General features: G+C 43.3%; 2 protein-coding genes across 2 annotated transcripts; both read right to left on the bottom strand.

Moving 5' to 3' along the window:
- Nucleotides 1–23,284: 23,284 nt before the first annotated feature.
- LOC115083366 (histamine H3 receptor-like) lies at nt 23,285–30,056 on the bottom strand. Its single transcript, XM_029587165.1, has 3 exons — nt 29,843–30,056; nt 27,325–27,491; nt 23,285–24,134 (listed from the first exon to the last, which is right to left on the bottom strand). Exons 1-3 carry the CDS (start codon nt 30,054–30,056, stop codon nt 23,331–23,333), a joined length of 1,185 nt encoding a protein of 394 aa, XP_029443025.1. The 3' UTR covers nt 23,285–23,330.
- An 8,038-nt stretch (nt 30,057–38,094) lies between these two features.
- On the bottom strand, nt 38,095–61,730 carry LOC115083365 (histamine H3 receptor-like). Its single transcript, XM_029587164.1, has 4 exons — nt 61,517–61,730; nt 59,856–60,022; nt 54,568–54,957; nt 38,095–38,316 (listed from the first exon to the last, which is right to left on the bottom strand). Exons 1-4 carry the CDS (start codon nt 61,728–61,730, stop codon nt 38,095–38,097), a joined length of 993 nt encoding a protein of 330 aa, XP_029443024.1.
- Nucleotides 61,731–72,089: the final 10,359 nt, after the last annotated feature.

Raw genomic sequence — 72,089 nt, 5'->3', positions numbered from 1 at the left:
TGCTTGCCTCTGCTAATATCCCTGGCACAGTAATTACACCGAGCATAACGCGGGTCTTCTGTCACTTTAAAATGTGCCCAGATCGCAGATTTCTTTTGTGATCCTCCTCTCTTTCCCGCCCTGGGGGTGGATGGTGGCACTGGAGTTGAGGTACTACTGGGTGTGGGTGGTGCACCCACTGCACCCGGCGAAGCAATGCCAGCAGGGGCAACAGTCACCCTCTGTCTCCCTTCTGACAGCTCTTCCTCCTCCTCGATATCAGTGGAATGTCTCCCCTGCCGCAGATTTCTGGAGGTGGAGGCTAAAACAGGACTAACTGACAATTCTACCGAAGATTGCTCAGGTATAACATCTTCCGTTTCTGATGAGAATCCCATCCAAGAAGATTCTTCTTCTGAATCAGAAGCTAACAGTGCCAGCGCTACCTTGTCACCGCAAAGTTTTGCAGGACACTTCTGTCCCCTGGCTGCTCTTGGGTGTGTAACTTTTGTCTGGCTAGACTCTGCCTCCTCTTCACTCTCCTCCAAAACTACAGTGCCAGAAACAGGTGCTGGCGATTGCAAAGTTTCATGGTCTGATTTCTTTTTTTTTGCCATGGAACTGCCATCCCCTACAAAGACGTTTGATTGCGACAGTTGCCTTTTTACCTGTACTGGTGGTGTTGCGCTGGTGTCTTTTGCGGTGCCTCCGCTGCCATTCCCACTAAGTCGCTTGCATCTCCCTTTCCCTGACATTATGGATTTAATGTCAATGAGTACTAGTGGTAACACTGCCCACTGTCCCACAATAATAATGTTCGGTCAGTTTAAATAACTAAATTAACAGACCCACTCAAGAAGAATGCTCAGTCTGTTAAAATAACAAAATGAACGGACCAAGTCAAGGACAATGCGGTTAAGTCTGTTTAAAAATAGCAGATTGAACAGACTCGCTGAAGGCCAATCTTCACTCTGTTTATGCCCACTGCCTGCCTGGCAATGCACGGAATGTGTCTGTCTGTGTGTGTGCAGTGAGTGCACAGAGAACAAGCTTCCTTTTCAGTAGATATGAGGCAGGGTACTCCCAGCCCTGGAACTGCTGCCCACCCAGCACTGAACTACTCAAGGACAATGCGGTTAAGTCTGTTTAAAAATAGCAAATGTAACAGACTCGCTGAAGGGCAATGTTCACTCTGTTTACAATGCCCACTGCCTCACTGCCTGCCTGGCAATGCACGGAATGTGTCTGTCTGTGTGCACTGCAGTGCACATAGAACTAAAGTAGATATGAGGCAGGGTACTCCCAGCACTGGAACTGCTGCCCACCCAGCACTGAACCACTGAAGGAGAATGTGTTCACTCTGTTTACAATGCCCACTGCCTCACTGCCTGCCTGGCAATGCACGGAATGTGTCTGTGTGTGTGCAGTGAGTGCACAGAGAACAAGCTTCCTTTTCAGTAGATATGAGGCAGGGTACTCCCAGCCCTGGAACTGCTGCCCACCCAGCACTGAACCACTCAAGGACAATGCGGTTAAGTCTGTTTAAAAATAGCAAATGTAACAGACTCGCTGAAGGGCAATGTTCACTCTGTTTACAATGCCCACTGCCTCACTGTCTGCCTGGCAATGCACGGAATGTGTCTGTCTGTGTGCACTGCAGTGCACATAGAACTAAAGTATATATGAGGCAGGGTATTCCCAGCCCTGGAACTGCTGCCCAGTGCCCACCCAGCACTGAACCACTCAAGGAGAATGCTTTTAAGTCTGTTTAAAAATAGCAAATGTAACAGACTCGCTGAAGGGCAATGTTCACTCTGTTTACAATGCCCACTGCCTCACTGTCTGCCTGGCAATGCACGGAATGTGTCTGTCTGTGTGCACTGCAGTGCACATAGAACTAAAGTATATATGAGGCAGGGTATTCCCAGCCCTGGAACTGCTGCCCAGTGCCCACCCAGCACTGAACCACTCAAGGAGAATGCTTTTAAGTCTGTTTAAAAATAGCAAATGTAACAGACTCGCTGAAGGGCAATGTTCACTCTGTTTACAATGCCCACTGCCTCACTGTCTGCCTGGCAATGCACGGAATGTGTCTGTCTGTGTGCACTGCAGTGCACATAGAACTAAAGTATATATGAGGCAGGGTATTCCCAGCCCTGGAACTGCTGCCCAGTGCCCACCCAGCACTGAACCACTCAAGGAGAATGCTTTTAAGTCTGTTTAAAAATAGCAAATGTAACAGACTCGCTGAAGGGCAATGTTCACTCTGTTTACAATGCCCACTGCCTCACTGTCTGCCTGGCAATGCACGGAATGTGTCTGTCTGTGTGCACTGCAGTGCACATAGAACTAACGTATATATGACGCAGGGTATTCCCAGCCCTGGAACTGCTGCCCAGTGCCCACCCAGCACTGAACCACTCAAGGAGAATGCTTTTAAGTCTGTTTAAAAATAGCAAATGTAACAGACTCGCTGAAGGGCAATGTTCACTCTGTTTACAATGCCCACTGCCTCACTGTCTGCCTGGCAATGCACGGAATGTGTCTGTCTGTGTGCACTGCAGTGCACATAGAACTAAAGTATATATGAGGCAGGGTATTCCCAGCCCTGGAACTGCTGCCCAGTGCCCACCCAGCACTGAACCACTCAAGGAGAATGCTTTTAAGTCTGTTTAAAAATAGCAAATGTAACAGACTCGCTGAAGGGCAATGTTCACTCTGTTTACAATGCCCACTGCCTCACTGTCTGCCTGGCAATGCACGGAATGTGTCTGTCTGTGTGCACTGCAGTGCACATAGAACTAAAGTATATATGAGGCAGGGTATTCCCAGCCCTGGAACTGCTGCCCAGTGCCCACCCAGCACTGAACCACTCAAGGAGAATGCTTTTAAGTCTGTTTAAAAATAGCAAATGTAACAGACTCGCTGAAGGGCAATGTTCACTCTGTTTACAATGCCCACTGCCTCACTGTCTGCCTGGCAATGCACGGAATGTGTCTGTCTGTGTGCACTGCAGTGCACATAGAACTAAAGTATATATGAGGCAGGGTATTCCCAGCCTTGGAACTGCTGCCCAGTGCCCACCCAGCACTGAACCACTCAAGGAGAATGCTTTTAAGTCTGTTTAAAAATAGCAAATGTAACAGACTCGCTGAAGGGCAATGTTCACTCTGTTTACAATGCCCACTGCCTCACTGTCTGCCTGGCAATGCACGGAATGTGTCTGTCTGTGTGCACTGCAGTGCACATAGAACTAAAGTAGATATGAGGCAGGGTACTCCCAGCCCTGGAACTGCTGCCCAGTGCCCACCCAGCACTGAACCACTCAAGGAGAATGCTTTTAAGTCTGTTTAAAATAGCAAATGTAACAGACTCGCTGAAGGGCAATGTTCACTCTGTTTACAATGCCCACTGCCTCACTGCCTGCCTGGCAATGCACGGAATGTGTCTGTCTGTGTGCACTGCAGTGCACATAGAACTAAAGTATATATGAGGCAGGGTATTCCCAGCCCTGGAACTGCTGCCCAGTGCCCACCCAGCACTGAACCACTCAAGGAGAATGCTTTTAAGTCTGTTTAAAAATAGCAAATGTAACAGACTCGCTGAAGGGCAATGTTCACTCTGTTTACAATGCCCACTGCCTCACTGCCTGCCTGGCAATGCACGGAATGTGTCTGTCTGTGTGTGTGCAGTGAGTGCACAGAGAACAAGCTTCCTTTTCAGTAGATATGAGGCAGAGAACTGCCAGTGCCAGCCCTGGCACTGCCCACCCAGCACTGAACCACTCAAGGAGAATGCTTTTAAGTCTGTTTAAAAATAGCAAATGTAACAGACTTGCTGAAGGGCAATGTTCACTCTGTTTACAATGCCCACTGCCTCACTGTCTGCCTGGCAATGCACGGAATGTGTCTGTCTGTGTGCACTGCAGTGCACATAGAACTAAAGTAGATATGAGGCAGAGTACTCCCAGCCCTGGAACTGCTGCCCAGCCAGCACTGAACCACTCAAGGAGAATGCTTTTAAGTCTGTTTAAAAATAGCAAATATGAGGCAGAGTACTGCCAGCCCTGCCTGGCACTGCCCAGGATAAAATGTACAGACTCACTCAATAAGAATGTTCTTTTTTTTTTTTCCCTAACAAAGAATCTGTTCTGTGTTGTCTATCAAATCTGGTTCTGTTCTGTGTTGTCTATCAAATCGGGTTCTGCTATCTTCTCTGCCTCAGCCTGCCTAAGCCCACCCAGCACGATCCCGATCCCACCTCCCCACTGAATCGCTGAAAATGTCCGTCAGTCCTCGTGCTGCTGCTGCTTTTATAGTGCTGCTGGCTCGTCAGGAAATCCTCAGAGAAGCACGGAATGACAGCGCGATTCGCTGCATTCAGTGCTTCTCTGAAAAGGTGAACGCAGATTCGCTGCGTTCCGGTATCCATGCCGACCTGTCCCACCCTTTCCTGTGAGTCACTGAGACTCACAGGACAGGGTCAGACAGGTTGGCATGGTTACCGCAGGGGCGCCGCCATTTTCAGGTAATCCGGGGCTCCGAGCTCGAGTCGCAGGTAATGGCGGCGAGAAAGCGCGCGCATGGCGATTCGCCGTATCCGACATATCTATGTTCATTTATGTCGGAAATCTGCTCGTATACGCCCCATCTTTTTTTTAAGTAAAAAAAAAAATTTGAGTTGCGTTTTCCATATGCGGTCAATCCGAATGCACATCCCTACTAATCACTGGAGGGAGGATATTAAGTAAAACTACCGCAATAGCATATCCCTTTAAAAAGGGAAACTATGATAGAATGAGGAAATTAGTTTAAAAAATCTAAATGGAGCAGCTGTAAGACGGGGCTGAGTCGCAGCATGCGGGGAGGGCCCCCCCCTTAACATGGTGCTTGCTGAGGGGAGGGGCCCCCCCTTTCGGGCTTACTTACCCCCCAGGTCGGTGAGCGGTGCGGCGGCGAGGAGGGCTGCCCGGGCTCAGGGGAGGGGCGAGATGACGCGCGCGGCACGGCGAGGCCACCGCGTCATCACGCGATGACGTCAGCCTCGCAAATATCGCGAGGCTGGGGTCCTTAAAACGGCAGCGAGCGCTGGGTCCGGCCTTTTACCCGGCCAGTGCTCGCACACTTGGGCCTGGTTCCGAGGGGTGTCAGCCTGAAATGGATGGGAAGGTCAGGAATGAAGTGGGGACAACTGTTGGCAGATCTGCGGCACAAATTGACCATGTTGCGACAACCAAACGCGATAGTTATTCACCTAGGGGGCAACGATCTGGGGGCGCATACAGCCAAACAGCTGATTGCAATGATAAAGAGGGATTTAGCGGCAATTAAGGAGATCACACCGGGAACTACCCTCATTTGGTCTGACATCATACCAAGGATAAAATGGCAGGGCAACAAATTATGGGGCAGGGGCAGGAAGAAAATTAATAGGCAGGTCGGGTTATGGGCTCAGCAAAACGGCATTCATCAAATTAGGCACAAATGGGCAGACGAGCCGTGCGCAGGATTATATAGGGCAGATCGGATACACCTATCCGACATAGGCTATGACCTTTTTAATAACTCCATGCAGGAAGTGTTAGAACGGGTTTTTGTGTGAGGTTGTGGGCCGCAGCAATAAGGGGGGGGGCCTGGGACAAGTGGGGGCACTGTCCCAGGCTGGTGGCGGGGGTACCCGAGCCGGGAGGGGGATGGGGACTTCGAGGACAAGGTCGGGACGGACCGGAAGTCCTCGGGAAATGAAAAGTGCGTATAGTTGGGCATGGGCAGCCCGGAGGAATGGCCCCGTGGCTATGGCACGGCGGGGGGCCAAAAGATGGTGGCGGACTGGCTTAACACGGCGGACGCCTGTTTGGACGCCCGGAGTACAGGTTGGGTGAACGCACCGACGGCTCGGGTGCCGTAAATATAAATATGTTAATTATGTTAATAAGGTTAATAAATGCTGCGGCCTTGTTTTCACCAAAAACGGCGTCTGTGTAATTTGTTGAATGTGTCATCGAGAGAAAGGGAAGGGGAAGGGGAACCAACACGGAAGTGCAAGCTGCCAATGTTAAGGTTAATAGTTTGTATGAGGTGTATATATTGTTTTAAAATATCCTCTTGGAAGCCCAGATAAAATGCATGCCAACCATTAAAAAAGGTTGAAGACACGTCAAACAATTGCTAGCATTGTTTAATGGTAAGGTAAAAAAAAAGTAGTAAGAGCCTTGTCCAAAAATCTTATCCATATCAATAGCTATTGAGATATCAGATAAAATCAATCACATAAACACTGTAATTGTTTTAAAATAAGCATCTGAAACTCCTAAAAGACAGCAAAAACACAATGTTTTTTTATGATACCCACAATCTTGCCAGAAGACAGGGCATAAGGTAAAACACACATCACTTGATCCAATGCACGTGACCTATTATTTTAAGACGTGTTAAATTGTTTGTTTATTTTTATATGAGAATATTGAGGAAATCACTGTACCTATGATTATATTGATTGTGATTGTGCATTGTTAGCCATTTGTTTTCTCTGCCTTTAATTTAAATTAATTTTTATGTATAATAGAATATTTTACTTCTTTATTTTTGTATTTGTTTATGTTGTTCTGTGATTAAAATTTAATGTTCAATTTATTCTCTGCTTAGGGTTTCTTATGTAAGCAGGATATAAATAAATAAATGACATGTTATTATGTAAATAAATGGAGAATCATCATAAAAATGTCTCTGTATCAATGTATTCCTAAAAAAGACAGCATCATTGTGGCCTTGATATTGTATCTTTTCCATTTTTCCTTCTCTTTTTTTGTCTTGTCTCCTCCCCATTCTCCTCTTCTAGATCTCTTGTTGTTTACCTTCACCCTTAGGGGGAGGCAAGCCATGGGGTTTTGTCAGTGTTCAACCATCCCTTCCCGACGGCTGCACTCCTACCTCTCTCCTGTTGCTCCTCCTCTTGCTGCTAATGGACGTCTGGCTGCCACGGTGTCTGTCTGCCGTCCTCTCCAGCGTCCCCGGACCGGCTTGGGCGCTGCCCTCCGCCATACTTCATCTGTACCTTAGGGCGTGCACGCTGCGTGGCCTTCACTCTTAATTCCTACTCGGTGTAAACCTCAGGGGCATCCCCCTGTGATGATGTCACGCTGCCCGGATATTTAAAGCCTACACTGTTTGCTAGCCTTTGAGTTAGCAAGGGGGAATCTAAGGATGGGATTCACTCTCCTTACCCAGCTACTCTGCCTCCAATCTTCATTGGATTCTTAATGCTAACGGGGTACCCACTCCTCGGGGGCCTCACTTGCTTTTCAGGTCGCTGTCAGGAAACCGGTACTCGCTCCTCGAGGGCCATGTTCCCTGACTCGCTGCCTATTCCTACCTTCTCTTCTGCCTGGAAGAATCCGCTATCTTCAACACCAGTGAGTACTACCATCTCCACCTCAGAGCTTTCCCTGGAACCAGGTACTCGTTCCTCGAGGGCCTGCCTCCTTCCCAGCCCTGGTGCCATCTCCTACATGGAACCACTGTGTGAGTACTAGGGATGTGAATCGTTTTAGGACGATTAAAATTATCGTCCGATAATTTTAATATCGTCTTAAACCGTTATGGAACACAATACAATAGAGATTCTAACGATTTATCGTTATAAATCGTTAGAATCGTGAGCCGGCACACTAAAACCCCCTAAAACCCACCCCCGACCCTTTAAATTAAATCCCCCACCCTCCCGAACCCCCCCCAAATGAGTTAAATAACCTGCGGGTCCAGCGGCGGTCCGGAACGGCAGCGGTCCGGAACGGGCTCCTGCTCCTGAATCTTGTTGTCTTCAGCCGGCGCCATTTTCCAAAATGGCGCCGAAAAATGGCGGCGGCCATAGACGAACACGATTGGACGGCAGGAGGTCCTTCCGGACCCCCGCTGGACTTTTGGCAAGTCTCGTGGGGGTCAGGAGGCCCCCCACAAGCTGGCCAAAAGTTCCTGGAGGTCCAGCGGGGGTCAGGGAGCGATTTCCCGCCGCGAATCGTTTTCGTACGGAAAATGGCGCCGGCAGGAGATCGACTGCAGGAGGTCGTTCAGCGCTGAACGACCTCCTGCAGTCGATCTCCTGCCGGCGCCATTTTCCGTACGAAAACGATTCGCGGCGGGAAATCGCTCCCTGACCCCCGCTGGACCTCCAGGAACTTTTGGCCAGCTTGTGGGGGGCCTCCTGACCCCCACGAGACTTGCCAAAAGTCCAGCGGGGGTCCGGAAGGACCTCCTGCCGTCCAATCGTGTTCGTCTATGGCCGCCGCCATTTTTCGGCGCCATTTTGGAAAATGGCGCCGGCTGAAGACAACAAGATTCAGGAGCAGGAGCCCGTTCCGGACCGCTGCCGTTCCGGACCGCCGCTGGACCCGCAGGTTATTTAACTCATTTGGGGGGGGTTCGGGAGGGTGGGGGATTTAATTTAAAGGGTCGGGGGTGGGTTTTAGGGGGTTTTAATGTGCCGGTTTTGCGATTTTTAGATTTTTAGATTTTTCACGATTTTTCACGATATTTTACCCCCCCAAACGGCAACAATACGATTCCCTCCCCCTCCCAGCCGAAATCGATCGTTAAGACGATCGAGGACACGATTCACATCCCTAGTGAGTACATCTCCTACAAGCCTCTTAGCTCTCAGGGATCAGGTACTCGCTTCTCGAGGGCCTGCTCTTTCTATCCTGGGGTTCTCTATACTGAGGCTTGTTCGTATTCAACACCAGTGAGTACTACCATCTCTACCTCAGAGCTTTCCCTGGAACCGGTGTTGCGTCCATCGCTGCTTGATGCCCTCACTCCGCCCTCTCTACCTCTGTGGTGACTCCCTCTGGGTCTGATGGATGGCTGCAGCCACGGCGTCTCCATGCCAGCTCCCTCCGGCGTCCCCGGACCAGCTCGATGCTGCGGATCCGCCATATTGCCTGGTGATGTAGGGCGCACGCGTGCGCTCCGACTAATGTACCAGCAAGGTCGCGAACCTCAGGGGCGTCCCCCTGAGCTGATGTCATCCGCTTCTAATATAAAAGGTCTCAGTATTCGCTAACTAATCGAGTTAGCAAGGGATTCGTTCCAAGCTACTCTGCCTCCTCAGACTTAATAGGGGTACCCGCTCCTCGGGGGCCTCACTCTCTTTTCTTTATTTCAGATTACAGATAGGAACCGGTACTCGCTCCTCGAGGGCCCATGTTCCTGAATACTCTGAAGATTCTCTACTGCCTGGAAGCTATCGCAGATACAGACATTTCTGAGTTACCATCACTCTCTCAGAGCTTTCCCTGGAACCAGGTACTCGCTCCTTGAGGGCCTAACCCTTTCCAGCTACTGAGCCTCTTTAAGACCTTATGTGAGATTGGTTATCTAGTTCTGGATATGAACACAGCATACCCTGTCTACTCACTATCTATAGTCTCTCTACAGCTCAGTTACCCTGGGATCGCTGTTCCAGTACCTGAGGGACTTCAGCCCTGCCAGGCATATCAGCTCACTACTGCCACCTCTGGTGGTTCTACTAACCTGTCTAATAAAAGAACTATCTGTGTCTATCTCCATAACCCAGCCTAGCCGGTGGAACCTCTCAGGATATCTTCCTGGGGGCGCTGTCATCTGCCATCAGCCCAAGGATTCACCTATCTACCTTCCTCTACAGTTGAGTGCCCTCTCCAAGCACTCCGCTGGTACAGATTGCTACTCCTTCCATCAGGGGTCTTCAGCAACAGTTCATAACAGATTGTTATCTACTCCCTTTACAGGAACTGAGCATATCAGATTGCTAACTCCTCCTTTCACAGGAGTAGATTCACATCAAGATTGTTATCTCCGCAGTCTATACCTAACAAGATTGCTAACTCCACCCTCTCATGGAGAAGAGCATTACAGATTGCTAACTCCTCCCACCAAGGGAGCTGATTCATTACAGATTGGTAACTCCTCCCTCTCCTGGAGGAGATTCCTATCAGATTCCTAACAGATTCATAACAGATTGCTAATTCCAGTGGTTCTGGCTTTAATTTGGAGAAAGCAGTACTCCTGGGAATCCAGCTCAAGGTTTGGGATATCAGTAACCCATGGACCCGGCACACCTCTCCGCTTTTCAGGCTATACCGCGCCGGGCTCAACACATCTCAGAACAGCAAGAAACCTTGGAGAAACTCACTGCGGCATTCCACTAGCTTCATACACAGAAGATACAAGGCACAGCTTCTACACAAGAAGGTCAGTTACAGGAGGTAACTTTAAAGTCTGCTGTTCCACTGGCTGCTCCTATTCATTTCTCTGGAGAACTCCAGAAGATGCTGGGCTTTCTGAACCAGTGCAGCTTGCATTTCACCTTACAACCTTCATTGTTTCCCACAGGTCTCTCTAAGACCACCTACATCCTGTTGTATTTGGATGGGAGAGCCTTGTCGTGGGCATCTACCTTGTGGGAATGCAAGGACCCTATCTTACAGGACATTTATGGACTTGTTTAAAACCATTTTTGATGACCCTGCTCGTAATACTGTTGCCGGATTTGCTTTAGTGGACTTGAAGCAAGGCAACAGATCATTGGCTGAATTTGCCATAGAATTCAAGACTCTTGCAGCGGAACTTTGCTGGGACCCCAGATGTCTCAAGACTCTCTTTTGCAGAGGCCTGGATACCCGCTTGAAAGACGAGTTGGTCGCTCACCAGACACCTGACTCGCTGGAAGAATTGATAGCCTTAGCTACTTGGAATGATTGTCGGCTCGAGACAAGGTGAAGGAACTCCGGCCCAAGGTGCTAACTGGGTTGAAACAGGCCAGTACCCCTGCACCTTGGATGGGTTCAGCAATACCTGCTCTTGTTAAAGAGGAACCGATGCAAATTGGTCGTGGTCACTTGACCTCAAAAGAGAGAAGATTCCGGAAGAAACGCAGCCTGTGCATGTACTGTGGTCAGCCCGGCCATGATGTCTCTACATGCTCCATACATCCGCGAAACGAACGGGCCTAAGTCCTGCGGGAGGACGTTTCTTGGGCCATACGGCGTTATCTCCTCTGCTCTCTCGTTCAGTCTCTGTGACCTCTGAACCAGCTACGGTTCAGACCCCTGCCCTGTTGGACTCAGGAGCAGGAGGCAACTTTATTCTCAGATGTCTTGTGGAAGACCTGAGGAGTCCCTTCATCAAATTAGAGGGTCCATTATTGTATCACAACTTGAAGTGGGCTTTGGACGTTCCTTTACATCGCCACTTCTCTTGAGGATCTTAATGACGTCCACAGCCATTCTACTCTTGGCTACTGATGTACATAGCGGTTGCTAGGTTTGCCATGGCTAGATGGCGCTCTACATCTTTACCATCTTCACAAACTGATATTCATATCGGTTGCTATGTTCGCCATGGCTAGATGGCACTCTACATCTTTACTGTCTTCACGGACTATAACTTTGAATTATCTGCTACGCTTAATTCACTCAGAAGTCGTGCCTGAAGGACTACAGCACTGTTGGTTCTGAGGAAGATATCTCTAGCTACCAGCCTGTTTGATTGCTGGTGCTGCCACCATCTCTCTTCCAGCAATTCTACGGAAGAGTTATCCAGAAGTGGGTTTTGGACGCACCCCAACCTTGCCACTTCTGTGAAGTTTCATTGACGTCTAAAGCAGCTAAGCCATTGCTGCTGAATTCAACACCTCATCCAGTTTCAGTACTGAAGAAGTTACCCTTTGAAATGGGGTTGGATGTACCCCAACATTGCCACTTCCATTGAAGGTTCTGTTACATCATAGCAGCTAAGCCATTGCTGCTGAATTCATCATCTCATCCAGTGACTTACTGAAGAAGTTACCCTTAGAAGTGGGATTGGATGCACCCCAACCTTGCCACTTCTGTTGAAGCTCAGTGGCATTATAGCAGCTGAGTTATTGCTGCTGAATTCAACACTTTATCCAGTTGGTAGTGGGGTTGGACGTTCACCAACATTGCCACTTTCACTGAAGGTTCACTGACGTCATAGCAGCTGAGCTATTGCTGCTAAATTCTATACCTCATTCCGTTACTCACTGAAGAGTTACCTTTAGAGGTGGGGTTGGATGTATCCTAACATCTCCACTTCCGTTGAAGTCTCAGTGGCGTTCTGAAGAGTTACCTTTAGATGTGGGGTTGGACGTACCCTAACATCGCCACTTCCGTTGAAGTCTCAGTGGCGTCTATAGCAGTTAGCTATTGCTGCTAATTACTACCATCTCTCATCCAGCATCTTCTACTGAAGAGTCATCTTTAGAAGTGGATTTTGGACATTCTTCAACATCACCACTTCCACTGAATTCCAAAGTGATGTCCACAGCAGCTCCACCCATTGCTGCTGATATCATCAATAACACTCTGAAAGATTCTTCCAAATTTCAAGAACCATCTGTCACCATTGCAGAAGATGATATAGAAATCAAGATCAAAGAGATTCTGGATATTCGTAACAGAGGCAAGAATTTTGAATACCTTCTGATTTGGGAAGGCTTCAGCCCCGATTTGATCACTTGGGAGCCTCAGACCAATATCTTGGATAAAGAGATGCTTCATCAGTTTCACCTTGCACATCCTCTGAAACCTAAGCCTGGTAACCGAAGAGATCGCCCTTTGAAGGGAGGTACTGTTGTGTCCGTCGCTGCTCGACGCCCTCACTCTGCCATCTCTACCTCTGTGGCTACTCCCTCCGGGTATGATGGATGGCTGCAGCCGCAGCGTCTCCATGCTGTCTCCCTCCGGTGTCCCAGGACCAGCTCAACGCTGCGGATCTGCCATATTGCCTGATGACGTAGGGCGCGCACGCGCTCCGACTAATATACCAGCAAGAGCTTGAACCTCAGGGGCATACCCCTGAGCTGACATCATCCGCTTCCAATATAAAAGGTCTCAGTATCCGCTAACTAATCGAGTTAGCAAGGGATTCAGTCCAAGCTACTCTGCCTCCTCGGACTTATTAGGGGTACCCGCTCCTCCGGGGCCTTGCTCTCTTTTCTTTATTTCAGATTGCAGATAGGAACCCTTACTCGCTCCTCGAGGGCCCATGTTCCTGAATACTCTGAAGATTCTCTACTGCCTGGATGCTATCACAGATACAGACATTTGTGAGTTACCCTCGCTCTCTCAGAGCTTTCCCTGGAACCAGGTACTCACTCCTCGAGGGCCTAACCCTTTCCAGCTACTGAGCCTCTTTAAGATCTTATGTGAGATTGGTTATCTAGTTCTGGATATGAACACAGCATACCCTGTCTACTCACTATCTATAGTCTCTCTACAGCTCAGCCACCCTGGGATCACTGTTCCAGTACCTGAGGGACTTCAGCGCTGCCGGGCATATCAGCTCACTACTGCCACCTCTGGTGGTTCTACTAACCTAATAAAAGAACTATCTGTGTCTGTCTCCATAACCTAGCCTAGCCGGTGGTCCCTCTCAGGATATCCTCCTATGGGCGCTGTCATCTGCCATCGGCCCAAGGATTCACCTATCTACCTTCCTCTACAGCTGAGTACATAAGAACATAAGAAATTGCCATGCTGGGTCAGACCAAGGGTCCATCAAGCCCACATCCTGTTTCCAACAGAGGCCAAAAACCAGGCCACAAGAACCTGGCAATTACCCAAACACTAAGAAGAACCCATGCTACTGATGCAATTAATAGCAGTGGCTATTCCCTATAATTGATTAATAGCCATTAATGGACTTTTTCTCCAAGAACTTATCCAAACCTTTTTTGAACCCAGCTACACTAACTGCACTAACTACCTTCTCTGGCAACAAATTCCAGAGCTTTATTGTGCGTTGAGTGAAAAATAATTTCTTGCTAACTTCATGGAATGCCCCCTAGTCCTTCTAGTGCCTTCTCCAAGCACTCCGCTGGTACAGATTGCTTCTCCTTCCATCAGGGGTCTTCAGCAACAGTTCATAACAGATTGTTATCTACTCCGTTTACAGGAACTGAGCATATCAGATTGCTAACTCCTCCTTCCACAGGAGTAGATTCACATCAAGATTGTTATCTCCGCAGTCTATACCCTAACAAGATTGCTAACCTCCCTCTCATGGAGAAGAGCATTACAGATTGCTAACTCCTCCCATCAAGGGAGCTGAATCATTACAGATTGGTAACTCCTCCCTCTCCTGGAGGAGATTCCTATCAGATTCATAAAAGATTCATAACAACCAGGTACTCGCTCCTCGAGGGCCTGCCTCCGTTCCAGCCCTGGTGCCATCTCCTATGTGGAACCGCTGTGTGAGTACAAGCCTCTCAGCTCTCAGGGATCAGGTACATGCTTCTCGAGGGCCTGCTCTTCCTATCTTGGGGTTCTCCATACTGGGGCTTGTTCATATTCCACTGTACTCATTATTCTCATTTCTTTCCACTACAGCACTGCTACCAGAGGAGTCGCTGTTCCAGCGCCTGAGGGATACTAGCCCAGCCGGGCTACTTCAACTACTCATCACTGCCACCTCTGGTGGCTACACAACATTGTCTAAATAAAGATCAATTTCTCTGTGTTTGTGTGTCCTCAGCTGAGCCTGACCTGTGGCCCCTCACAGGACTGCCCCCATGGGCGTGGTCAGCTGCCACAGTGTCCAAGGGTCCACCCAAACCTCACTAATTATAACAGTCAGGTTATGTAGCATGCAGAAGACTAGAAACATTGTTATGAGACCTTTGGCATTGCAGATCACCTGCATGTTGAGGGAGGGGATCCCCTTGCAGTTGTGGAAACTGGCCTCACTACCAACAGGTGGCCTGATTGCTATATGTGTGCAATCTTTTGCCCCCAAAATGGATGGAAAGCTAGCATGTCACAGAATTCAGATATAATGTGCTGTTGTTGCTGTCTATATTCAGGAAAAGATATATGTTGCTGAGTTCTCCTGAGAAAAGTTGCCAAACACTGCTCAAAACAGAGTGAGGTGGCTATCTTATCCCAGTTATGATATAAGAGGGGTCTGAAAGGTGCTGTGGTGAAGAAGACTAAGGCTGTAATGACTTTGAGGTAGACGGGCAAAGCATGGTCTTTCTGTATGGAAGGGCACAGGTCCTCTTTTAACTGCTGACTGAGGTATAGTATGAACCTGAATCTTGCTCCTCAGAAAGATCCAAAAACTGTGTTTGGAACCTATATTTCCTCTCTACAGGGTATATCCTCCTTCTCCTCCTCCTCTTCCTCCTCCTCTGTTGTCTCTTCCTACCTATATGCTGCTCTCACAGGATCCACACATTTATAGTACTTGTTGTTCTTCCAACCATCACCACTTATACCAAACCACCCACCCCATCACTTGCACCACATCTTCCACGCTACATATACCACACCCAGTACCACCACCGCCACCACCACCACTACCACCATCCTCAATATCAGATCCATCTCCAATCACACCAGACACACAGTCACACCAGAGTGACACATATTGAAAGCCACCCAAAGACAAGAAAACTACAGAGACATACAGAGAGAGAAAAACTGACAAAACAAACACAGAGGAAAGAAGGACACTTCAAAGAAATAGCAGAAAAATATCCAAAAATTACCACACAAGCACTGCACACACACACACTCCAAGAACTGCCATCAATTCGCAATCTGCCAGCTCTACCAGTAGCCATCACACCAAGCATCGGGTCCCAAAAGATAAGTGAGGTTTTAATTTGGCAAATGAAATTGCTTTTGTAAAAGCATCCAAGCCTGTATGATGACATACATGCATACTTTGTTTAATGTTTATAAAATCTGGAAGTGGACATCTTCTTGCAAGCCATGCCCCAATATGCTCTAAATACATCCATTTAGTACGTGCTTACTATTATGTGCTAACTTGTAAGTACACACATAACTTGTATGGGCTATAAAATAGCATATATGAGTGTACATACTATTTACACATGTATATGCCAATTTTACATATGCAACCAACATGTACTGCTATTAAAATTACTTCCTTTTTGTTTTAGTTGATATGGTTTTTAAGATTTTTGAATTGAATAGTTTAAGACTAATTATGTTTTTTTTAATATTTTGGTACTTGGAAGGTAATTTATTGGGTCACTATCATTTGTATTATATTTTATAGATTAATTTGATATGGCCTGATTATATTTTTATTGAATCAATTGTATTTATATTGTTTTTATTATACACAATTTGATGCTTTGATGAACCATGGTATTTTAAGAAATAAACTAAAGTAAACTAAACTTACCACCACCTCGATGACTCTGACCTAAGTAGGGTTTTATAAGAGTCATTTTCACTTTCCATTTTCTATACTTCTCAACTAATCTAGAAACATAGAAACATAGAAACATAGAAATGACGGCAGAAGAAGACCGAATGGCCCATCCAGTCTGCCCAGCAAGCCTCACACATTTTTTCTCTCATTCTTATCTGTTTCTCTTAGCTCCTTGTTCTATTCCCCTTCCACCCCCACCATTAATGTAGAGAGCAGTGATGGAGCTGCATCCAAGTGAAATATCTAGCTTGATTAGTTAGGGGTAGTAGGGGCAGTAACTGCTGCGATAAGCAAGCTACACCCATGCTTATTTGTTTTACCTAGACTATGTTGTACAGCCCTTGTTGGGGTTTTTTTCTTCTCCCCTGCCGTTGAAGCAGAGAGCCATGCTGGATATGCATTGAAAGTGAAGTATCAGGCACATTTGGTTTGGGGTAGTAACCGCCGTAACAAGCCAGCTACTCCTCGCTTTGTGATTGTGAATCCTTTTTTTCTTCACCCCTGTCGTTGAAGCTATGCAGGATATGCGTGAAGCATCAGTTTTTTGTTTTTGGGTTGTTTTTTTTTCCCCTGCCATTGAAGCAGAGAGCTATGCTGGAAATGCGTGATGTATCAGTCTTTCTCTCATGCCGATGAAGCAGAGAACCATGCTGGATATGCATGGAAAGTGAAGTATCAGGCACATTTGGTTTGGGGTAGTAACCGCCGTAACAAGCCAGGTACTCCCCGCTTTTTGAGTGCGAACCCTTTTTCTTCTCCCTTGCCGTTGTAGCAGAGAGCTCTGCTGGATGTGTGAAGTATCAGTTATTCTTCTCCCCTGTCAGTTATTCTTCTCCCCTGTCATTGAAGCAGAGAGCTATGCTGTATATGCATTGAAAGTGAAGTATCAGGCATATTTGGTTTGGGGTAGTAACCGCCGTAACAAGCCAGCTACTCCCCTCTTTGTGAGTGCAAATCCTTTTTTCCATTACCTCTTGTTGTTGAAGCTTAGAGCGATGTAGGAGTCACAGTAAGCATGTGTATGTTTATTTAATAAGGGTATTGTGTCAATAGCCATCATTCTGGCGAGTCACCCACTCTTCATTGGCGGCCTCTGGGGAATTTTAAAATCCCTACGTGCACCAAAGCCAGGAGATATGCACGAGCCTCAAGCCTTTCATAAGTTAGAGTTTTCTTACTCTCCTTTTCCCTCAGTGAAGGTTTTTCTACCAAATGTGAACCATTGTGATATTTAAAATCACTTGTAGATTGTTCACCCTTTTTTTATTTAAAGAAGCAGGTTTGTCTATGTTCCCAAATTTTAATGATCAATCCTGCTTTAGGTTTTCAGAGGCTTACTTAATGTAACCCCAATATCTTACACTGCTTTGTTTTTATGCAACAACTTGATTTTATCTGGGACTTTAAAATAAATGAGGATTATATCCCAGAATGATCTTTCCTTAAGGAAAGTTTCAAAAACCTCTAGTATCAAGGAATGTTTAAAGATTAGGGTATCACAGCAGCTTATAGCATTGAAAAGAATTCTTTACTCCAAAGTGATATTTTTCACTCTTTCAAACTCTTTATCTGCTCTTGTTCTACTCTTACCTGTATAAACTTTTCTCATACTTTCCTGAAACCACCGAAACTCACATACACATACTTTTCACTCAATCTCAGTGTGCCTACACCTTCCTCATTCATTATGACAGATTAACAGCTTCTGTGTGAGAGAATAGGTGTGCTGAGCTCTCTCGCTCTCTCGCTCTCTCTCACCTCTGCCAACTGTCTGTCTTCCAGAATTCTCAACTGCCACACACCAGAGAATCCTTACGCTGGCCTGATGTAAGCACAATTAGTCCCTGGGGATTCTTTGTGGAGAGTTTTATCCTATTTTCAACACTTCAATGCCCCCCTTCTTTATATGATGTGGTGGAAAATGGTTTTTAGGAATTTTTGAGCCTTTTTATAACTTCATACAAGGTTCAGATTCCTTGACTAGCTGAAAACAGCTAAGGGATCAATTCAGGAGGCTCTCCTGACCTGCTCACCACCATTATTTTTCCAGATTCCCAAGTTTTAAAGGAGTTTTTGCCACTTTTTAGGGTCGGGTCAGGTGGCTTACACCCAGAGCACCCAAACTCATGTGGGAGCTAAGGCAGGATCCCCCGTCCCAGAATCGCTATTTTTCATTTAATTTTGCTGCTTATCTTTATTTTTATTGGCTTTTGAAAATGTCCCCATTCCAGCCCCGAACTGGAAGTGCCCTCCTGGTTCGCGACCCAGCTGTTTTCGGCACCAGGGACTTTCTCAAGGGTCCTTGACACTAAAGTACTGCTCCCTCCAGCATTAGTAGTTCCCCAAGGCTGCCTTTGCCACACTGATTGCACTGGGACAGTTTCTCCTCACCTGTAACCATCGCAGGTGATAGCTGTGCCTCCCCTGGCACTCACACTACGGTCTGGGACAAAACAATGCTGCTGGCTCCTTCATCCAGCTGCGAGAGAGTTGCAAAACCCCCCCAGGTGTGCTCCTAGGTCCTTCCCAAGAATCTCAAGAGCTCCTGAACACCTCGGGGGTCAGTTACACTTTGCAGCCCAGGCTCAGGCACGATCCATCCCAGGACTTTTCATCATGGGCAATAACAAACCCACACCCATCAGCTTTCAGCAGCACTCCTCTCTAGCAGCCCAGGTCAGTTTTAATTTTTAAATAAAGAAAGAAATACAAATGTATTAACTCCCCCCCCCCCACCAGCTAATTTTTATCCCCAGGGGTTACACTAGCAAACATGGGTGTAGGGAGAAGCATTCTGAGATAGTTCCAATCCTTTCTCATTGAGAATCGCCAGATAGTAAATTGGGGCGCAACATCTTCTAAACTCTGATCTCCGCTCTGGAGGTGCCTCAAGGCTCCCCACTCTTCCCCATCCCCTTCAATATTTACCTCCAGTCCTCAGCTGCCATCATCAGAAACCACAGACTCAAAGTACATATTTACGTTATTCAGATACTGCCCCTACAACTGGATTCAAGGGATAACGTGACAGTTTTCGGTGGTTCCTCAATGCTGCCTGCCTGGAACTAATGCCTCTGTCTCTGCTGTGATGTCATCCCCTCCTGACCTAAGACCTGGACTGCTGCCAGGGGTGGGTCACTCCCTTTAGGGGGCTATGTACTCAATAAGTAGGACAATTGGGTCTGCTGGGACCATGGGGTATGACTAAACTTCTGTTAAATTTGGAGATCTTTTTTGTAATAGGATTGAAGTTGAGCTTAGTGAATGGACCAGTGGCTTATTCCTTCCTATTGAAAGTAGGTGGTCTAGGGTTTGGTTCGAAATTGTTGTATGTGAATTTTGCTTACTGATGTATTTATATGATAGAAATATTTTAGATTTTGTTATGGTTACATTTTACTGCTGTATTGTATTAGGAGGTTAAAAGTCAGCCTATGCCTCCTTGCACGGAGCCCACCACATAATTGGGCACCGCCCATGACATCCTGGCTGCGTCCCTCGGTGGGGACTCCGGCAGTTGGATTAGCTGCCGTGTGGCTTCCCTTTCCCCCCTCTCACGCCAGCCCGACGCACGTGATGGTGGCGTGGCCAGGCGGGGCGAGAACGATCACAGGGCAATGACGTCGCACACAGTTTAAAGTGCTGTGACTGAGCCGCATCCGGTCTCTTCCTGCATGGCCGGTATTTCATTGTGGTAGGCGCGTCGGACGGGGAGGGCAAGGGAGTGCATAGCCCGCTCTCTTCTGGATGGCCACAAGCGGATCTGCTTTGCAGGGTGACTGGGATGGAGGGGCTGGCCATGCTCAGAGGGTGTGCAGAATGGGCTGATGCAATACAGTGCACTCAGCCGAGCGCACTGTTTAACCCGCTGTCAGACACGGGTTAAATAGGTGCTAATCCACCCCCTAATGTAATAGGGGGATTAGCGTCTATTTAACGCACGTCCAACGCGGAGTGAATGAGTTAGCACTCATCACATGTAAATGCATGTGAATGAGGCTATTACTCATTCACTCCAAATGCAAAAAAATAAATGTACGTCTCAGACGCACATTTATCGCTCAGGTATTAACGCCTGCCTGGAGCAGGCGTTAATAGCTGAGCGCACTGAAAAAAATACAGAAAAGCAGAAAAAACTGCTTTTCTGTACTTTTTTTAAAGTTAAAAAAAAAGAAAAAAAAAACTCTGCCGGCCACTTTGAAGACCGATGCCGATATGCTAGGCATCGGTTTTCATAACCAGTTGGCTGCAGTAACGAAAACCGACACCAAGTTTATCGGCATCGGTGTTCATAACCGGCAGACCGCCAGTAACCGCAGGGTCACGTTAGCAAGGAGGCGCTAAGGTCACGCTAGCAACCCTAGCGCCTCCTTGCTAACTCAACCCCCTTATTTGTTTATTGCATGGCGCCCCACCTTGTGGGCGCCATGCGTGCGCTAAGAAAGTGGGTGCTGAAAAGTCAGCGCCCGCTTTCCGCAAATTTTATTGCATCGGCCCAGGGAGCTGGCGGGACTGGTTGTGGTCCCCGAGCACAGGAGTTCTGTGTTGACACAGTGCCGAGGTTCGGACATTTGTGTGTTCTGATTGCTTTTTTTATTATAGTTTCCGCCGAGGGGTTCTCCCTTCTTCGTCTGCGTTCTTCATGCGGAGAGGTGGAGCAGCAGCATTGTGCTCTGCAGTCACTGGCGGGTGTGCTGGTTCCAGGAGGGGACATCGGACTGCGTGGATACTTGGCAGCTCATCAGTGAAACTTTGTTCTGCTGATTGGAGTTTTTGTAGACTGTTTCTTCTGCTGGTGGACCGAGGAGAGCGAGACAAATTTTTAAAAAATTGTATTCATTACTTATAAAAGCGGGCTTTATAACCCGGTCATTACTTTAATGAGATTCTGATAATACAATTAATTCCTTAATACACGGCATGAAAGTGTTTCTTCTGAATGCTAGGCTGATTCTGCTGGGTTTCTTTTTACAAATTTCAAATTTTTTTTTTTCTCTGTTGTTAAATACCAGCTCTTGCTCATTTTCACCCTGGTTCTAAGAATGTGTCCTGAAAGGCTCTGTCATTAGCTGCTTATCAAAAATTCTGAATAAGTCCAAATAATATTGATAATAATAATTATAATAATAAACAGCTGCTTTGAACAAACTGAAATCATTAAATAGCTCACATAGAGTTCTATGTAAAATTACAGGCACAGCAGGGTAAACTTTCAAAGGCTTAAGCTCCTGCCTTTCTTGCAGGTAAACGTAGGGATAACAAATATAAAGCCACCAGACAGCAATAGGCTAATTTCGAAATGAACACACGTGCGCCCATACCCGCACGTATTGGCATGCGAGCAAAGATAACGCTGGAATCGTAAATTGTGCATTCACTTGCATGCATCCATTTTAAAATGTTCCATCCTTCCGTAAGAATGTTCCTAGTTTTAAGAGGTTATTCGCGCACAGCTAGCGTGCATCTTCCACAGGACTTTGTTGGCTTTTACGTACATATGTAGGCGGATTTTAAAACATGCTCGCGCGAGGGTCCACAGTCAGCCACGAGGTTTTGTCCCTACCGCATGGGTCAGTCAGGCCAGCATGGGCTGCAGGCAGGTAGGTTCAGCGTGTGCCCCCACCAGACTAGGGCCCCCAGTTGCAGGGCAGGGAGATGAACATGGAGGTAATAGCAAGCTTCAGGCTCATTTCCCTGGCTATCCCCCCATATTGCCTTCATGGCGGGGGTTAGTACCCTCTCAGTACTGGGACTGCAGCTTAGACCTTGGCACTTGTTGTGGGGAACTGCCAGACCCAGAGGCTTTAAGCGAGTCGTCCCGGGGATGGGTTGGTCGGCAACTCTGGGAGAAGCCACAGTCAGCAGGAGATGCCTGTTCACAGCCAGCCTGCCCTGCAGGGAACATCTGCTCACAGCAAATCTGCCCGACAGGTGGCACTTCATCTCAGCCAGTCCACCCAGAAGAGGGCGCCTACCCTCTTTTTAAGGAAAAATGGAAATGTATTTTATTTGTAAAGAAAAATGTTTGTATATTATATAATGTGTGCTTCATGCAACTGTCTGCACATCCATTACAGAACTTTAAAAACTGTGCCACAGAATATACCTCTGAGCTGCCACAGGAAACCAGGGGACTTGATCAAACAGAATTTGTGATTATATGAGTCCATGGCTGTGGACATATCCATCTTGTTGTAGACCCGTGTTATCTATCTAGAAATTGCTGTGGAGGCAATTAAGACTTAGAATTGTTTGGAAGCGCTCATAAAGCAAATTTGTATAAAAGCAGATCAGAGGAAAAGGACTGAGAGAATCAGGCACTGACCCTCTTTCCTATTTATTTATTTTATTTTTAAAAATGTCCAATCAATATTTTTGCTAATTAAAAAGTAAGCTCAATGTAGAATGAGAAATTAACTATGGAAATATTAAGTACTGATTTGAATCAATACATAATATTTAATAAAAAGATTTAACTACTCGCAATGTTCAATTCTTAGGTGAAGATCAAAGGTCATTATTTAGGAATAAATTTAATAAATATCAATAAATAAGTATGTAGTTACTTATCTGATGGGAACTGGATTGATGAGATCACGCAATCATTTCACATAGGTCACAGAATAGCTTTCACATGTTAATGCAGAGCTGCCCCTTCTCCCACGTCATTCCGAACAGACTTATCCAATCCTAGTATTGATCCACTGTAGTCAATACTTTTTAGTGGCAAATCAGAGCTACAACTCTATTCATGCAGATGGGGCAAAATCGGGAAGGGATCGGCATGTTTCAGTTGGCAAGTGATAAGGTGGCAACCCTATGCTAATGACTTGCTTCCACCATTAACCCGAGCCAGATCTGAACTAAAAATAAGGTGTCCATTTTCTATGCCAGTACTTGTACTGAACTATATAGCCATGTAATGTATTCTATACTGATTGCACTATAATTTCCTGAATCTGTTCTAACACAATTTGAACTCATCTGCTGAATAAACATAACAGTCATATACGATGAGAATGAGGATGATTCAGTTATATTCATTTATTATACAGTATCTCAGTATTTGCTAATGCTAAAACCTTTACAATTATTAATTGGAGCAATAATTTAATTGTAACACAGAAAGACCTTAAATGCCTTTTTAAAGGCTGGATGACAAAGAGGGTAGAGAAATGGATTAATTGATGAATTGAGCAAAAGGAAGCAATTTGTAATTTCATACCAAACTGGTTGGATGCACATTAGATTACAGAATTCACGGGTGATCATAAGTAATGAAAGTGGGGACCAACAAATGCAAAAAACAGTTATTATAAGTAAAAGGGATTTTGCTACTTTCTTATCTCTTGAGAGTTTAGAAGTGCATGATGTATTTTCGTTTGTAATTGTATTCTTTGCTCCAGATGTCATGGGGAAATCTTTGTCTCCTCTATGCTTTGCAGAAAAAAGTTGGCATTTCTTCTCCATGGTATTAGAATTCAAACACAAAATGGAATTTGACCTCTTCTGTTGTGCTCCTACATCAAGATGTGGTGACATGTAGACTTCTGCGCCATCAGTCGTTACATAGAAAATGTCTTCTGTTGAGTCTTCACCACTGGTCTTCATTTTATTTTTGTCTGTTTTACTTTTCTTACTTTTTTCATGCTTATTAATGGTCAAATATATATTTAAATTAAAATAAATGATGACAGAGAAAGGCAGAAAGAAATCTACACTGCAAGCAAAGAAACGGAAATATCTGTTGTGGGAGAACTCGGGAGTACATTCCCCATCTGGAATAACACTGAAGCCCACTATAATATCCCAGCACGATATTGCTGGTGTATATATAAGGAAAGATAAGATCCATGCTATAAACATTTTTACAAATGCACGACTTGTGATTCCTTGCTGGGCTCTATAAGCAATCTACAAGTAAAAAAAAACAAAAAACAAAAGGCAAAATGTTTAATGGTTATTAAAATCCAGAATAAATTATATAAATAATATAACTGATGAACTTTGACGTACTAGCTCTGCAGATATTTCTTCATAACAAAGAGGGTTATTTTCTAAACGTTTATTGCATGCATTAGGATGTTAATTAGCTGGAGGGGAGGAGTCGGGGCAGGGAGGGGAGGAGTCGGGGTGGGGAGGGGGAGGAGTCGGCCGCAACACCACTGCCTGCGATAATATGAGGGACATTATCACCGGCAGAAGCATGGCGAATAGCATCACCTTTTACGGTGGCGCTATTTGTATGAAATGATGAATGATGAATCCAGCCCAAAGTTTGATAACTCCTTTGTCATTTTCATGAATGTTGGTTTGTTTTTTACCAGGTGACGTACTTTTGCCATTGGGAATCCTCATTATATTACAGTACTTGCAGTCTGTTTTTTTCTGCTCACTGTTACAGTTTCCCTCTCTATTCAAAGCACACTTGTCATTCAACATCATTTTTAGATTACAATTTCCAGTTAAGATTCATGAATGGCTTTGGCTTGTCAAAACCCATTCAGATGCCTAACACACATTTCCTTTCCTTCCATACATGTGTTTATATTTTACCTCATTTCTAATCTTTTTTCCATTCTCATATTTATATACTGTTCTCCTTCTGAACTGATGATCTTTGGAACCAACATTCTCTTTTCATTCACTGCATTCATTACCATATATTCTATCGTTTACCTGTGTGAATTTTAATAACCTTTCCTTTCTCTTCCTTCTCAGCCAAGTTCTTATCACCCTGTTATATGTAACTGCCTTTTCAACACCATTGTTATAGTTATGTTTACTATGCACCCCTGTTTTATGTGAACCAGCACGATGTGACTGCTGTCTCGAATGCCGGTATATAAAAATCTGAAATAAATAAATAAATAAATAAATATTAAGAAGTTCCTTTCTTCACTACCGTCATTTTTCTATCTTTTTCAGGCCCTTGTATGATTTCCCATATTTAGATAGTTAAATACACAACAAAATTAAGCAAATAAAAATGTAAAAAAATCTATCATCCCAAGCATATTACCAACATACTTAAGAAATGAGACCCAACATTGTAGTCTCTTCTTAGCCTATAGCAGTGGTCCCCAAACCTGTCCTGGAGGGCCACCAGCCAGTCGGGTTTTTGGGATATCCTCAATGAATATGCATGAGAGAAAATTTGCATGCACTGCCTCCATAACATGCAAATTTTCTCTCATGCATATTCATTGTGGATATCCCAAAAACCCGACTGGCTGGTGGCCCTCCAGGACAGGTCTGGGGACCACTGGCCTATAAGATAATGAAGTTTTTGAAGCAAAGTCTCAGGCATAGAGCACCCTAATAAAGAATTGTAGATAAGTGCATTATTGGACTAATAAAGAATTTTAGATGAGTGCATTGAGGAAAACTTTTTTCAGATATAAAACATTGACTTTTCTTTATCCCCGATTCTTTTTTTATTTTTGAGTTCAGGTCCGCTATTCTTAGCATTACCTTCAAACTATTGGCAAACCCCTCCCAGAAATTGTTGACCATTAGGGGTAAAAGCTGTGGGATGTATAAGATGGGTGCTCGAGGTTTGTTAAGCTATATGAGAATGGTTAGGGATCAGGGAGCTAGGTTGGGAAAGATTGTGTTTGGAATGACTTTGGTTGTAATTGCGTACCTCTAGGGTGATTGGTAGTTAAAGAAAGAATAACTTAAACCAGAATTATGTTTTTAGATGTAGATGCTAAGGAATTTTTCTATTGTTTAATTTGATTTGTAAAGTTTGGTGTAGGTTATATCTTTATGTAATATTATTATGTTGTTTATTGTATTGTAATTTATCTAGAATACTAAGGGGTATATTTTAAAAGCCCTGAGCACGTAAATCATGCCGGATTTACGCGCGCAGGGCACTCGCGCGCTGGCGCGCCTATTTTGCATAGGCCGCTGGTGCGTGCAAAGCACCGGGATGCGCGTAAGTCCCGGAGCTTCGTAAAAAGGGCGGGAGGGGGCATGTCCGGGGACGTGTCGGCAGGCAGGGGGTGTGTCTGGGGGCGTGCCTGGGGTCAGGGGGTGGTCCGGGGCGGGTCCGGGGGTGTGGCGACGGTTTGGGGGCAGGCTGGGAGGGCAGTCCCGAGTCCTCCGGCACTGCGGCCTGTGCCGGGGGATGGCGAGGTGGCTCGCGCAAGTTACATCTGCCTCAAGCAGGCGTAACTTGCACAACAAAGGTAGGTGGGGATTTAGGTAGGGCTGGGGGGTGGGTTAGATAGGGGAAGGGAGGAAAAGGTGGGGGACGCGGAAGGAAAGTTTCCTCCAAGGCCGCTCCAATTTTGGAGCGGCCTCGGAGGGAACGGAGGCAGGCTGCGTGGCTCGGCGCGCGCAGGCTGCCGATTTTGCGCAGCCTTGCATGCGCCAACCCAGGATTTTATAAGATATGCGCGGCTACGCGCGTATCTTATAAAATCGGCGTACTTTTGTTTGCACTGGTTGCGCGAAGAAAAGCACGCGCGCGCGTACTTTTTTAAGATCTACTTCTATGGATATAAGGCAAGAAATACATTTGAAGAATAAGTAAATAGATAATACTTTTCACCTGTGGTCTTTGCACCAGTTTTCAAGGTAAACTATGCGCACACTTTCATTTTGAAAACTACCCAAAAAAAGTACCCACAGAAAAGTGCTCCTCCTATTTCTGCAGCTACATTTTCCGACCAAAATGACATAGTTTTGAAAATCAAAAGCTATGCATGTTATTTTCTCCCCTAACATAATCCCACCGCAGAAACATCTGCAGAAATATGCGGATAAAAGTATATACATTGAGGAATAACACTCATTAATGTATTAGTGTAGCTGGGTTTTTTAAAGGTTTGGACAAATTCCTGGAGAAGTCCATAAACTGTTATTTATCAAGTTGACTTAGGGAATGACTACTACACTTATTACTGGCATTAGTAGCATGGGATCTATTTAATGTTTTGGTACTTGCCAGGTACTTGTAACCTGGATTTGCCACTGTTGGAAACAGGATGCTGGGCTTGATGGACCCTTGGTCTGACCAAGTATGGCAACTTCTTATGTTCTTATTTATATTTTTAACCACACAGGGGTAGGCAATTTTCAAATTTTTACTTACAGCATTTGTGACAGACAGAAAACGATCATGGCTGATAAGCACAATACTAAATACCGAAGTCAAACAGGTAGAATAATTTATAGCTAGCCAAAGTTTACAGACTCGTCTTCCAAGTATCCATTTTCCATTTAGCACATAAGTTATATATATGGGTAAAATGAAAGATCCTAGAAAAAGACATTAGTGAAAAGCAACATATTTTAATCTTTATGTGCACTTCTCCCCTTCCTTTCAGAAGATTCTAATTCAAAAGTGATTGAATTAAAAGCAGAATTGTTCACACAATAATTATGGTATCATATGTGAGATTTAGGTACCTAATTTGGCCAATACCCTCTTCCACCCAAGAAATCAGTACATAGCCTTGGGATTGAACTTGATCAAAATCTCATGATGGAATCCCTCATCTCAAAGGTAGTAAGAGCCTTCTTTATACACTTATGCCAGATCCATCAATTATGCAACTACCTTGACCAACACAACCTAGCTACTGTAATTCTTGCACTAATCACCAGCTGTATTGACTATTATAACACATTTTTCAGTACATATTAAATGCCTCCAAGTCTTGCAAAATAGTGCAGCAAGAATCCTGGGAAGGGGCCAAAGCAATAGAAGATATAAAGCCCATTCTATTCAAACTGCACTGGCTCCCAACAGAATTCAGAATATACATTCAAAACCCTCTGCTTTATCTTTAAATCTGTGAATAAACAGGCTGTAGAGTATATGTTCTTTCTTCTTGACACCTACACCCCTCACAAGAGAACTCCAATCCTCTGCAAAATTGAACTGCATGAGACTGAATGCTTTCAGCAACTGCACACTGAAAATCTGGAAGAAGGTACCACTACCCCTTTGTCATGAACCGTCCTACCTAACTTTCCAGATAAAATCAAAGGCATGACTATTCAACCAGGCCTTCCCCCAGCTATTCATGACTAAAGAACTATGGGGTTCATTTACCAGATGGATCGCACGCGATAAGGGACGTTTCGCACGTGAAAAGTCCCTTATCGCATGCAATACCAAGATGGGGGCAGAGTCGGCCCCGGAAGAGGAGGAGTCGGGGCGTCACCGGGCCGACTCCGTGAAGACGCCGTGGACGATGAAAAGGTAAGGGCCTTTTCGCATCCTATTTCGCGCCCAATAGCTACACCTTCTATGGTGGTGCTACTGGGTGCGAAACCGGCAGCGATTGCACCACGGCAGTGCGATCGCTGCCAGCTGGCGCAGGACCGCCCCCCCCCCCCGTTTCGGCCCCCCACTCCTCATTACCTAAAGTATCGCAGGCCTGAGATACTTTAGAAAATGAGGCCCTATGTCTGGACATTGAATCAATGATGATTACATATGACCATACAACTAATGTTATTGTTAATATACCTGTTAGTCTACTTTAATTCAATTATCAGCTGCCTTGAGTCCATTCTTGATGAAAGCCAGAATATCAGATGTTTGTAAATGAATAATTAAATAAATAACTTGGGTACCTAATTATAGGCAAATGAATTGCAGCCCTAAATTTAACCCTCCTAAATTTTAGGATTTCTAAATGTAGGGAAATTTTCAGCTGAAAACGTAAATGCCAAAGATCTGCTGAAAATTCCCTAAATTTAAGTTTCTAAAATTTAAATGAAGGGCTAAACATTTTTCTAAAAATGAAGCCACAATATAAAAGAATAAATAATGAGCAATAGCATATTTGGTGAACTGGGAGTGGTAAAAAAATATTCAAAATTATACAGATAAATAAATCCCATTGTATCTTATGTAGGTGCAATCAGGCTCCATTAACAATGTTAATTAAGTTATTCTTAATCTTTAGCTTATAATTATTGCATTCCTGAAAGGTATTGTAATCTACTATAAATTACCTTTGAAATAATAATAAACAGTTGAAATTAAAGTTGAAATATTTTTCTCACAATATACTTCTGTATAATTAACAGTATGCTACTGATGAGCAGCAGAGGAACTGAAAAAATCAAACAGATCAAACTAAGAACAAGCAATTCTTCTGGAACATTTTCAGAAAAATGTGTCCTCTGAAGAAAATGCAATTACTAATACTTCTAGTCTTCTGATAGATAACTGATTATGCAACTAGAACAGTGTACTGCAGCTATAAAATATACATAGAAGCAGTCAACTATGGGCAAAGGCAAGCTATAGAAGCAATAACACAAACTGATACTATGCACATGCATTTCCCTTTAGGTAATGTACAGGGTGGCAAAATGGACTTTTGGCTAATCTACTGTGCAATAAAGTAACCTAAATGAACTGAATGCTAAATATTTAAAATATTCCTGCAAATAGAGTCAACTAAACTATATACTGCAAATAAAAATTAAAGTATAAATCTGGGAATATTAAATTTATAATAAAAGATCATAAAATGTATTGTGTGAGCTGTATAGAAGAGAAAGCATTGTTCTTCATTAATGTTTTTTATACATATACATTTTAGAATAAAGTAAAAACAAACATTTAGTTTCATGGTATTGGAACTTACCCACTAGAAAGTCACAAATTGCAAGATTAAGAAGTAAAAAGTTGCTTTGGCTTTTAAGTTTCCTGTCTATTACAAAAACAACAATGACCAAGCTGTTTCCCAGTACAGCAACTCCAACAGCCAGTGACAGGAACACGGAGACAATCAGTCGTTTAGTGCTTGAGAAATCTTCCCAAGGAACTTTGCTGACACTAGAAAGATTATTGCTTTGCATCTTGTACAGCACAAAGTCATTTCAGTAGTGAACAAAAATCATCTTTAAAGGAAATCTCATTTTATCTCTATTTATTTACAATGTTTTTATTTGCTCAAGATTTATTGTGTATTTCAGAGTTATAATATATTTCAACCATCAGAAGAGAAGATAATCAAGCTGCTGCCATACAAGAGAAAGTACATATGTTGCTTTCCAAATGCCTGCACTCAATGAATTAGCTTTATATGTAAGAATGAGGTTGGAGAAGAGCCAGGAGTACTTGAGGCTTCAGTGGAGTGTCAAGTTACTGCTGCCTCTCTTCCAGATTTGCAGATATTTATAAGGGATAGAGCAGGAGGAGACACTAGAAGTACCATTAGGAGAAATAAGGCTAATTAGTTGTTTCGTATTTCTGCACTTTTGTATTATATTCTGAGCTATAGATACAAGTATGATTTTGGAGATAAATTAATGCAATTTTTATTCAAAGGAAAACGCTATTCTATCCTGGGAGCAAAAACTCTTTTATCTATTAGTCAAATATTTTTAGCATCTGATTCATGGTCTAAATTGAAATTTCATTGAAGTTAGAGCAGATTATCAATGAAGCTAACTTTCTAAAGCCATTTCCAGGAGCAAAACAATGCTTTAACCAGAGAAATGAGCTGCTTGAAAAATGCCTACCTTACAGGTGGGTGTCAATGCATGCCCCACTACCTGCAAACTTTTACCCACAGTACAGGGAGGTGTTCTTGGGGGCGGGATTTGGAAGTACATGCATAGATTTGAAAGTTTGCATATATTTTCCATCAGAAATAGCAGCCGCAAAAATGTAAGTGTAAATTCGTGCGGGTACATTTTCTTTGCCAGTTTTTGAAGCAAACGTACAAGCATACTTTCACTTTGAAAATTAGTGCAAAATTCACAGATAAAAATACCCACAGACTTTTCAGATATGTGGGCAGTCTGACAATTGCCCCCTTTTTTATCAGTCACTATTTATGACAAATTGTCATTGGCTACTACTTCCTGGTTATTTTATGGTGCATCAGTTATGTGAGCCTTTTGAGCCACTGGCAAGCAATGCCTGAAATTCCTCAATCAGTTTATTCAGCAACACAAACTCACTTCCTCTTTATTACAATAAGAGCAAACTCAGACTTGTGTATGATGCTCAACAGAAAAATGTGCAGCAAAAACTAGGCTTTTACAGATTTATCAAAAGCCTACTTCTTTAAATTCTTTTCATTTAGAAATTAATGTGACTATTTTATAGAACAAAAAGGCAAAAAGCAAATTTAATTTTCACTAGATCTTCACAAGACCTTTCTTTTTTTTATAGTTGTCCAAAAAATCTCAGAGCTGGCAAATTTAAGCATTTTCTATCTTTTGTGTGGAAATTATTCTGTTGACATCCAGGGCAAACAGTTTAGCAAATGTAATCTCCTGCTGAGATGCAGGGGCACACAACAGCCTCCCGAGGCCACCTCTGTACCCAGATCTTCTTCTTCCCACTCCCTCACTGAACCTAGTTCTCCACAGGCCACCAGGGTGCCAGAGTCCTTTCTGGTGGGGAGGAAGATACACTTCCAGGGTCTTAGGCTCACAGGGGTAAGATCTCCCCCACAGCCTCTAAAGTCTTTCACAATGATACTCACAGTTTAGATATCCCAGCTTGAGGGCATTCTCCCTTAGAAGAAACAGGCTTGACACTGGAAGCTGGTGTTCAAAATAAAATTTACTGTAACCATGAAAAATCTTTCAAAGCTCATTTCACAAAACAAAGATTCAAAAATCTCTGTACAAAATAAGTCTAAGTGCCTGCTCCTAGATTAGTTCTTTCTGAGTCAATATCCCTATAAGCTGGCGTCTCAGTGTCTCTATGTTATGCTCAGGCTTGTGGACCCTTGGCCGACGAGAGGATGGTATACCTTTCAGAGGGTCCGTAGGCTCTCTCGTCGGGTGGCGAGGCAGAACAGGAGGCAGGACCAGCTGACCCTTAGCACTGGAGACTGAGGCGAACACGGAGACGATGAAGAGATGAGATAAAGCGCTGTGTCTTCACCACTGGTGGTCTGCGGTCCCCCCGGGAGGAGCCCGTAGGGACCCGACCGCTGGGACTTAGGTGGGCCTAGGGAGGTCAAAGCAACGGTGCAAAGGCCAACTGGAGCTTCACCCTGGAAGCCCACGGTCCCCCCAGGAGGAGCACGTAGGGACCCGGACCGCTGGGACTTAGGTGGGCCCTTGGAGACGGAGTCTTGAAGGAGTCCTAGGTCGAGTGCCAGAGGGTCGTCGCTCACCAGTCTGAAGTCGTGCACCAGGGAATCACCGCTTGCCAATCCAAAGTCAGGAACCAGAGAATCACCGAAGCCAAGCCAAAGTCAGGAACCAGAGAATCACTGTAAGCTAATCCGAAGTCAGGAACCAGGAACACCAAGACAGAACAGGATCCAAAGCTCAAGGACTCACCGAAGCAAGCAGACTGGACAGCGCTGGAGGACGTTGCCAAGTCGAGGAATAAGCAGAGGAAGCCTCCTTAAATACTTCCTCTGCTCTGGATCATTGGAAGCAGGTGAGTATCATTAAAGGGATCAGGTCCCTTTAAATCCAGCAGGGGGGTGTGGCCTCGTGCCTAAAGATGCACCCTATCATCCTGGGGTTACACTGGTTGCAGTCGCACCAACCCCAATTTGACTGGGCATCCTTGGAACTCTCCCGCTGGGGCCCAGGTTGTCATGGAAAGTGCCTTAAGGAGATTGCTCCTGTCATCTGCATGCCTACAACTCCAGTGATGCCGGGACTGCCGCCCCAATACGCATCTTTCAGTGATGTGTTTTCCAAAGAAGCTGATGACATTCTTCCTCTGCATAGGTCCTATGACTGTGCCATAAGACTTAAACCCAATACTGAACCTCCTAAAGGACGTGTCTATCCACTCTCAGCAATTGAGAACAAGGCAATGTCCAAATACATCGAGGAGATTTTATAGAAGGGATTTATTAGACCATCAAAGTCTCCAGCCGGCGCAGGCTTCTTCTTTGTGGGGAAGAAGGACGGTACCTTACGTCCTTGTATCAATTACCGAGGTCTGAACGAAATCACGATTAAAGACCACTACCCCCTGCCTTTAATCTCAGAGCTGTTTGACCAGCTTCAGGGCGCCAAAATATTCTCAAAACTTGACCTGAAGGGGGCCTACAACTTAGTTCGCATTCGCAGTGGCAATGAATGGAAAACAGCCTTCAACACTCGAGATGGCCATTTTGAGTACTTAGTAATGCCCTTCGGCCTGTGCAACACACCCGCTATATTTCAGAACATGACGAACGACATCTTGCGGGACCTGTTGTACAAGAGTGTCGTGGTATACCTGGATGATATCCTGATATTTTCTCAGGATTTGCCCACTCATCTAGAGGATGTCAAGCAAGTACTACGCCGACTCTGTGAATCCCGGTTCTACGCCAAAATTATCCAAGTGCGAATTCCATAAAGACTCCGTGCCTATTCTTGGCTATATCGTGTCTAAAGATGGCTTCCAGGTGGACCCTCAAAAGCTAGAAAGTTTCAAAAATTGGTCCCAACCTACCAGCCTGAAGGCCCTGAGATGATTTTGGGGGTTTTCCAACTATTATAGAAGCTTTATAAAGAACTACTCTTCTTTAACAGTACCCTTGACTGCAATGACCCGCAAGGGTGCCAATGCTTCAAAATGGACTGCAGAGGCCATTTTCGCTTTTGAGAAATTAAAGACTGCCTTTTCCATGGAACCATGCTTGCGGCATCCTGACCCCAGCAATCCATTTATCGTAGAAGTTGACGCTTCGGATGTTGACGTGGGGGCTGTATTGAGCCAAACTGTAGACTCTAAATCCTTATGTCCCTGCTCTTTTTTCTCACGACATTTCTCCCCGGCAGAGAAGAACTATGGGATCGGAGATAAAGAGCTCTTGGCTATTAAGCTAGCATTCGAGGAATGGCGGCCTTGGCTCGAAGGTGCTCATCATCAAATAACCGTATTCACGGACCATAAAAATCTGGAGTATCTCCACCATGCGCAAAGTCTTAACCACAGACAAGCCAGATGGTCCTTATTATTCAATCTTTTTGACTTTGTGCTCAAATATCACCCCAGAGACATAAATACCAGAGCTGATGCCTTGTCAAGCTCCTTTCTCTTGGAGGACGTGCCTGAAGAACCTCAGCACATAATTGACCTGAAGAAAGTCATCTTGGCAACTGCACATTCTGTGCCCACTGGTAAGACCATCGTGCCTAAACACCTCAGGAAGAAAGCGCTTTTTTGGGCGCACAATTCCAAGCTGGCTGGCCAACCTGGTCAATGCCACACCCTGCTCAAGATCCAGAAGTTCTATTGGTGGCCTACTATCAAGAAAGATACCTTATCCTATGTGGCATCTTGTACAAACTGTGCCAAACACAAATCTGCTTCTGGACAACCGTGGGGATTGCTGCAGCCACTGCCAGTTCTGGAACAGCCTTGGTCACACATCGCTACTGACTTTGTAGTCGATTTACCCCTTTCTGGAGGAATGAATACCATCTGGGTAACAGTTGATCGCTTCATCAAGATGGCCCATTTCGTGGCGCTGCCTGGCTTACCTTCAGCCTTGGAGTTTGTGAAGCTCTTCATATCACACATTTTTTGCCTTCACAGCCTACCAAGACACATTGTTTCAGACCGAGGATTTCAATTCATGGCAAGATTCTGGAGGGCCTTGTGCAAGTTATTCGACATCTCTCTAGACTACACTTCAGCCTATCATCCGCAATCAAATGGCCAAACAGAACGGATGAATAGAACCTTAAAACAGTTCATTCGAGCCTATGTGAGTTGCCGTCAGAATAACTGGGCTGAACTGTTACCTTAGGCTGAATTCGCCATCAATTCTCATCCAGCAACATCAACTGGATCAACACCTTTTGAAGTGGTATATGGACGCTCTCCAACACCGCCACTTCCACTGAAGCTCTCAGTGATGTCTCCAGCAGCTCAATCTACTGCTGATGAAATCCATAACCTGTGGACTCAGACGAAAGACATGCTAGTTAAAGTGAGTGACTGTGCTAAGACGTTTTATGATGCTCACCATTTTCAAGTGCCTGTCTTCAAACCCGGTGACAAAGTCTGGTTATCTGACAAAAATCTCAGACTGAAGTTAACCTCCACTCATTTTGCTCCTCTCTACATTGGACTATTTCCAATCATCCGACGTCTTGGCAACATCACTTACAGCCTGAAGCTACCACTCGGACTAAACATCCACAAAACTATACTCAGTGAATTCTCTTCTAAGACTCAGGAACCACCTGCCATCAACACAGAAGATGACCTAGAATTTAAGGTTGAAGAGATTCTTGATGTCCGAAGATGAGGCAAAACACTTGAATACCTTCTTTCTTGGGACGGTTTTGGCCCCGAAGAAAACTCTTGGGAGCCTCAAGCTAACATCCTCGATAAAGAGATGCTCCTTCAATTTCATCTCGTGCATCCTTTGAAGCATAAACCTGGTACCCACAGAGGAGACCGCCCTTTGAAGTAGGGTACTGTTATGACTGTCACTGTCCGACGTCTCCACTCTGCCCTCCTTACCTCTTTGGCGACTCCGCCCGCGGTTGATGGACGTCTGGCTGCCGTCCTCTCCGGCATCCCCGGTTCAGCTTGGGTGCAGCATCCTGCCATGTTGTTCAGCTTCCATAGGGCATGTGTGCCGCGTGGCCCTGCTTCTTATTTCTTCTTTGGCACGAACCTCAGGGGCATCTGTTGTATATCTGCTAAGGAGTTAGCAATCTGTTATATATCTGCTAAGGAGTTAGCAATCTGTTATTGATCACCTCCTCCAGAGGGGAGGAGATAGCAATTTGTTATGGATCTACTCCTCCACAGGGGAGGAGTGAGTAATCTGATCAATGCTGCTCCCTCAAGGGGAGGAGCTAGCTATCTGTAATACTCCATAGGCGGGGTCAATGATCTGTTGTGGGTTGGCTCCCACCATGTGGCAGTCTGTATGATACTGCTCTAGTAGCGTAAGGATAAACACTTAGTGGAAATTGGTGAATCCTCGGGCCGATGGCAGATGACAGCGCCCCCAGGAGGATATCCTGAGAGGGACCACCGGCTAGGCTGGAGTATGGAGACAAACACAGATAGTTCTTTATTAGACAGGAATTAGAACCACCAGAGGTGGCAGTAGTGAGTTGATGTGCCCGGCAGGGCTGAAGTCCCTCAGATACTGGAACTGCGATCTCTGGGTTGCTGAGCTGTAGAGAGAGACTATAAGTAGTGAGTAAACAGGGTATACTGGATACATAACCAGTAGTAGATGATACACTTACAATTGTAGATATCTATAATGGCTTCTATGCAACAGAGAATCTTCAGTATATTCAGGAACAAGAGCCATAGGCGAGTACTGGTTCCTATATGCAGTCTGGAATAAGAACACACAATATCTGTGTATGAGATGGCTTCTGGAACAGAAGAAAGTCTTTGGAGAGTTTTAGGAATATAGGCCCTCGTGGAGCGAGTAACGGTTCCTATCTGCAATCTGTAATAGTAATGTACCAGAAATAGGTATGCGATAGCTTCTGAGATAGAAGAGAGTCTGTGAAGGGTTTTAGGAACATGGGCCCTCTTGGAGTGAGTACCGGTTCCTATCTGCAATCTGCAATAGTAACTCACGATCTCTATACCTGTGATAACGTCTTAGACAGAAGGGAGTCTTCCCAGATTAGGAACATAGGCCCTCATGGAGTGAGTACCGGATCCTATCTGTAATAGAACTCACAGTGTTCAAGTCTGCGATCGCTTCCAGGCAGTAAGGAGTCTTCTGAGCATTCAAGGACTAGGCCCTCGAGGAGCGAGTACCAAATCCCATCTTAGCAGTCTGAAATCAAGAAGAGAGAGCAGGGCCCCCGAGGAGTGGGTACCCCTTGGTATGTTTGTGGAGGCAGAGCAGCAGAGAAGTTTCCTCCTTGCTAACTCGATTCATAGTAGCAAACGAAGACCTTTTAAGTTGGAAGCGGATGATGTCACTAAGGGGGGGGCGCCCCCGAGGTTCACGACCTTGCCGGTACAAACTCTGGAGCGTGCGCACGCGCGCACCCTTACGTCATCAGGAACATGGCAGATCCGCAGCATCAGGTCAGCCCGGGGATTCCGGGGAGAAGCGGCAAGGAGAAGCTGCAGCAGCATCTGTCCGTCAGAGCCGAAGGGAGTCGCCACAAAGGTAGAGAAGGTGGAGCGAGGGCAAAAACAGCCACGAACGCAAAAGCGTCCCCCTGTGATGATGTCACGCATCCCGGATACAAAAGCCTACTCTGTTTGCTAGCTATTCAAGTTAGCAAGGAACTCCTTATGGATGGGATTCGCTCTTTGTATCTAGCTACTCTGCCTCTCCTTAATTGGACTTACTATTGGGGTACCCGCTCCTCGGGGCCTCTTTCTTTTCTTTCAGGTCGCTGTCTGGAACCGGTACTTGCTCCTCGAAGGCCCATGTTCCCGGACTCGCTGACTGAGTTCACTTCTGCTTGGAAGAACCCGCTGCCTACACCATCAGTGAGTTACCATCTATATTCTCTCAGAGCTGTTCCCTGGAACCAGGTACTCGCTCCTTGAGGGCCTACCTCTATTCCAGCTTATGTGTTACTTTCTGGGAGAAATCGCTGTGTGAGTAATCTACCAACGAGGCTCTATACCAGAACCCTGTGTAAGCTCCACTATACTCACTATCTCAGTTTCTCTCCACTACAGCACAGCTATTGAGGGATCGCTGTTCCAGTGTCCTGAGGGACTACAAGCCCAGCCGGGCTTCATCTTTACTCACTACTGCCACCTCTGGTGGCTTCTCAACTCTGTTTAATAAAAGATAATTCAGTGTTGTGTGTCCTAAAGCTGAGCCTGACCTGTGGCCCCTCACGGGACTTCCCCCTGTGGGCGTGGTCATCTGCCACAGTGTCCAAGGGTCCACCCAAAACCTTACAAACAATAACAGACACAGACTGGTTTGACTCCGCCGGAGGCGCTCTTCCGGTTTCAGCCGCCCATGGCCAACTGCATGGGCTCTTCCGTCTTGGCCACAATAGAGACCCTACTTAGAGCAGGGCTGGTGGTCGGTGGCGATCGAACCCAAGAGAGCTTCTTGGGCATCCAGCTCTCTCGGTGATGCTCTTGGAGACGATGGTCAACTCGGCCTGTTAAATCTACAAGGTTCTCCAGGGAGGCAGGGAGCTCCCTTGCAGCTAGTTCATCCCTCAGCTGCGAGGAGAGTCCATACAGGTAGATGGCTCATAGGCAGTCTTCCTGCCAGGCGAGCTCAGAGGCTAGAGTCTGAAACTCAATGGTGTAGTCAAAAAGACTTCTTTGACCTTGACGAAGATGTAACAAGGTAGTGCTTGCCCAGGCATGCCGCCCAGGATCATCAAAGGTCCGTTGAAATACAGCCACAAACTGAGATAACTCCCTTAGGAGTGAGACCAATCGTTTCCATAAGGGTAAAGCCCAAGCCAGCACCTTCCCTTCAAGGTGTTATTGTTTGTAAGATTTTGGGTGGATCCTTGGACACTGTGGCTGCTGACCATGCCTATGGGGGGAAGTCCCATGAAGGGCCACAGGTCAGGCTCAGCTTAGGACACAACACAGATAGATCTTTTATTAGCAGTATTGAGGAGCCACCAAAGGTGGCAGTAGTGAGCAGAGATGAAGCCCGGCTGGGCTTGTAGTCCCTCAGGGCTCTGGAACAGCAATCCTACAATGGCTGTGCTGTAGTGAAGAGAAACTGAGATAGTAAGTACAATGAAGTATATGCAGGGTTCTGGAATAGAGCCTCGTTGGTTGGGTACTCACACAGCGGTTTCTCTCGGTAGGGAACACAGGACCTGGAGTAGAGGCAGGCCCTCGAGGAGCGAGTACCTGGTTCCAGGGAACAGCTCTGAGAGAAGTAGATGGTAACTCACTGATGGTGTAGGCAGCAGTATCTTTCAGGCAGAAGTGAAGTCCAGGCAGCAAGTCCAATAAACATGGGCTCTCAAGGAGCGAGTACCGGTTCCAGACAGCGACCTGAAAGAGAAGCAAGAGGCCCCCGAGGAGCAGGTACCCCAAATAGAGTAAGTCCAGTAATGGAGAGGCAGAGTAGCTAGGTACGGAGAGCAAATCCCATCCATAAGGAGTTCACCTTGCTAACATGATTAGCTAGCAGTAGCGTAGGCCTTTTGTATCCGGGATGCGTGACGTCATCACAGGGGGACGCCCCTGAGGTTCTCGCCAAAGAAAGTATTTGAAGCAGGGCCATGCGGCGCGCGCACCCTAAGGCAGCTGAACAGCATGGCGGGAGGCAGCGCCCAAGCCTGGACCGGGGATGCTGGAGAGGACGGCATGCAGACGCCGCGGCAGCCAAACGTCCGTCAACTGCGGGAGGAGTCACCAGAGAGGTAAGGAGGGCGGAGTGGAGACGTCGGGCAGCAACAGTCGTAACACAAGGCGAGACAGGATAAAGGTGACTTTGGTCAATTCATCCTGGAAGATGGAGGGCTGCAGAGCGAATTGCATATAGCATTCATTTGTAAACCCTCTGCAGAGTCTGGAGTCACCGTTGAAATGTGGGGGCACTGGTAGGACCAGCAGGGCTAGAGGCATCGATGAAGATGGCTGTGGAGGAGGAGGAGCCGGCACAGAAACCGGATTGCTGGTGAGGGCATCAAGCTGGGCATGAAGGTGGCCAGTGCCTCAAGAAACTGCTGCTGTTCTTGTACCTTGGATGGCAGACCAGGAATGGCATGGAGGCTACGCGGCTCCACTGAGTCCATGGCCTTTGCAAACTGTTGCATCGGAGGTGGACCCTTAGGCCGAGGTGGGGTTGATGCAACCCGTAGATAGGGACTTATGGGCCCCCACCATCGGCAGGCAGAGTGGGCTGATAGATAGAGGCCACTGGAGTTTTACCTATATCAGCCCTCGTTCCCCGCAGATTGAGCCTATGGGTGCCGGGGCCAGCAGGCCTTAGGTGGGCCTCGAAGTGAGAGTTGATTCAGCCCAGAGACAGCAGGTGAGAGATGATACAGTCCTACTCTGAACAAGGTAATGTCCTGGAAACTCGAGCGCCAATGGAACGGAAGCAGACGGGAGCACTCGAGCAAGAGCTGGCCGAAGCCTAAATAAACCACGTCCAGGGGGTAAGCCAAAGAGGCATCAAAGAACAGGCTTGAGTCACGGCTGGCGGCAATCCGAAGGCAGTGGCAAGCAAAGCTGAGGTTTGAGCACAGAGATAGTCAATATTGTAGTGAGGCGAAGCAGAGATCTGGGTCTGGAGATAGGCAATAACGTAGTCAGGCAAAGCAGAGGTCTGGGTCTGGAGATAAGCAATTGCAAAGTCAGGTAATGCAGAAGTCTGGGCTTGGAGAGAGTCAATGGTGAAGTCAGGCAATGCAGAGGTCCGGGCTTGGAGACAGTCAGTGGCTAAGTCAGGCAATGCAGAGGTCTGGGCTTGGAGAGAGTCAATGGCAAAGTCAGGTAATGCAGAGGTCCGGGCTTGGAGAGAGTCAAAGGCGAAGTCAGGCAAAGCAGACTACAGGAAGCTCCTGAATATAGAACTCTCTCTCTCAGGTGGCTGCAGAACAGGCATGATCCTGCTTTTGCTTCTGATTCATTTGCACTCCACAGAGACATGGCCCTATCTGGGGCCCCATGTACAGACTTATCTGGGCCTATACTAAAACTCTGCAGAAATCTATGAATCTTTCAGATTGCTGGCTATGTTATCATCTACAGCCGGATGGCTCTGGGTTTGTTCCCGTACCTTTTAATGAATCCTCCTTCCTCAATCGAGATACTTATATTGCACTTACTGCTGTCTCTCTTACCCACGCTAACCTTTATGCCCTACCCCTGTGCACCAAACAGGCAGGGTGGTGTTTTCAACCGGAGGGTGTCACACCTTGGGCAAACTGTACCGATACTATGACCGTCACCTATAAAAAGGATTACTACAGTGTGGTGAAATATCAATTGTCTGCATGATGGAGCTTTGTGCATGAATGCTTTAACCATGAACTAAACATGACTGTTCATCTGTACAAGGTCAACAACAAGGTGTTGGCTCTCCCCGGGGCACATCCTTCATACTGCGGGGACTATAAGCATAAATGCCCCACCTATCCCCCATGCTTCAACAGGACTTTACCTCGTTTTGACTACAGCAAACGCAGCCAGTCAGTCCAATGCAATTCGCCAGCTGTTCCCTATGGAGGCTAAGAAAAGGATCCAGGGGACCTGCCCTACTGGTTATGGACACAACCTCAGGTGTACTGGGAATTATACTCATGATGAGTACACCCCTTCTCCCATGTTTCTGCTTGCCAAGGCTTATATTGAAGCGCAAGGCTGTTCTGTGTTGGGAACATATCAAAAATCTACTTCACCACCTCTGAGGTAAGAGTAAATGATAGCAGGCTATCAGTGTATAATACCTCAAGACTATGGTTCTTTTCCCCGCGGGGAGCAGTAAAGACTATTTCCTTTAATACTTCTGCTCAGTTCTCATTTGGATACATTGTACCATTGTTTTATCTCAACAAACATCATCAGAACTGGTTTGCCCCTAAGATAAGGCGCAGGTCACTATTTGATTTCCAGATGGACAGTGATCCCTTTCATCATAGGGATGTGAATCGTTTTAGGACGATTAAAATTATCGTCCGATAATTTTAATATCGTCTTAAACCGTTATGGAACACAATACAATAGAGATTCTAACGATTTATCGTTATAAATCGTTAGAATCGTGAGCCGGCACACTAAAACCCCCTAAAAACCCACCCCCGACCCTTTAAATTAAACCCCCCCCCCCCCCCAACCCCCCCCCCAATGACTTAAATAACCTGCGGGTCCAGCGGCGGTCCGGAACGGCAGCGGTCCGGAACAGGCTCCTGCTACTGAATCTTGTTGTCTTCAGCCGGCGCCATTTTCCAAAATGGTGCCGAAAAATGGCGGCGGCCATAGACGAACACGATTGGACGGCAGGAGGTCCTTCCGGACCCCCGCTGGACTTTTGGCAAGTCTTGTGGGGGTCAGGAGGCCCCCCCCAAGCTGGCCAAAAGTTCCTGGAGGTCCAGCGGGGGTCAGGGAGCGATTTCCCGCCGCGAATCGTTTTCGTACGGAAAATGGCGCCGGCAGGAGATCGACTGCAGGAGGTCGTTCAGCGAGGGTTCCGGCGCCTCGCTGAACGACCTCCTGCAGTCGATCTCCTGCCGGCGCCATTTTCCGTACGGAAACGATTTGCGGCGGGAAATCGCTCCCTGACCCCCGCTGGACCTCCAGGAACTTTTGGCCAGCTTGGGGGGGGCCTCCTGACCCCCACAAGACTTGCCAAAAGTCCAGCGGGGGTCCGGAAGGACCTCCTGCCGTCCAATCATGTTCGTCTATGGCCGCCGCCATTTTTCGGCGCCATTTTGGAAAATGGCGCCGGCTGAAGACAACAAGATTCAGTAGCAGGAGCCCATTCCGGACCGCCGCTGGACCCGCAGGTTATTTAAGTCATTTGGGGGGGGGTTCGGGAGGGTGGGGGATTTAATTTAAAGGGTCGGGGGTGGGTTTTAGGGGGTTTTAATGTGCCGGTTTTGCGATTTTACGTTTTTTTGATTTTTCACGATTTTTCACGATATTTTACCCCCCCAAACGGCAACAATACGATTCCCTCCCCCTCCCAGCCGAAATCGATCGTTAAGACGATCGAGGACACGATTCACATCCCTATTTCATCATGTTTTGAGGACTTTTCCCCCTAGTTTAGGAGTTTTTGAACTTGAAAGTGCTTTAAAAAATCTTTCTGCCACTGTGGAAGTCACAATGAATGAGACAATGAAGATTATGGGACTCATGCAACAAGAGATCAAGTCTCTTAAAGAAGTAGTTTTAGATAATCGTATGGCACTAGATATGTTGCTTGCCGACAAAGGAGGGGTTTGCCAATTTATTAATTCTTCTTGTTGTTCCTATATTAATAATGATAGTAGTATTAGAAATCACATGCAAGCTATAGATACTTTACTGTCACACCTTTCTCATTTCACTGACATAGAAAACCCCTCATGGGATGTCTTTGGTTTAGGAAGGAAGCTATGACTTTGGGGCCAGAGATTACTGATGATAGTTATAACAATAATAGTACTTCTTATAGAAACATAGAAACATAGAAATGACGGCAGAAGAAGACCAAACAGCCCATCCAGTCTGCCCAGCAAGTTTCACACTCTTTTTTTTTTTTCATACTTACCTGTTTCTCTTGGCTCTTAGTAACCTTTTGGTTCTATTACCCTTCCACCCCCACCATTAATGTAGAGAGCAGTGTTGGAGCTGCATCTAAATGAAATATCTAGCTTAATTAGATAGGGGTAGTAACTGCCGCAATAAGCAAGCTACACCGATGCTTGTTTACCCCGACTATGTAATTCAATCTTTGTTGGTTGTCTGTATATAGATCCACTTTTCTTCATTCCCCCTGCCGTTGAAGCAGAGAGTTATGCTGGATATGCATTGAAAGTGAAGTGTCAGTCTTTCTCCCCTGCCGTTGAAGCAGAGAGCTATGCTGGAAATGCTTGAAGTGTCAGTCTTTCTCCCCTGCCATTGAAGCAGAGAGCTATGCTGGAAATGCTTGAAGTGTCAGTCTTTCTCCCCTGCCATTGAAGCAGAGAGCTATGCTGGAAATGCTTGAAGTGTCAGACTTTCTCCCCTGCCGTTGAAACAGAGAGCTATGCTGGAAATGCTTGAAGTGTCAGACCTTATCCCCTGCCGTTGAAGCAGAGAGCTATGCTGGATATGCTTGAAGACATCCTCCCCTGCCGTTGAAGCAGAGAGCTATGCTGGAAATGCTTGAAGTGTCAGTCTTTCTCCCCTGCCATTGAAGCAGAGAGCTATGCTGGAAATGCTTGAAGTGTCAGTCTTTCTCCCCTGCCATTGAAGCAGAGAGCTATGCTGGAAATGCTTGAAGTGTCAGACTTTCTCCCCTGCCGTTGAAACAGAGAGCTATGCTGGAAATGCTTGAAGTGTCAGACCTTATCCCCTGCCGTTGAAGCAGAGAGCTATGCTGGATATGCTTGAAGACTTTCTCCCCTGCCGTTGAAGCAGAGAGCTATGCTGGATATGCTTGAAGACTTTCTCCCCTGCCGTTGAAGCAGAGAGCTATGCTGGATATGCTTGAAGACTTTCTCCCCTGCCGTTGAAGCAGAGAGCTATCCTGGATATGCTTGAAGACTTTCTCCCCTGCCGTTGAAGCAGAGAGCTATGCTGGATATGCTTGAAGACTTTCTCCCCTGCCGTTGAAGCAGAGAGCTATGCTGGATATGCTTGAAATGTCAGACTTTCTCCCCTGCCGTTGAAGCAGAGAGCTATGCTGGATATGCTTGAAGTGTCAGACTTCCTCCCCTGCCGTTGAAGCAGATCGTCATGCTGGATATGCTTGACGACTTTCTCCCCTGCCATTGAAGCAGAGAGCTATGCTGGATATGCATTGAAAGTGAAGTATCAGGCTTATTTGATTTGGGGTAGTAACTGCCATAAAAAGCAAGCTACTCCCTGCTTTTTTGTGAATGCAAAAACAAAAAAAAAAAATTTCCCCCCATATTCATTTACGTCCTCTAGACTTTATGGATCCACAGTGTTTATCCCATGCCCCTTTGAAGTCTTTCACACATCTGGTCTTCACCACTTCCTCCGGAAGGGCATTCCAGGCATCCACCACCCTCTCCGTGAAGAAATACTTCCTGACATTGGTTCTGAGTCTTCCTCCCTGGAGCTTCAAATCGTGACCCCTGGTTCTGCTGATTTGTTTCTGACGAAAGAGGTTTGTCGTTGTCTTTGGATCATTAAAACCTTTCAAGTATCTGAAAGTCTGTATCATATCACCCCTGCTCCTCCTTTCCTCCAGGGTGTACATATTTAGATTCTTCAATCTCTCCTCATAAGTCATTCGATGAAGACCTTCCACCTTCCACCTTCTTATTTTATGTGTATCAGTTCAATGCATTGTCATGTTATGTAAAAGACGTATTCCTAAGATAATGGTCTCAGCAACACTTGCAGTGCCCCAGAATGTATCCTCAGATGAAGAATTTAATAGGTGTTGCACTATGAGTGAAAATGTAATAGACATCTAAGACAAGCACTGCCCCCTGGAACAAAGGAGGGACTGTGATAATAAAATTTATTGTAGGCATCTGTTTAGTGGAAATTTACCAGAAGGGTTCCAGGAGGCACTCTCTGAAACTGTCTCACACTTAGATAACAGAAAAAATAAATGTATCTCTTTGTAGTTTTAGACACCACAATGAAGAGTTATAAACAATGCATGTCTTCAAGGTTAGCTAGTGTTCCCAGGGCACTTAGGAATGTTAATGTAAGCAAATGTTTCTTTTCACTTGTGATCCTAAATCAAAGGAGTGTTGTACTAATCACTAGGGCAAAATTGTATTTAAGACCAGTCAATTGGATATCTGATTAAGTCAGTCTCTCAAACTTAGGAGCTGACTTCCTTATGCGCATAAGAATAAAAGGCTTTTGATTATTAGAAATAAACTGTCTCTGTTGTCCTCATGTCCTTGGTAAACTTTTACATTGCAGAAACCTTTGAAGATACCTCCCTCCGAACAATGAACTGCTGAGCGAATGTCGGCTTTTCCTTTTGTTCTAGTTTAAAAACTGCTCTATCTCCTTTTTAAAGGTTAGCACCTGTGTAAACTATTAGAAATTTAAAAATTTGGTTTCCCCAGTCCCATTGGTGCATACATGAGGGGGAAAAAACAAAATCAGAGTCCCAGATTTCCTGAATAAACCAAATAACCACACAAGGCTACTGTGGCAGGTTGATATGAACCCTCTTTATTTATTTTATTTATTTATTGGTTTTTATATACCGCCGCTCATCAGAGATATCACGTCGGTGTACAGTGAACGAAACCGCAATTGCGTTTTACATAAAACAGTATGTTAACAATTGAGGAACAATACATTAAAACAGATAAATGCAGTAACAAAAAATTATATAGATAATAAGAAAAATGGCTTAGCTATAATAGTGAAACTTAATATAGTATTGAAAGATAACTGTTGGGAGAGGATAAGGGGAGGTATAAACTTAAATTGATGAAAAATAGAGAGAGGGTCAGGGAAGAAAGGAATATATACATGTGAAGCTGTGAGGCTGTTAGATACAGCAAATTCTTCGGTTGCAAGAATTAGCAAAGAGGGTACTAGGATTGAAAAAAAAAAAAAGGAAATGAAGATTATAATGTTATAGAGAGTCATGTAGAGGTCATGTGTAGGCTTGAGTGAAGAGCCATGTCTTGAGCTTTTGCTTGAAGGTCTTTGGGGACAGTTCAAGACGCATATCAGTAGGCATGGAATTCCATAACATAGGGCCAGCCAGGGATATGGCACGGGCTTTGGTGGATGCGTATTTAAATAGCTTTAGTGATGGGGTTTGCAGGGTGGCTATGTACGGATTTCTAGTTGGCCTGTTAGAGCTATTAAATTGAAAAGAGTTGGAAGGCCAATTCATTTCTGGGTTGTGGAGAGATTTGTGGATAAGTGATAATATCTTGTATTGTATACGATAATGGATGGAGAGCCAGTGTAATCTTGTATTGTATACGATAATGGATGGGGAGCCAGTGTAATTCCTTAAGTATGGGAGTGATGTGTTCCTTTATGTGAAAATGGGTTTAATCGAAATTGTGTTTGTTTAAGCAGGCAGTCACTGTTGGTCCCGGTTTTTTCAACACAGAGAGTTTCTCAGGACTGGAAACCCTACTTCAGTCCATTCCTCCTGTAGTACTTCCAAGTGTAAAGCAAAACCCTGTTACAGTCTGAGTACTACTGAAGGTGACTCTTATTCATATAACTATGAGCACCCAGTTCAGGAAAACACCTTCAGGGAAACCCTCTGGTTCTCACTATTAGAGTCAAGATTTAGATTGTTTTGTTTGGTTTTTGTTGGCTCCTTCAGCAGTGGAACTGCACCCCCTCCTTAAAAACGGCAGCCAATGTTTCCTAATGTAAGGGAGAATAGCAAGGAAGGAGTTTATTCCCAGCTCCACCCTGTCCTCCTACTGAGAGATTCTTTTCCTTTTGCTGGTGTTTAGCAGTGTTCCTTTTGGTGTAGCACACCTCCATGAGGTTTTTGTGTGGGATTCACACAAAAGCCAGATCCTTGTCTCCTTCCGCTCCAGCTCCTGTTGCTTCTGTTCCTTCTTTCTTTCAGCAGTAGCCTGCATCTCTTCTTTTCCTCCCTCCCCATTGGTCAGAACCCTCCTTGCATCTCAGGTAGTTCTGTGGCTCCCAATTGGTCCAACACACTTCCTGCATCATAGATCGGTTATCCTCAGGAGGAGAGAGGGAGGCTTTGAAGAGCTGTGAACATTTATTCTGCATTCACTGTCAGTTCTCTGCAGGTTTTCTTGCTATTAATCCTATTTATCTTAGTAAAGGGCTATCATAGTTGATGGATATTTTCCCTGCATGGAACTTAAAAGCAGCTTGTCAATATTAAGTCTCTCAAAGACCATGTGCTGCTCAACCCTGAAACATATACACAAGCATGGAGACAGGTACCCTTGTCACATTTACATTTCTGCTTGAAAATAACCTGTATGGATCAGCAACTATTACTTCCCTTAAAAGAAGGTTTGGCGAAAACCTGAACAGAACGGCAGTTACTACTACCCTTAAGAGAAGGCTTGGGAGTAACCTGCACAGAGTGGCAGATACTACTACCCTATAAAACTTGCTGGGCCAACTAGATGGGCCAGTTTGGTCTTTATCTCCATCATTTATTATGTTACAATGTTACTAATTTCTGTCTGCCATCTCTCCTCTCCACCACTACTGTTCTCTTTTCCTGTCATCATCCTTCACAGAACCGATCTGTTACCGCTCCCCTTCTAAGCCCCCTCCTCCATCAGACTGTTGTCACTTCTCCTCCCTACCACACCCACCTACTGGTGCTTTCATTCCTATCCCCATTTCCATACCAGTCTTCTGATGCTTTCCTTCCCTTTGCTTCATGGTAGCCTGCCACATGGACCCTTCCTTCTCTCTCCTACCTCTTCCACACCAGTCAGTCACTGGCATCCTTATGCCCCACTCTTAAACCAACCTGCTTTTTCTTTCTTTTGCCCATATTCTCACACCACACCACACCATACCCTCACCCTCAACCCAGCACCAGCAAACATTTCCTTCATTTGTTCATCACCATACCAGTCCACCTGACTATTGCATGATCACCACTCTGTTTGTCTCAGTACTCCCTTGTGAAGCTGGGGAGGAAATACTGAGAGAAAGGAGAGGGGTTGCAGGAGGGAGAAGGGAGAAGGACTGATAGTCTGGAGGAGAGATGCTGGGTAGAGGGAGGAGAGAGGCTGGCATGTGGAAGATGCAGATGAGAGGCTGAATGGAGAAAATCAGGGAGAGAGGAATGAAAAGCCGGAAGGAAGATATTAAGGGAAGAAAAGAGGCTCAGGTAGGAGGAGTGATAAAATGCAAAAAGTGCTACATTTGTAAGCCCTTATAAAAGTGGCGGATCCCCTAGTCACCACTAGATGGCCCTAGATCCTTGCCTATTAGGAATGCTAACAGCTTAGTGGGACTACCATTCCATTCCATTCTTGTCTGTTCGATTGAGGTTGGCTGTGATTGGCTGTCTCTTAGGGCACTTGGGTGGGGGGGGGCTAGTGGTTTAGAGAGTGTGGTCATTTTGAGTTGGCACTTGGAGAAGCAAGAGCAGTTTTCCTTTTCCCCTGAAGAGTTGGGCCCACTAACCCAATTTGGTGTTTTTTTCCATTTAGAGGAGATTTATCATCAGTACACTCTGAAAGTAATATAAGGTATATATAGCCAGGAGGAGACTGCCTGCTCCCCCTCCCCTTCCCTCTCTGGAGGATACTAGCTGTGCTACAGAAATGTACCACTTATTACCTTGTATGTGATATGAAGAGCCCAGGAAAAGACACTTGTTTGTCTCAGAATGTGACTGCTTTATTTTCAGACAATTTGGGTTTACTAGTTAGAATCAAATAGACAACAACTACAGTCCTTGAATACAGCCCAGGCTTATACTGAGTAAAGCTCTGCATCATTAGTGAACATAAACATATCAGAGACTTGTACTTGCTTTGGGGATATTAATAAATGGAGCTAGCTAACTATCCCTGTAGCTTTATGAGATTACCTTCAGTTTTACCCCAAAGCAGTCTCTGTAATTGGAAGTATCAGAGACTGTCTCTGCTGGAGGGAGCATGCGTTCTTAGCCCTTGTCACTTGTGGGTCTTGTCTGAGCCCTGGGCAAGAGAAGACAAGTTCCATCCAGATAATAACAGGGTTTTCTTACATGCAGCCTTCCCATACACCACAGCTCATCGGCCTTGTGACAGGGAGGGGCAACGGTGATAGTTCAGGCGTCATCTTCAGGTGTTAATGGTTCTTGAACCCTCTCCCTGGCTGCTTTTAAGAGATAATACAGGAATATGTAAGAGAACTCAAGTATAATCAAGCAGTGAGATGGACAGAGTTGTTTCTTCATTTCAAACTGCTAGCCTCCCCGATCTCATTGGGGAGGATCACTGCTCCTGCCACATGGCGACTCCAGATTCAATCTTGGTCCTGTAACCTCTTGACCTGTGAGCTGCCCTGAGGTGTCAGAGTTTTTCTATGAGCCGACCTGTCTGATAAACTCATCCTTTGGGTAGGCTGTTTTTCATCTCTAGGCAGACTTGGGTTGTTTTTCAGATCCATACACCTGGGCAGTTTAGATCATTGTTTGTGGTGAAAAACTATAGCCCTTAAGTTAAACAGGCAGATCAGATAACCTGGGCCCATACTATTATTCTGGTCAAAGTTCTTCATCTTGTTTTTCTGCTGAAACATACATGTCAGCATCCATCTTGTGGCATCAATATTCATATATTTTGTTGCATTCAGTGAAACCTCTGGTGTCCCCTATAGCTCCCTGTCTGAGAGGGTCTACCTCAATTTTGGAAGAGAGATTTTGTGAAGTTTGGTCAGGCTTTGCATTATTTTTTCTCATTCTGGAGAATACCCTGTACTCTTTGGAGAGGGACAAGCCCCAATCCAGAGAACAGGGGCTGAAGACCTGTGAGCTTCCTTCTACACCTTACAGGAAGCAAGACCATTAACAGCATTACCCAGTGTGGGATATTTGGACGAAGAGTATTTTGGAGTTTTCCCTTTTTCACAAATTGTAGCTAGGAGGTTGGAAACCTGGGTCAGGAATTCAGACACCATACTTTTCCTTTAGAGAAGTCACCCCAATCTAAGAGGAAGTGCAAGAAGAAGAATCAAGATCTGGAGACCCTACACAGGATCGCCACCTCAAAGGAACCAGGACATAGGCGGTGGGCAAGAGACATAACTTTGGACTCAAGTAGGATCTCTTTGGGCTTTCGGGTTTCCCCAGTAGGATTCCCCTCATACACTGGGGCTATGTTGTACCCTGAGAGGCAAAGCGGCAAGCTTGCCCCCGAAGGGATTTGAGATAAAGACATCACCAGAGAGATGCACACACTTAAGGAGAAGACATCACATCTGGGCCACAAAGGAATGCCTTTATCCCCATAGAAAGAATCCACCCCTTGGGATCTGCAGCAAGGGGAAATATGAGAAGGAAAATAGCCCCAGAGAATAAATTCTCTTATGGCCCTAGGGGAAATAGTAAAACCCCAGACAAAGGTTTACATAAATGAAGAAATAAAAGTAGATTGGAAGTAAAGGACTGAGAGCATCATCACGTTTTCTTTTTTTCTTTTTTCTATTTTCCACCTTATTTATTGTTCAAATTGTCACCTTTTCTTTTTACTTTATTTTCAATTTCAACAGTGAATGTTAATGTTCATGAAGCAGTCAATCAACACAGAATATGAAAGAAGCTGATGAAAAATTAAGTAATCACTTGAATCAATACATAACACATTTCTATAAACTCTAGTATTCACAAAGTTCATTTCTTATATGAGGCTGAAAAGTCATTAGTAAGAAGCAATCAGGGACCCTAACTTTCAAACTTATCTGGGGAAAGCATTTCATTGGTTAATTGGATGTGCAGAGATTTATTCTAGTATTTTATAAACTACCGTGTAGTTCATCTCCAAAAGAATATGCATATTTCAGTATGCACAAATATTACTATTACAAGAAGTTGCAAACATTTGCTTGCTATTTTATAAACATATGCACATATATAACAAATATGTGTAATAACCTTGATTTATACACAGCAGCAGATCATTTATAAAGTATGCACATATAACATTTTAGAAATACTGTACCTGTGCATACTTGAAATCACTCCATACCTCTGCCAGTTCACCCAGTCCATCTCCAGTTCACCTAAACCCTCTAGCACAGGGTGGCCAACTCCGGTCCTCAAGAACTACAAACAGGCCAAGTTTTCAAGATATCCTCAATTAATATGCATGCAATAGATTTCCATACAATGGAGGCAGTGCATGCACATCTATCTCATGTATATTCATTGTAAATATTGTGAAAATCAGGCCTATTTGTGGCTCTTGAAGCCTGGAGTTGGCCACATCTGCTCTAGCACTTCATCCTAAATGCAATGTAAATGCTTATATCCCTTAAAAAATTGCATCTTACTAAACCACACCCTTTTTTCTGCCGGTAAAATATGTACATGAAATGGAAAATACGGGAGTATTCTCTACATTTATAAAATGGCATATCTGAAAGTACGTGCTACTTATGTCCAATTTTTACACATAAAACTCCTTTGAAAATTTACTGTATAACAAGCTCAATTTTCAATTGTCTGCATAAGTCACCAAATGTGTTCATAAGTGGGCCTGCCAACATTTATGCTAATATTTTATAAACGATGTGGCGAGAGCCCTAAAAGTACACCTGTATGCTTACACATATATTAGTAATGCAGGAAAAAGCATATTCTCTCTACCCATTTTATAAAAGTACACATATATATATTTTCTGCACCTAAGAATTGTCATGTGTGCATAATAATCCTGAGTTACACATGGAGACATGCATTTTCTAAAGAATGTGCATACCCTAGTTCTGAAAATGCATACTTCTTTGTGTACTTGGAATCAATAGTTTTCCGAGACTTCCATCAGTTCACCCAGACCTCCTCCATTTCACTCAGACTATCCAGCTCGGGAGCTGAAGTAAGTTGCAAAAAAAGAAGAAAAAAGAAAAAAGGTAGGGTTTAGGGGATGGAGAGGAGAGGAGAGAGGAAAGGGGAAGGGGAAGGGAGATTAGGTAGGGGGGGTAGGTAGGGGGGGTAGGGACGTTCCCTCTCAATCTGCTCCTTAATTGGAGTGGACTGGGAAGGAACTTGGGAGCATCGCCGTGTGGAAATTGCAAAAATCCAGCACGCATGTGCCCGAGGCCTGCGGATTTTCCACCATGCGTATGCCGGGTAGCACACGCACATAGACGCGGCACACTTATGTGGAAAATCTACCCCATAATGCTTACAGAACAGCAACTTGTGCACATTCATCTGAATCCCATTCTGGAACATCCCTAAACCGACTCTTATTTCCCTGGTAACACTTAGATGCATCACTCCAGTACAAACATACGATATTTGTAAAATAACTTCTACAACTATACATGCTACTTACACATGTATATGCTGATTTTTATACGTTGAAACCTTTTGAAATTAACCCCAAGATTTATCAACAAATAGTTACGTAGATACTTCTCTTTTGATGAGTATTGGATTGAGGCTACACAATCATTTTACATAGAACAGTGATCAGCTTTCAGATTCTAATTTAGGTTTGCTACCTCACTCAGTTCATGCTAAACAGGCTAATTCCATCCTAATGTTGCCCTGTTGCATATATGAAAGTTTAGTCCTTTTCTTAGAAAAGTCAGAACTACAACGCCATGCATCCAATGGGGAAAGACGTTAGAACTACTTCTTCTCCATTGATTCTGAAGGTGGCTGGAATAAATATTCCATCCACAGATACTGTATATACCCTGGGTGTTGTTTTGGATTCACATCTTATTATGACATCTTAAATTTCATCTGTTATTCAGACAGCGTTTTTCTATCTTAGATTTATCCGTTGTTTACGGCCTTTTTTGGAATTGCATGATTTTAAAACTTTGGTGCATGCTTTCATAATATCCAGAGTTGACTATTGTTAATTCTTTACTGTCAGGAGTGCCAAATTATCAGTTTAAAAGATTACAGCTGCTTCAAATACCTTGACTAGTTTGATCTACCAACTCAAGAGATATGATCACATTACTCCTATTTTGTCAGAATTACATTGGCTTCCAATTATTTATCATATCAAATATAAAATGTTATGGCTTGTTTTTCGTGCACTTCATACAGGTTCTCCATCATACCTCGCTAAATTGCTATCTAACTAACTGTAGGCTCTCTTCATTCTTCACAGAAAGGTTTGTTAGCTCTACCTTTGTCATCTGTGATTCATCTTGACTCAACTAGAGACTCTTCTTTTAGCTATCAGGCTCCATTGCTGTGGAACATGTTACCATTTGACCTTCGTATTGAAGTTAATTTCGTAAAGTTTAAGAAAGCAGTTAAAACTTTGCTTTTCACACAGGCATTTACCATCACCTAATAACAATGTAACTTATTATTTTATTTGTATTAATTTGATTTTTTTTTTAAGGAATGACTGAATTTTGTTTTAATTAGAATGGAATTATGCTTTATTGTAATTTTTTTTCTCCCCTTTGTTTGTTTAGCTGCACTAATTTTTATTTCCTTTTATTGTATCCCTGCTTGGTTAATGTAATTTACAGGTGGTATATAAAATTTTAACAAATAAATAAGGATGGAATCAGCCTGTTCAAGTAAGACCTAGGTGAAAGGGCAACTCTATGCCATTGACAGTCTGCACCAGATGTGAACTGATGATATTAAGGCAAAAGTTTTCCATTTAAAAGCATCCATTTGCTAATCCATTCAGCCCCACCACACCCCCACCTCCATTCATTACATTCCTTTTTTTTGCTAGATTTAGATCTTCACAACTAGTCATTTGAGTGGTGATGGAATAGTTTGTAGCACAGATAGTCCTTAAATGTTTTTTTAAAGGCTGGATGACAAAGAGGATAGAGAAATGGATTAATTGATGAATTGAGCCAAAGAAAACATGATGCTATATCATACCAAAATGGTTGGATGCACGTTAGATTACAGAATTCACAGATGATCATAAGCAATGAGTATGGGGACCAACAAATGCAAAAAATAGTTACTATATATAAAAGGGATTTTGCTACTTTTTTCTCCCTTGATGTATTAGAAGTGTGGGATACTGTATTTTTTTTTGTAATTGTGTTCATTGCTCCAGATCTCATGGGGAAATCACCATTAAGACCGCTATGCTTTGCAGAAAAAAGTTGGCTTTTGTCCATGGTATTAGAATTCAAACACAAAATGGAATTTGATCTCTTCTGTTGTGCTCCTACATCAAGATGTGGTGACATGTAGACTTCTGCTCCATCATTCTTTACATAGAAAATGTCTGCTGTTGAGTCTTCATCATTGGTCTTTATTTTGTTTTTGTCAATATGAATTTTCCTACTTTTTTTACGTTTATTGATGGTCAAATATATATTTAAATTAAAATAAATAATGACAGAGATAGGGAGAAAGAAATCTACACCACAACCAAAGAAACGGAAATATCTATTGTGGAAAAATTCAGGTGTGCATTCCCCATCTGGAATAACACTGAAGCCCACTATAATATCCCAGCACGATATTGCTGGTGTATATATAAGGATAGATAAGATCCATGCTATAAACATTTTTATAAATGCACGACTTGTGATTCCTTGCTGAGCTCTATAAGCAACCTACAAGTAAAGTAAATAAAACTAAAATTATTTTTATACACCACAAAATGAAAGTATAAAACCACAAACTGGTTATCTGGCTGGTCATGCTTGGTTCTTACAAGTTGAGATGTTAGAAACTTTGAGGTCACTATTGAGTAATCCAGCCAGTGACAAAGTTATCTGGATAAAGTTACCCAAATAACATTAATCAAATATTCAATGGGACAAGTTTCCCACCCAATATTCTCAGCTAAAGTTACCTGGATAAAATATTCCGGAAACTTTGCCAAAGATGGTTTCACTCAATATTGGTTTTAAAGAAATGCATCCAGCATCCACCAAACTCCCTTTCCCTCTCTCCATCCCACCAAATATAAAATTGTAGCAGGCCAAGGGCATCCCTTCCCAAGCCCATCAAATATAAACTTCTGGCAGATGAAGTACCCACTTCCCAATGCCACATAATACAAAATTGTTGCCTCTCTCACTATCCTTTTAAGGCTTTTTCCTTCTTCTGATTCACCAGCCTCTGACTGTGTCAGCTGTCAGTGAAAAAGCAATCCCCATTCAAAACTGTACTCCGCTGTGCCAGCATTTACTATTCATGCCAGGGGAGAAGGAAGAAGCCGCTATAATTTTATATTTGGTGATATCCGGAGTAGAGGCCCTTTGCTGCCTCAATTTTCTATTTGGTGGCCTGAATACAATTCATGAGTTTTTAATGGAATTGACCAGGGCAGTATCTTTCCTATTGGGAATCCTCATTATTTTATTATATTCGCCATCTTTTTTTTTCTGATCGTTTTCTCTGTCCGTCTCCCTGCTTTGTTCACAGCAGAATTCTCATTCAGCATCGTTACTAGTTACCAATCACAGTTAGATTCATGAATTTGGCCTCAACTTGCCAAAACACTTTGAAATGTCCACTACATATTTTGCCTCCCTTGTTTTCTCTCCTCACTATTTCCATATTACAAATCAATATTTTTCCTCATGTCAAACCTTTTGATTTTCATCTTCATATGTTTATGTGTTCTCTTTGGCAGACTAGATTGACCTTATGGGTCTTATCTGTCATCATAAGTTAATTTTGGAACCAGTTTTCCCTTTTCACTCACTCCATCCCATCCCCATGTAATCTTTAATCCCTGAACCTTCTATTTCTCTTCTGTGCAGATCTGCTTTTCTATGACATTAGTTCTGATCTTTACCTTGTCAACACCTTCAAACTACTGGCACTTCCTTTTTCGGATTTTGTTTCTTTGTTTTTATCTGTATCCAGCTGTATCTAGTATATATGCCTATGGTTTTTTTTATAAACTATTTACTGCATGCGAGTCATGCAAAGCAATATATACTATAGCAATAAAATATCAGGTAGGTTGAAATCACAAATCAGATGTCTATGGAGCTCTGTACAGATCACAATTCTGATCTCTAACTGTGAACCATATGGGAAGGAAAGGTGCTGGCAGCTAGAGTAGTCAAAGATGCTCTCACATTGGGTTAGGTCAGACCATGGTAGTGGGCATGAAAGGTCAGGTGGGTTAAGAGCAGACTTTGGCAAGGAAGATTCCAATATCTGGAAATATCTATTATCCAAAAGGGGCTTGATCCCAAATCTGCTCAATTTTTTTTTGTTTTGTTTAATCATTATGTAAAATGTGATTTTGCACCTTTCAATTAGCACCTCAAATTGAGGTGCAGGTAAAAAAAATAGTATTGCAATCAATTATTATGCAGAAATAAATTATTGAATTGATTGAAGATTCAAATCAGTTCCAATACTCTGTAAATATATGTTTTATATGATGGTTATTCATATCTAAGAGTACTATCAATTATTGGTCATAAATAATATTGCCAATTCTGCATGGTTGTCTGAAGCATCTGAGAATTAAAGATTAACAACAAGCATGCTGCTGCAAGCAACCCAGGAGAATTCTCAGAAAAAGAACACTTTAGGTTGAATCATAATTTGTAATTTCACATATACTTGCAGAATATATAGTCCAGCCAGTATTTACAATGTCAAATCTTAAGAAGAGCAATGAGTGTGTGGCAAATGGTTTTACGGTCTGATGATTCATATAGTGACCAAAAACACGTAGTTATGGTGTCAAATATTTAATTAATAATAATTGTAAATAAATCAAAATCAGCAATGTATTTTAATGCTCCTCTGTCCCCCAACATGGGAGCATGTTTGGCCAAAGCTTCATCGGCAGGAACAAGTCTACCGGAAAAATTAATATCAAAAGGTTTTTGTAAACATGTTAAAATGGACCAAAAAGAGGCTACAGCAAGAGGAAAAATATGTGATATACATACCACATTTAAGTCATGTATATGTAAGATGTAAGAAAATGTCTGCAAAAAATATTAATGAATACATCAAAAAGACTTAAATAAAAATGCATAATAAAGAACCAGGAACAGAACTTAGATAAATGTATATAGTGTGATATGTGACCGGGACACGCAGGTGTGTAGATAAACATCATAGTAAAACAAAAACATTAAGAAAGTAAAATAAAAATGGTACCAGTACAAGCAGCGCACAATGCTAGAGCCAAACGGGCTTATTTAAATCCCTGTCAAAACCACAGGGAGATCGTGAGGAATGGTGCTGCTTTGAAACGGAGTGAAAAATACTGAGAGAGTGAAAGAATGTAACCATTTGAAAACAAAACCTTGAAGCAATGTCTAAAAGAATTAAAAAGTATGGGTAAACAACAGGTTAGATTTCTCAAATAGAAATCACAAGAGAAGTGAAGAGAAAATGAAAAACCAACCTGATCAAGGACTCCATACGAAGTGTTGTGAAGTGCAGCTTAAAAATGTTGGTGTTGGGGATAGCAAAAAGGTATATCGGCGAGGTTTGAAAAGCATGTGAACAATGCTATGATGATGCAGTGACAGCATAGGGGCAGGGCAATGACATCAGAGAGGTCAAAGAAGGGCAGTTAAGCGTGAACAATGCTAGAGACAGGCGGACCACTCGATTTCCTTATTGAGACCAGAGGGAATGAGGGAGTTGAAAGTAAAAATCCAGCGCTGCTGTCGGTGTACGAGGAGCCTTGAGAAATCACTACCACATGGTGATGGAAATACCACTTCTAAATCAAAAATTTTAGATTGTTAAGAGAATTGGTTAGTTTCCAACCAGTGAGCACTCCATTTCAAAGCAGTGCAATTCCTCACAATCTCCTTCTGGTTTTCTTTATTTAGTTATTTAAAACTTTTTGTATACCGTCTTAGCAAAAATTTGAACAAAATGGTTTACAACATTATCAAAAATATAAACTTTCAAGAAAGAAAGTAAATAAAAACAAAAGTAAAAAATAGAAAATAGTAATAAAGTTCGAATAAAATTACATTGGTAACATATCAATATCATAACTAATGTCTATAAAAGAAAAGAAAAGAAACAATAGATTTAAATTTTACCTTAATTTTAACAAGGATTTAAATAAGCCCATTTGGCTCTAGCATTGTGTGCTGCTTGTACCGTACATTTTCATTTTACCTTCATGCTGTTTTTGTTTTACTATTACGTTTATCTGTATATCTCTTGGCCTGCTCTACTATATACATTTATCTATGTTCTCTTGCTGGTTCTTTATTATGCTTTATTTAAGTTTTTTTGATATATTTGTTGATGCTTTTTGCAGACATTTTTCTTACATCTTATCTATAAATGACTTCAAAGTGGTATGTATATCAAATATTTTTCCTCTTGCTGTAGCCTCTTTTTGGTCTGTTTATTTTAATATCTTTACAAAAACCTTTTAATATTATTTTCCTGTAGACTTGTTCTTCCCGATGAAGCTTCGGCAAAACACAGTCCTGTGTCGGGGAACAGAGAAGCATTAAAATACATTGCTGATTTTAATTCATTTACAATTGTTATTAATTACATTTTTGACACAACTACGTGTTTTTGGTCACTATATGAATCATCAGACCATAAAACCATCTGCAACACACTCATTATTTTTTATATTATTTGGTGCGTTTTGCACATTTTCCACATCCTTTGTGGTGTAAATCTTAAGAAGAAACACAAGAAGAACAATGAAGCTCAATTGAAAGACAATAAACTTTTTTTTCTATCTGGGATGTGTCAGTTATTTTGTGATAGTATAAACTGACTGAAAATAACTCACACATACACACCATTTAAAAAACAAATGCAATTATTTTAGAAATAATCTAAATAAATAAATATTTGTAAATAAATAAATTAATTCAATTTACAATCTTACTAATGATTATTTACTTGTTTCTGCAATGCACTTGAACTCTGTGTCTATTTGAAAAACCTGACACATAAACAAATAGCTGTGTAATTAATGCGCTTCAATAAACTCATTCTGTACTGTTAATGTTGAGATATACAAATGCCATAAGATAAAGCCTAGATATTGATGAGAGTGCAGTCTATTGTAAGGCCACCAGATGGCACTGTTCTATTTTAGGGGGTTCATGTAAGATGGGAAAATGCTTTTCTTATAACCTCTCCTTTGTGGCTTGTTAGTTGCTTCTTTTTGTTCAGTCACTGGTCACTGTCTGAGAAGATTCTACTCATTCCCTTTCTCAAGCTGTAATAAGGTAGAAAACCATAAATAAAGTCCTGTTTCATATTCCTGCTATGTCTTCTTCATCAGTATGTTAGAACAAGCTTACACTGTGATGGTTGTATCATATCATGAAACTTCCAGCAATAGGTCCAGTCAGACCTGACAGCCTAGGCAATGACCCAGGTTTCATTCTTCAGTGAGTACAGTTATGAACTAACTTTGTTCTTCAAAACATATAATTTAGGAGACATTCTGAAAAATTGTTTCAGAAAATATTCCTTGATGTTTCTGCCTATATGAAATGCCTTAAGAAATATCCCTTGTTTTGCTTACCGCATTTGTGACAGATAGAAAACGATCATGGCTGATCAGCACAATACTAAATACCGAAGTCAAGCAGGTAGGATAATTTATAGCTAGCCAAAGTTTGCAGAGTCCTCGTCCAAGTATCCATTTTCCATTTAGCACATAGGTTATACATATGGGCAATGTGAAGGACCCTAAAAAAAAAACATTGGTAAAACACAACACACCACTTTCATCTTTAAATGGATTTGCCCACTCATGAAAAACACCTATTTCAATCTACTTCTCACCTTCCTTTCAGGAGAGTTGCTACTTTAAAAGTGATTGAGATAAAATGCACTGCACTAGGACAACAATTTTTAAAGCTATTTACCTGAATAAATTGCCTATCTGAAAATTGCCTTTCTTGCATGAGCTTCCATGGTTTGTATACTTTTAGCTGGATTCAAAAGATGTGTTCCGAGTGATATTTAGGTCGGGAGGAAAATAGCACATGTGAATTGGGTTTTCAAATGTGCACACGCTAGCTGGCTGCAAAGTATTGTTTATTTAAATTATGAAGCACGCACATATTTAAAAAGAGTAGATTTACCATGTGCATTTTTTTTGTGGCTGCTAATTTTCAGAGGGAAACAACGTGGATGGTTTCCCTTTGAAAATTAGAAGTAAAATGCACAGACTAAAAATCGCCAAGTACATTGCAAGCATCAAGGGCTATTGAAGAATGCTCCTGTGTTCTGAAGCCCAAATATGAAACTATATCACTAATGAAAGTAACAAATCAACTGAGTCTGGGTGTTTGTGGTTTATACCATTTTTAATGCACGTGGTTCATTAGCTATTACACTGCTTTGGACAGTTTTCCACGAAGGTGGAATATAAAATGTTTTGAATAAACTACATTTATAAATGATGATGAAGAAGTATTTTATATTTTTTCAGAGTAATGAGTCTGCATTAACTATGTTAGTTAAATTAGTCTGGGAGGCTTGCTTACAATTATTGGATTGCTGAATGATATTTTAATTTGTATATTAACTACCTTTGAAATACCTGTAAAACGGATTATAATAAAACTGAAATACTTTTGCCTTTATATTCCTCTATATAAAGAACAATTTACTACTGCAAAGCAGCATAGGAACTGAAAATGTGAAATACAGCATATTATCAAGAAGCAGTACTCCTGGATAATTTTCAGAACAAGCTTATTTCCTCTGAAGAAAATGCAATTTCTAGTACTTCTGCTCTTGTGATAGATAACTAAATACTCATTTAAGATTTGCCAGTGACAGCATGAACTGCAGCTCTGAAGAATACACATAAGTAGTCACTATGAACAAATGCAAGTAGCTAGAAGCAATATCACATACTGATAGGATGCACATGCCTTCCCTTTAACTACTGTACATGGCTTTTTTTGTTTGTTTGTTTTTGCAAAATATACTTTTGAATAAATAATCTGCAATAAAATAGCTTTAATGAACCAAATGGTAAAAAGTAATATATCACCACAACTAAACTATACACTGCAAATAAAAATGAAATTATAAGTCTGCAAATATAAAGTTTATGAATAAAAGGTCAAATATATTTTATGAGATCCATATTGTAGAAAATATTGCTCTTTGATTTTTTTGAATTTCGAATAAAGTAAAACCAAACAGTTTCATGGCATTAGAACTTACCCACTATAAAGTCACAGATTGCAAGATTAAGAAGTAAAAAGTTGCTTTGGCTTTTTAGCCTCCTGTCTATTACAAAAGCAAAAATGACCAAGCTGTTTCCCAGTACAGCACTTCCATCTGCCAGCGTCAGGAACATGGAGACAATCAGTCGTGTGGTGCTTGAGAAACCTTCCCAAGGAGCTTTGCTGACCCTGGAAATATTATTGCTTTGCATCTTGTACAGCACAGAGTCATTTCAGAAGTGAACAAAAATCATCTTTAAAGGAAACCTCATCTTTTCTCTATTTACACTCTCTGTTTATTTGCTCAGGATTTATTGGGTTTTTTTCAGAGTTATATTTCCAGCATCAGAATAAAATCAAGTTGCTACAATATAGGAGAAAGTATATTTGTTGCTTTTCAAATGCCTGCAGCTTGATGAATTAGGTTTATGTGCAAGAGTGAGGTTGGAGAAGAGCCCAGGAGTACTTGAGGCTTCAGTGGAGTGTCAGGTTACTGCTGCTTCTCTTCCAGATCTGCAGATATTTATAAGGGCCAGAGCAGGAGGAGACACTAGAAGTACCATTAGGAGAAATAAGGCTAATTAAGTTGTTTTTAATTTCTGTGCTTCTGTGCCTCAGCTACATGTATGATTTATTTAATATGGTCCTGTGACTTTTAGGTTTGTACGGCTTATTCTTAACCACTACCTAATTTACACTTAAAGATGAATTTTAAAAGTTAGACGCACACCAAAATTGGGAGATTGATGCGAAACTAACAAATGTGTGTGTGTACCTGATTTTATAAGCTGCTCACAAACGCAAACAAGTACCAGTGCATACATACCTCGCATAGGGGGTAAAAAGGGGCAGAACGTGGGTATGGCATGGGCAATCCAGGGCAGGGCCAAGAGATATGCGCAAAAATATCCACGCAGCTGGGCACGCACCCAGGTATAATGCAGCGCAAAGTTACTTCTGCTACGGATGAGGTGTAAGTCTGAATAAAACTATTTCCAGCCATCTTTAGGGTGCTTGAGGGGCCTGGTTTAATGGAAGGGCATGCAGGCTAAAGAAGCAAGGGGATCTGGAGGAGGTAAGCTGTAGGCTGGTCAAACTGGTGAATGAACTGGTGAAACTGGTCATGGCTGGGCATGCGCCTGTTATAAAATTCCCTGACTCACGTGGCTCTAAGCAGACTTGCACATGCAATCTTAAAATTGGGAGCACACATACATGCGCCAGGCCTATTTTATAACATAAGCACATACGTCTGCACGCAATCTAAAATTCCAGTGCATCCGGCCACGTATTCATATACACGTGTATATGGGCATCCGTGCGCCAGTTTTAAAGTTACCATCTTAACCTCTGCTCATAAGGGGTCAGAAACTACCTAATGGAAATAAAAATTCAAATAAAAAACATATCTTAAAATGCCTGTATGTGAATGCCAGACATCTGAAGATAGTAAGATTGCAGAGTTTGAGGTGAGTTTTAAAAGGCAGGCGTGCACCAGAATCAGGAGATATATGTGTATCTAGCACATGCGCGCATCCACCCAATTTTATAAGGTGCCCAGATGTGTGCACAAGTGCCAAGATGCGAATATCTCACATCGGAGGAAAAAGGGGGCATGGTGTGGCTGTGGTGGGGGCAGGGTGTGGGCCTTCTGGAGCAAGGCCAAGAGATGTGCACGTAAGAACCTACGCGTCTGGGCGCACAACAAGATTAAGTGCCATATGACTTTACTTCTGCTATGGATGAGGTGTAAGTTAAAAAAAAAACTAAGGTTATAGGCATCTGTGAAGGATTTAAAGGATCTGGGTTAACTGGGCAGGGTGCAGACTAAAGAACCAGGGGGCTTTGGAGGACCTAGCTCTAGACTGGGTGAACTGGTGGATGAACTGGTGAAGATGGTCATGGCATGGACCTGTTATAAAATTCTTTCACTTTTGCAGCTGAAAGCCAACATTGCATGGCTGTGCATGCGCATTTGTAAAATTAAGTGCACACATATGCACTCTAGGGCTGTTTTATACCATAGAAACAGAAATGGCAGCAGAAAAGGACCAAATGGTCCATCCAGTCTGCCCAGCAAGCTTAAGGTAGTAACTGCCACTCTGTGCAGGTTACTCCCATGTTTCTCTTAAGGGTAGTAACTACTGCTCTGTACAGTTATCCCCAAGCCTTAAGGTACCCATAAAAATTGCAGCTAGCAACATTTTTTACTTGGTGATAAGATTTCTTGAAAATTCAGATAGTGTTGCTTGACGTGCTTTAATTAGGGACTTGACCGTAGAAGCAGTCCTGTGCTTTTTCCCTTATGTCTGCGTTTCGGTACCCCAGACCGTAAAAATCTTGATTGTTGACTGAATCCAATTAGCCTTTTCCCCTGTTGTCGAACTGGGGAGCAATCTTGTAGTTGCATTAAAAAACATCAAGGCATATTTGTTAAGGATAGTAATCTCTATGACTTTTGCTAAGGGTAGTAACTGCCACACCGGCAAGTTACTCCCTGCATATTTTTCTCATTTCTGTCCTCTAGTGTTTAGAGATCCACAGTGTTTATCCCATGCCTCTTTGAATTTTTCAGCTGTGTTCACCTTCACCACCTCCTTCAGAAGGGCATTCCAGGCATCCACCAGCCTTTCCGTGAAGAAATGCTTCCTGACATTGATTCTGAGTCATTCCCCTGGAGTTTCATTTCTGTAACTCCTACTTCTATTGTTTTCTTTCCAACAGAAAAGGTTAGATGTTTGTGCATCATTAAATCCTTTCAGATATCTTAAGGTCTGTATCATATCTCTCCTGCACCTCCTCTCTTCCAGGGTATACTTATTCAGAACCTTCCACCTCTCTTCACAGATCTTCTGATACAGACCCCACACCATTTGGTTGCCCTTCTCTGGACCACCTCCATCCTATCTCGATCCTTTTTGAGATATTGATTCCAGAATTGAACATAGTACTCCAGGTGAGGCCTCACCAAGGACCAGTATGAGGGGATTATCACCTCCTTTTTCTTACTGGTTATTCCTCTCTCAATGCAGCACAGCATTCTTCTGGCTTTAGCTATCACATTGTCACATTGCTTTGACATCTTCAGATCCCAGGCACTAATACCTGTTTATTCTAGAGAAACTACTGCAGCAGTGTGTAATCAGAAGCTTTAATTAGAGAAAGACAGAGACAAAGGGGACAGGAACCGGAACAAAGCATGAGGAAATAATTTGTTCCGGGGAGTAACATAGGTCTACACAATTTTATTAACACCCAATTACTCAACTTTTACAGCAATGTGTATAACAATATATACCCTTCATACTGACCAATTAGAGCATATTCAGAGTGTTGTTTTTAGATAAGTGCAGTACATTTGATTTGAGAATGTATTAGACCAATCAGCTAATGGGTCTGGGGTGTTGGCTCATTGCATTCCAGCACGTAGTCAGGGTCCTCTGCTTTCTTTGTCTAAAACTAGTATTCAAGAATACAGCAGAAAAAGGTGCCTCAGAAAGTCAGTGCATAATACTGCATACATCCCCCTCTTGAAGGGTTACGCCTAGAAACCCTTCACATATGGGCGGTGCCGTGGGTGCCTGTCTTAGGTTGTCCCTTACACCCTAAGCTAGCCTTAGGTGAAGAAATCTTACCCGTGCTTGGCTAATCCCACTGTTTTTCCCTACCCATCTGATTCATGGGGAAGCTCATGCATGTCCATCATTAAGTGCTGATGGATAGTAGTTACTTGATCTTGCACTGCAGATGTAGAGTTGACCATAATTTTCAGTTCAGGCATCCTGGGCATGGCTGCAGCGATGAAAGATCCAAATCATTGAAGGCAGAGGCATATGCATGGTAGGCAAAGGCATAGCAAACGTCCAATACATCATGCTGGTCCTGCAGGGTATTGACGGCGCTATTTAGTTCTATGACAACAACATGTAGCAGTGTAAGCAATCGCTGTATGGACATTCCTAATTCAACTGTGGCAGTCACCTGTCCAAGAGGTGACCCAGCTGTGGATGGGAAGGCTTCTAAACGTGTTTTGGTCAAGGGGTATATGCTGTTAATGTAGTTGAAGGCTAGTTGTACTGCTTCGTCTTCGGGTGCTTCTGGGGAAGCGGGGCTAATACTCCTCTTAGATCGATAGTGTATCTGAGTGTAATTGGGGATAATCATAGAAACAAGTGACAGCTGACTTTGTGAGAAAGTCTTTAGCATGCTATGTGGTCTAAAACAAAATAATGTACTTCACATGGTTGCTAAACCATCAGTGTGAATCTTTGCACAGGAAAAGAAAGAAATGTAGAAAAATTTTTAAAAAAACAGAAATAAGGAAAAATAATCTATTCCCCTCTGGAATCTCAAATGTAAACAAACTAGCTTATAGATAGAGATAGAAGAGCATTTCAAGCAATTACATAATAGAAATTTTAGGACTGGATATTTCTACAAGTGTAAAAATTGCATAACCTCAAATTATATCATTGTTTTAGGAAATCTAAATCATGGCACTTGCGAAAAGGCATAATAACTAGAAACATATAACAATCAATTATCGTATAGCAGATCAAGGTACATTGATTCATGTGATCAAGAAAACTACATTTATTTATTTATTTATTTATAGGGTTTATATACCGGAGGTTCCTGTATAAAATACATATCACCCCGGTTTACAAGAAACAAGAACTATCGCTTCATTTAGCGGTTTACATTGAACATTGAACATATTAATTAACATTGAACATTGAACATAAACATTGAACATTGAACATATTAATTAAATTAACGAATTAGTATATATTGCTGACAGTTAATAAATAACAAACGAGTTAATAAATAAATAGCGTGGTTAAAAGGTTCTAAACATGATTGAATATAATATATAGGATTATATAGGGATAAAATAAATAAATGACCCGATTATTTCAACTGGTCTCTTTGTGAAGTTATATGCTATGGGCTGGGGAAAGAGCGAATAGTCTGAAACATGACTTTCTTCCTGCTCTTAGCTCTCTGGGAATGCTTGTTTAAACAACCATTACATCAGGGTAAAGAATAACGAAACATAAAACAAAGAAGAAATCAGGCCAAATGAATAGATAACTCAGGTCATATAATGATATAATGTTGGGCTGGCTCGCTAAGACGAGCTCTGAATTCTGACAATCAATGGAATATTCATTTTATTCAGTAGGTTGTATTAATCTTTCACTAATCAAGGCCTAAGTTAAATATGTGTGTTTACAGAACATGTGTGTAATGGAGCAACACAAATTCAAATTGATGCAGCAGAAGTCAAATGTAATAAACAGAACCACAGACAACTCAGGTACAGCAGACACTACATAGAACATATGTTTCACAAGACCGACACATATCCATTTATTTCACAAATATTCATACGATGTCTTCATAACATCAAGACAGACAACAGTTAACACATATTTTGAGCTCAAAAATGAAAACAAAAGTAAAAGTAAACCAAAAAGATGTTTGAAAAGTGCCTGGGAAATGCCAGAAAAACAAAAACCAGAATTCTGTTTAAAAATGGAAAAAAAAATGTAGAAAAATAAAATATCAGCCTTAATTCTTTCATGACAGGAAGGCCAATGACCTGAAAAACAAAGGCTAGCATACAAAAAAGTAATAAAAAGAGATATCATGCATCCACCAGGAGGCGCTATCACAAGCCACTTTGTGGAATAATACCAATTTTTAGAGTTCAACCTTGGCGAATAAATTCAGTCAGCAGAACACTGAGCTACAAAGATATCTCTGCCAACATTGCTGGGGAAAACCTTGTGAAATAGCAAAACATTGTTAGGGCAATTCTTATACTATTTAATAAAATAAATTTGGATTTGCAAAAAAACAAACCTAGGGAGTGCTGTAAATGTACTGATGCGAGTACTAAACCTTTGAATGCTTGTACCAACCCCCACTAGTAATTGCCCGCCAAAGAATCTTAACTATTTCAGTGTCTCTCTGTACTTTCAAAACAATCTAATTAGCATAACCATGCCAAACTGCCATCTTTATGCATATACGCACGCCTTCAATAGGAATGCTCTGCTTGTTTAAACAAACGAAACCTAATTTTTTTCTTTTTCTTTCTCTCCCCTTGCCTGCACTGAAGGAAGCCCACATGCTGATTCAACCCCTCCTTTCTCTTCTCCCTTTTTTTTTCTAAGATTCTGCTCAATTAACCCCTTAACTACCAGTGTCATTAGAGTTTTAAATCACTAACACCAGGAAATGCTTTTGTCAAGAACTTCAACCAAAACAAGTCACACAAAACAATGCCTGCAATTTGTCATCCATCTCTGGAAACGTATACTAAAAGCAAAATATAGAAAAAGCAACAAAGAAGATTAAAGAACGCTAGCGCATGGTGATCACCTTAATTAAGATGTGAGAAAAAGATAAGAGAAAAAAAACGGTACCACAGGATAGACAGACAAACAAATACTGCGTGGTTTTAGAAACCTAGGAACTGGGTGTATCACGAAAAGAAGGGGGAAAGGGAAGGAGGCTCTTACAGGATAACAAGCCATACAAAATATCTTTAATGTAAGGTTACACAGTGGCTTGCCCAAGTTCCACTGCTGCAGGGGTTAATGCTGTAACAACGAAATGACAGGGTTATTGCTAATGGCTCTAAAGGAGGTAATAAAGTCATTTGTGGTCAGGGATCCTTCCAGGGAATAGACTCTCATTTGTGGGCTTAAAGGAAGTGTCCAGCCATGCAATGGATCGGGGCTTTTATTTTATTTTTTTTATTGCCCAGGAGTCGGTGAAAGAGGGGGCGGAGCAGGTGGAAGGACCCCTCTTGCAACATTATCTGCTGGAGCATGAATGGATGTGGTGGCCATAAACACTCCATCTGTTTTTGCTTCTGTATCTAGGGTGTTCTCTGAGTTTGGGGTTTCCTCTAAAGGTGATGGCTTTGTACTCTGCTTTAAACACCATCGAGTAAATTGTGAGTCACTTACAACAGTGAATGGGGGCGGTGACTGATTAGACTCAAGCTCCTTCTCTAAATATACTCGAGCCATAACAAACCAGAGGCAAATTAACTTCTCATCTGGCTTGTGCAAAGAGATAACACGTTCTAACGGACTTGTTGAATTAACCTCTACAGCATGTTTTGTACCTCTTAACTTTCCAGACCAGAATCTAGACATAATAACAATTTACCAATGGGTAAATATAACAAAATGTAATAATTCTCCCTTATAAGAAGGAGAATATGTTCTTACCTGGACAAAATATCACACCAAGCTGTACTTCTGGTGTTTTAACTCCGTTGCAGTGAACGGTGACTGTGGGGCTTCAAGCAATGAGACCGAGACAGCCTGCTTAAACAAAAACAAAAAACAGTGAAACTACCCCTGGCAGCTTACCTTCTGTAGTGGCCTCCTCCCCTTCGAGGGAACCAACCCAAAGACATAACAATTATACTCGTGATGAAGTCCCAGCCAGACTGCCTATCCGAGTCTTGGCAGCTTCCCTCCAGACGATGTCCATCAGAAGTTCCAATCCAAATGCTGGCAATCCACATTCGGTCCGTGTTTCAGTCCCAGCCGGAAGAGCCATGAAGTGGTCTATTGTCTGGTCTGTTCAGTCAGGGAGAAACAAATTACAGCTGCAAGCGAAAACCCCATCCTCTGCTACCAAAATGTTTATTCTAGAGAAACTACTGCAGCAGTGTGTAATCAGAAGCTTTAATTAGAAAAAGACAGAGACAAAAGGGACAGGGACTGGAACAAAGCACGAGGAAATAATTTGTTCTGGGGAGTAACATAGGTCTACACAATTTTATTAACACCCAGTTACTCAACTTTTACAGCAATATGTATAACAATATATACCCTTCATACTGACCAATCAGAGCATATTCAGAGTGTTGTTTTTAGATAAGTGCAGTACATTTGATTTGAGAATGTATTAGACCAATCAGCTAATGGGTTTGGGGTGTTGGCTTATTGCATTCGAGCACGTAGTCAGGGTCCTCCGCTTTCTTTGTCTAAAACTAGTATTCAAGAATACAGCAGAAAAAGGTGCCTCAGAAAGACAGTGCATAATACTACATACATACCCAAAGACCCCTCTCTTGGTCCATGCACATCAATCTTTCATCCCTCATCACATACAATTCTTTTGGATTAAAGCACCCCAGATGCAAGATTCTGCACTTCTTGGCATTGAATCCCAGCTGCCAAGTCTTCGACCACTCTTCAAGTTTTCTTAAATCACTTTTCATTCTCTCTACTCCTTCAGGCAGATCTTAGTTGCAGATCTTAGTATTATCTGAAAACAGACAAACATTTCCTTCTGTCCCTTCCGCAATATCACTCACAAAGATATTGAACAGAACCGGTCCTAACACTGATCCCTGTGGCAATCCACTTAACACTGATCTTTTTTCATAGTAAGTTCATTTACCAAAACACACAGTCTCCTATCAGTCAACTAGTTTGTAACCCACACCACCACCTTGGCGCTCACTCCCAAACTTCTCATTTTATTCACAATTCTCCAGCATGCAGCTCTAGAGGACCCAGCTCCCTGTAGAGTATTTGTAAGTTACACAGAGGATGTGCCAACCATTTTATTGGCACTCCCCTTGCTGAGGCATGGGAAAAACCATCCTGATGTGAGTTCAATAGGGTTACATTAGTTCTATTGAATTTGAAATCTCAAATATATGAGCAGTATTGCCTGATGTTGGACTAATAAATTGTATCAGACAATAACAACTACTGATAGGACTGAAGTTTGGGATTTTATTGAATTCAATATACTACCTCAACTGGAACCTGTACTTTCTGTCATGTATATGTGCAAGAAAATAAACAAGATGGTTAGATTCAAAGTGAGTGAACCTGTGGTTTTATTTGGAGTCACATGAGAGCATGGAAGGTGAAAGGAATGGAAAATATGGTACACTCAAAGCATACCTCTTGAAGAAATTCTGCTGATTTTGAGAGACAGTGTGGTAGCAGGTTACATTCTAGGGATGTGAATTGTTTTTCTGACGATTGAAAATATCGTACGAAAGCATCAGAAATCGGGGGCTCCCCGAAACCGATAGGAAAACTCCACAAAATTGTTCGTGGGGTTCTCTTATCGTTTTGGGGGAGGGTGGGAAAAACGGCACACAAAAACAACCCCTAAACCCACCCCAACCCTTTAAAACAGATCCCTTAGCTTTCCCCACCCTCCCGACCCCCCCAAAACTTTTTAAAAGTACCTGGTGGTCCAGTGGGGGTCCCGGGAGCGATCTCCTGCTCTCGGGCCGTCGGCTGCCACTAAACAAAATGGCGCCGATGGCCCTTTGCCCTTACCATGTGACAGGGTATCCGTGCCATTGACCGGCCCCTGTCACATGGTAGGAGTAATGGATGGCCAGCACCATCTTTAAAAATGGCGCGGGCCATCCAGTGTTCCTACCATGTGACAGGGGCCGGCCAATGGCACGGATACTCTGTCACATGGTAAGGGAAAAGAGCCATCGACGCCATTTTTATTAGTGGCAGCCGACGGCCCGAGAGTGGGCGATCGCTCCTGGGACCCCCACTGGACCACCAGGCACTTTTAAAAAGTTTTTGGGGGTTGGGAAGGTGGGGGAAGCTAAGCGATCTGTTTTAAAGGGTCGGGGTGTGGTTTTTGTTTATCGGCTCGGGCGCAGCCGATAAAAAAAAAAACCGATCGGACCGCACGAAAAAAATTTCATGATGTGAATCGGATCTGGAATCGGAACTGTTTCCAGTTCCGATTCACATCTCTATTACATTCTCACTGGCTCCCTATATCTCTGTGCATTTAATTCATAGTAACATAGTAAATGATGGCAGAAAAAGACCCAAGTGGTCCAACCCGTCTGCCCAGCAAGTTGTTCAGGGTGATATCTGCCGCTCCATACAGGTTATGCCCATGCCTTCTATTAAGGAAAGTAACTGCTACTCCATAGAGGTTACTCCATGTAGAAATGTAACACCTAAAGTTAACACTGGTTACCCCATTTTTTCATGTCTGTCTTTTAGCCACTAGGGATCTTCTGTGTTTATCTCACACCCTTTTGAATTCTATTACTATCCTTGTCTTCACCATATCTTCTGCAAGGGCATTCCATGCATCCTCTACCCTTTCCACCTTTTTCTCATCTTCAAAACTAAGGAGGGCTTTGACCCAATTTATCTGACAGAGATGAAAGGATATCACCCCACTTGAATCCTAAGCCCATCCCCAAAACAACATCTGATAACACCACCCCTTGAGGCTATCCAACCAAAGAAAATAAAATCTAAAACCTTTACTGGTGCTGAACTATAGAACTCTTTCTACTGCCTGCCCTTGGTGTCACGTCCAAGGGGGTGTCATCACCAGGGCTGCTTTTATCTATGTTTAGAAGAGTGCCCATTGCATGTGTAGCAGGATCCCTATTTGAGTGGTGTGCTGCATCTGGGAAACTACATTGCTAACAGGGGAAGTTTAACTTCCTGGGTCCTTTACATGGACATGTCCATGGAGGCTTCATTCCAGTCACAACCCACTGATTTTCTTTGCTATGCAAGGGG

This window comes from Rhinatrema bivittatum, chromosome 2 (genome assembly GCF_901001135.1).
Source record: "Rhinatrema bivittatum chromosome 2, aRhiBiv1.1, whole genome shotgun sequence".
Taxonomy (NCBI): Eukaryota; Metazoa; Chordata; class Amphibia; order Gymnophiona; family Rhinatrematidae; genus Rhinatrema; species Rhinatrema bivittatum.
The sequence above is the reverse complement of the archived record's forward strand: the minus strand, read 5'-3'. Positions and strand labels throughout refer to the sequence as shown.

Coding starts and splice junctions, on each gene's coding strand:
- LOC115083365 (XM_029587164.1), bottom strand. CDS start 61,730: ATGCAAAGCAATAATATTTCCAGGGTCAGCAAAGCTCCTTGGGAAGGT. Junction 60,023..61,516: donor AATCTGTGACTTTATAGTGG/GTAAGTTCTAAT, acceptor TTTTTTTTTTAG/GGTCCTTCACATTGCCCATA. Junction 54,958..59,855: donor TTCTATCTGTCACAAATGCG/GTAAGCAAAACA, acceptor CTTTACTTGTAG/GTTGCTTATAGAGCTCAGCA.
- LOC115083366 (XM_029587165.1), bottom strand. CDS start 30,056: ATGCAAAGCAATAATCTTTCTAGTGTCAGCAAAGTTCCTTGGGAAGAT. Junction 27,492..29,842: donor AATTTGTGACTTTCTAGTGG/GTAAGTTCCAAT, acceptor GTCTTTTTCTAG/GATCTTTCATTTTACCCATA. Junction 24,135..27,324: donor TTCTGTCTGTCACAAATGCT/GTAAGTAAAAAT, acceptor TTTTACTTGTAG/ATTGCTTATAGAGCCCAGCA.